Below are 72,089 nucleotides of genomic sequence, written 5' to 3'. Positions count from 1 at the left end.
TGTCAGATCAGTGTGAATGAGATAGGACATGGACAAGTAGATTCTAGACGAGCTTTGGGACACGCTTGCGTATCCTAGTGTTGAGTGATGAATGGCTGAGACATTTGTCCTGAAAGTGAAGTGAGCGACTTTGATTTATAAATGTACAGTAGGCTACATCCCCTTCATCAGTGACGCATGGGATTTTAGACAGTGAGACTTGGCCCCCTTGTGGTGACAGTGGGAAAGTTCCGGAAGTATGATTTCATGTGGGGGACATAGAGTACCTTCATAGAGCACCTAGAGTCCATTAGAGAGTTCATGATGAGAAAAATAAATTTGAGGACAGAAAGTTGTAATCCTAACAGTTTATTATGTTGTCTCCAAATCTTATCAAATCCCAACCGGAACAGAAAAATTATCACTGAACTGAATTCAGTGACTTAAATAATTTAAATTCAATTGAATTCAACTGAAATAAATTTAAATTCAATTTCAGTTAAACTGAATTCAATTTAAATGACAGGAAATGAACACATAGTGAGTTGTCAGTCTAAAAACGTGTCATGACTCTCCTGTGAGAATCCAAAGATAAGGTTACATGACCCCTCTCACCCACAGATGGGAGGATGGTTTGATGTGGGGGTTTTATGACACCTCACACCCGGTCGTAAATTGTATGCAGCAGAGAACTCTTTTTTTGGTCTTCAGTAGTTGTGATCGGAATCTCTTTGTTACAGAGACGCCCAAAATCTCTAACGTCCGAAAGTGAACACTGGGACAATATTTGTAAAATCCGGATGTAGGGAATGATGAGAGATGGAATATGGGAAATTCATGTCTATTTTGTGATGTCATTAAAAATGGTATAAAAATGTTATATAATGAAAATATTGTAACTTGAAGAGTATACACAGTGTGTATGTCAGGTTTTAATCCTTTACGTTGTGTAGGAAATACCAAAGAGGATGGTAATATTTTTGTTAAGATTGTATTGTGATTTTAGTTTTCTAACAAGACCATAGTTTTGATGATAATTTGCCCCAGTAACTAGCCACGCCCGAGGGAACTCAGAGAGCGTGTCAGCATGATGGAAACGCCCCACTTTTTAACAGAGTGTATAAAGGATGAGTTGAGAATTAACATACCAGATCAGGAGTCAAGCTGCAGCTTAGGTCTCCATTGGTTTACGACACTGAAAATCAACACGAGGTGAGACGACAAAGTAGCCTCTCTAACAATCAATATTACGTATTACGGCTGTGTAGCTGTTCTAAGTACTGTATCTAAGAAAGTGAAATTAAGTAGGACCATCCTGTTACTCTTTTCAAATCATTGTTGAATATACTGCTCTCGTCATCCCACTGGGGATTATCAACATGGCTGATTAGCTGTCTTCAGAGGACCACTCTTCCATCCTGTTAGTTCTGCTTAAGACTACAGGACAATGCATTGAAGCTACGAATGACTAAGAATAAGGACATTGGGACCTCTTGTGGACAATCAGAGCCTTACATTTAATTTGGGAGAAGGCTCAACAGAACCCTTTTCACAAAGGCCTGGGTCCAACAGAGATACACGATGAAGGAAGACATTCAAACACGTAAATACATTCATTATTTCTTTACCCCAAACAGTTGCTGTTTGGGGCAAAGTATTACGATTACTGTGAGCATAGTTCCAAGTGTATAAGTTTGTCTTTCTTTCTCCCTTTGTTCATCTCTGTTCCTCCCTCTTTTGATAAACAAGCAGTCATGTTGTCGTTAGTCCGCTAGGGACCTGTTTCCATCGTATTAAGCTTCTAATCAATAACCTATGCCGTGTGTGTATCTTGTGTTATCATTTAGATAGTTAGTAAATAAACAATTAAATAAATTTGTGTGATATAGAATGATCAGTAAAGCTGGGGTTTGTGCAGATACAAGGAGTATGCAACATTCAGAAGTATGAGACTGATATGAGGTAATGATTAATTAATGAGACTGATATGAGGTAATGATTAATACATTAATTAATGAGACTGATATGAGGTAATGATTAATACATTAATTAATGAGACTGATATGAGGTAATGATTAATACATTAATTAATGAGACTGATATGAGGTAATGATTAATTAATTAATTAATGAGACTGATATGAGGTAATGATTAATTAATAAATTATGAGATTGATATGAGGTAATGATTAGTACATTAACTAATGAGACTGTTTTGAGGTAATGATTCATAAATGACTGATATATCTTCTAGAGCAGGGAAAAGGCTGTATGCGGCCCGCAACCTGATTCAATACAGCCCGCGGAATCATGTTCAGGTCACATAAAGAATTTGCGATAGTAAAGTTTTGAAAAACGTATTTGTTATTCAAATTAAAAGCTCAATGAATACTTGCCTTTGTATAATGATTTAACTCCCACCTCTTGTGGGACATTTATTTTGAAGGAACGTATAAATAACAACTCCACGAGGATAGACAGTGACTGACAGGTTGACACACACGTCACATTTACAAATAGTAGCTAGCTAGAAATTGCGCGAAAATTAGATTTAAAAGAAAAGGAAAGTAGACAATGAATGTAGGGTATTCCGGCAAGAGTGGACATCAAAATATGTATTTATTGAGGTATCAGGGAAAGCTGTATGCTTAGTTAGCAAAGAGAACATCGCTGTCTTGAAAGACTACAACTTGTCCCGACACTTCCAGACGAAGCATGCAGAGAAATATAGGAATATGTCCTCTGAGCAGAGGGCAAGTGCATCGAAAGAGTTGCTTTCTCAGTTGCAAAAGCAGCAAGAACTTTTCACAAAACTGCATTCAGCGAACCACGGAAATGCGAGAGCTAGCGATGTAGTCTCCCACAAAATTGCTAAACAGAGCAAGCCATTTGCTGAGGGAGAATTCATTAAAGTATGTTTCATTGACTCTGCAGCAATACTTTTCCCCTACAAGAAAGAGTTGTTTGAAAATATTTCTCTGTCAAGACGAACAGTAACACAACGTGTTGAGGACATTGCAGAGAATATGGAACAACAATTGAAAGACAGGGTAAAGGATTTCACCTGTTTCTCCTTGGCCCTGGATGAGAGCAGTGATGCACGTGACACTGTGCAGTTGTTGATATTCTTACGAGGCATAACCCCAGAATTATTTTCCTGCATTGCATTATTCTTCAGAAGGTGCTCTGTAAATGTGTTCTGAAAATGAGCCATGTTGTGGATACAGTCACTAAAGTGGTAAACTTCATTAGAGCAAAATCTTGAAACCACAGGCAGTTTGTCTCACTGTTGGAAGAGACAGAGTCGGGTCATGCTGATCTCCCCTACCACACAAACGTGAGATGGCTGAGTTTGGGGAAGGTGCTTAAAACTTCTTTCGACTACAGGGGGTGCTGTTTTCTCATTAGCATAATTGCATTACAGATTAAACGGCTTCCTACTACATTCTTTATCGTACAATATGCATATTATTACTATTATTGGATAGAAAACAGTCTCTAGTTTCTATAGGCGTTGGAATTTTGTCTCTGAGTGGAACAGAACTCATTCTACAGCAATTTCCCTGACATGGAGTCAGATTTCACACATTTTGGCCCCTGATCTGGAGTCAGTTTAAAGGCCACTGTTATTGCTATGAGCATATGGACACTGCTTACGTCTTCCCCTGGATGCCTTTACGTGATGACGCTTTGAATGGTGTCGATTGCCCAATCACAGCCACTATAAAACAAAAACACGTGTAGGTAGGAACTCCTTTCCAGCTGCGCCTGACGCACGGTGGACACCGACCCGTTCTTTTTCCAAGCATTAGTGGAGCCAGTAATATTTCTCAGGTCATGTTTTTACTCGTTATAGGAGTTAAAAACATCATAAGGTAGTTCATTTAAACCGTTTTATAGCAATTTATATCCGTTTAGTGCGCATTTTGGGACATTTATTTCTGAGACTTTTTGAAGAGCCGGGCAGGTTTCCAGTTCATGCCGAACGCAGTTGGCATTTCCACATGGCAAGAGGACAGCTTTCGACCAAAAGACGATTAGATCCAAGAAAGGATTCTTTGCCCAAGATTCTGATGGAAGAACAGCTCAAAGTAGGAACAATTTATTATGATAAATCGTGTTTCTGTCGAAAAATGTTAATCGCTTAGGACGCCATCTTGTTAGACGTAGCTTCGCTTGGCGCAAACTGTATTGAAAAGTAAGGATAATTTAAAAAATGTAAATCAGCGATTGTATTAAGAATTAAATTGTCTATCAATCGCTGTCCACCCTATATTTTTTAGTCACGTTTATGAGTATTTATGTATACGACTAGATCACTGTCTAATATGGCGCACGACATTGTCTGACCAGCTGGGCAACTTTTGTCATTGTCTAACCATGATTTTGGTGGCTAAATATGCACATTTTCGAACAAACTGTATATGTATGTTGTAATGTGATGTTACAGGAGTGTCATCTGAAGAATTCTGAGAAGGTTAGTGAAAAAATTAATATATTTTGGCGATGTTTACGTTATCGCTCTCTTTGGCTAGAATCAATGCTCTGGTAACGTTTGCATATGTGGTATGCTAATATAACGATTTATTGTGTTTTCGCTGTAACACACTTAGAAAATCTGAAATATTGTCTGTAATCAATCAATCAATCAATCAATCAATCAATTTTATTTTATATAGCCCTTCGTACATCAGCTAATATCTCGAAGTGCTGTACAGAAACCCAGCCTAAAACCCCAAACAGCTAGTAATGCAGGTGTAGAAGCACGGTGGCTAGGAAAAACTCCCTAGAAATGCCAAAACCTAGGAAGAAACCTAGAGAGGAACCAGGCTATGAGGGGTGGCCAGTCCTCTTCTGGCTGTGCCGGGTGGAGATTATAACAGAACTATGCCAAGATGTTCAAAAATGTTCATAAGTGACAAGCATGGTCAAATGATAATCATGAATAATTTTCAGTTGGCTTTTCATAGCTGATCATTAAGAGTTGAAAAACAACAGGTCTGGGACAGGTGGCTGTTCCATAACCGCAGGCAGAACAGCTGAAACTGGAATAGCAGCAAGGCCAGGCGGACTGGGGACAGCAAGGAGTCACCACGGGCGGCAGTCCCGACGCATGGTCCTAGGGCCCAGGTCCTCCGAGAGAAAGAAAGAGAGAAGGAGAAAATTAGAGAGAGCCAAGATTTTCAAAATGTTCATAAATGACAAGCATGGTCAAATAATAATCAGGAATAAATCTCAGTTGGCTTTTCATAGCCGATCATTAAGAGTTGAAAACAGCAGGTCTGGGACAGGTAGGGGTTTCGTAACCGCAGGCAGAACAGTTGAAACTGGAATAGCAGCAAGGCCGGGCGGACTGGGGACAGCAAGGTGTCAGCATGCCCGGTAGTCCTGACGTATGGTCCTAGGGCTCAGGTTCTCAGAAAGAAAGAGAGAACGAGAGAATTAGAGAGAGCATACTTAAATTCACACAGGACACTGGATAAGACAGGAGAAGTACTCCAGGTATAACCAACTGACCCTAGCCCCCCGACACATAAACTACTGCAGCATAAATACTGGAGGCTGAGACAGGAGCGGTCAGGAGACACTGTGGCCCCATCCGAAGAAACCCCCGGACAGGGCCAAACAGGAAGGATATAACCCCACCCACTCTGCCAAAGCACAGCCCCCACACCACTAGAGGGATATCCTCAACCACCATCTTACAATCCTGAGACAAGGCCGAGTATAGCCCACAAAGGTCTCCACCACAGCACAAACCAAGGGGGCGCCAACCCAGACAGGAAGATCACGTCAGTAACTCAACCCACTCAAGTGACGCACCCCTCCTAGGGACGGCATGAAAGAGCACCAGCAAGCCAGTGACCCAGCCCCAGTAACAGGGTTAGAGGCAGAGAATCCCAGTGGAGAGAGGGGAACCGGCCCGGCAGAGACAGCAAGGGCGGTTCGTTGCTCCAGAGCCTTTCCGTTCACCTTCACACTCCTGGGCCAGACTACACTCAATCATATGACCTACTGAAGAGATAAGTCTTCAGTAAAGACTTAAAGGTTGAGACCGAGTCTGCGTCTCTCACATGGGTAGGCAGACTGTTCCATAAAAATGGAGATCTATAGGAGAAAGCCCTGCCTCCCGCTGTTTGCTTAGAAATTCTAGGGACAATTAGGAGGCCTGCGTCTTGTGACCGTAGCGTACGTATTGGTATGTACGGCAGGACCAACTCGGAAAGATAGGTAGGAGCAAGCCCATGTAACGCTTTATAGGTTAACAGTAAAACCTTGAAATCAGCCCTTGCCTTAACAGGAAGCCAGTGTAGGGAAGCTAGCACTGGAGTAATATGATCAAATTTCTTGGTTCTAGTCAGGATTCTAGCAGCCGTATTTAGCACTAACTGAAGTTTATTTAGTGCTTTATCCGGGTAGCCGGAAAGTAGAGCATTGCAGTAGTCTAACCTAGAAGTAACAAATGCATGGATTAATTTTTCTGCATCATTTTTGGACAGAAAATTTCTGATTTTTGCAATGTTACGTAGATGGAAAAAAGCTGTCCTTGAAACAGTCTTGATATGTTTGTCAAAAGAGAGATCAGGGTCAAGAGTAAGGCCGAGGTCCTTCACAGTTTTATTTGAGACGACTTTACAACCATCAAGATGAATTGTCAGATTTAACAGAAGATCTCTTTGTTTCTTGGGACCTAGAACAAGCATCTCTGTTTTGTCCGAGTTTAAAAGTAGAAAGTTTTCAGCCATCCACTTCCTTATGTCTGAAACACAGGCTTCTAACGAGGGCAATTTTGGGGCTTCACCATGTTTCATTGAAATGTACAGCTGTGTGTCATCCGCATAGCAGTGAAAGTTAACTTTATGTTTTCGAATAACATCCCCAAGAGGTAAAATATATAGTGAAAACAATAGTGGTCCTAAAACGGAACCTTGAGGAACACCGAAATGTACAATTGATTTGTCAGAGGACAGACCATTCACAGAGACAAACTGATATCTTTCCGACAGGTAAGATCTAAACCAGGCCAGAACTTGTCCGTGTAGACCAATTTGGGTTTCCAGTCTCTCCAAAAGAATGTGGTGATCGATGGTGTCAAAGGCAGCACTAAGGTCTAGTAGCACGAGGACAGATGCAGAGCCTCGGTCTGACGCCATTAAAAGGTCATTTACCACCTTCACAAGTGCAGTCTCAGTGCTATGATGGGGTCTAAAACCAGACTGAAGCATTTCGTATACATTGTTTGTCTTCAGAAAGGCAGTGAGTTGCTGCGCAACAGCTTTTTCTAAAATTTTTGAGAGGAATGGAAGATTCGATATAGGCCGATAGTTTTTTATATTTTCCGGGTCAAGGTTTGGCTTTTTCAAGAGAGGCTTTATCACTGCCACTTTTAGTGAGTTTGGTACACATCCGGTGGATAGAGAGCTGTTTATTATGTTCAACATAATAAGGGCCAAGCACAGGAAGCAGCTCCTTCAGCAGTTTAGTAGGAATAGGATCCAGTATGCTGCTTGAAGGTTTAGAGGCCATGATTATTTTCATCATTGTGTCAAGAGATATAGTACTAAAACACTTAAGTGTCTCTCCCGATCCCAGGCCCTCGCAGAGCTGTGCAGATCCAGGACAGCTAAGCCCTGGAGGAATACGCAGATTCAAAGAGGAGTCCGTAATTTGCTTTCTAATGGTCATGATCTTTTCCTCAAAGAAGTTCATGAATTTATTACTGCTGAAGTGAAAGCCATCCTCTCTTGGGGAATGCTGCTTTTTAGTTAGCTTTGCAACAGTATCAAAGAGAAATTTTGGATTGTTCTTATTTTCCTCGATTAAGTTGGAAAAGTAGGATGATCGAGCAGCAGTGAGGGCTCTTCGGTACCGCACGGTACTGTCTTTCCAAGCTAGTTGGAAGACTTCCAGTTTGGTGTGGCGCCATTTCCGTTCCAATTTCCTGGAAGCTTGCTTCAAAGCTCGGGTATTTTCTGTATACCAGGGAGCTAGTTTCTTATGACAAATGTTTTTCGTTTTTAGGGGTGCAACTGCATCTAGGGTATTGCGCAAGGTTAAATTGAGTTCCTCAGTTAAGTGGTTAACTGATTTTTGTCCTCTGACGTCCTTAGGTAGGCAGAAGGAGTCTGGAAGGGCATCAAGGAATTTTTGTGTTGTCTGAGAATTTATAGCACGACTTTTGATGCTCCTTGTTTGGGGTCTGAGCAGATTATTTGTTGCGATTGCAAACGTAATAAAATGGTGGTCCGATAGTCCAGGATTATGTGGAAAAACATTAAGATCTACAACATTTATTCCATGGGACAAAACTAGGTCCAAAGTATGACTGTGGCAGTGAGTAGGTCCAGAGACATGTTGGACAAAACCCACTGAGTCGATGATGGCTCCGAAAGACTTTTGGAGTGGGTCTGTAGACTTCTCCATGTGAATATTAAAATCACCAAAAATTAGAATATGATCTGCTATGACTACAAGGTCTGATAGGAATTCAGGAAACTCAGAGAGGAACGCTGTATATGGCCCAGGAGGCCTGTAAACAGTAGCTATAAAAAGTGATTGAGTAGGCTGCATAGATTTCATGACTAGAAGCTCAAAAGACGAAAACGCCATTTTTTTTTTTGTAAATTGAAATTTGCTATCGTAAATGTTAGCAACACCTCCGCCTTTGCGGGATGCACGGGGGATATGGTCACTAGTGTAACCAGGAGGTGAGGCCTCATTTAACACAGTAAATTCATCAGGCATAAGCCATGTTTCAGTCAGGCCAATCACATCATGATTATGATCAGTGATTAGTTCATTGACTATGACTGCCTTTGAAGTGAGGGATCTAACATTAAGTAACCCTATTTTGAGATGTGAGGTATCACGATCTCTTTCAATAATGGCAGGAATGGATAAGATTGCTAAGGCGAACACCGCCATGTTAAGTTTTGCCCAACCTAGGTCGAGGCACAGACACAGTCTCAATGGGTATGGCTGAGCTGACTACACTGACTGTGCTATTGGCAGACTCCACTAAGCTGGCAGGTTGGCTAACAGCCTGCTGCCTGGCCTGCACCCTATTTCATTGTGGGGCTAAAGGAGTTAGAGCCCTATCTATGTTGGTAGATAAGATGAGAGCACCCCTCCAGCTAGGATGGAGTCCGTCACTCCTCAGCAGGTCAGGCTTGGTCCTGTTTGTGGGTGAGTCCCAGAAAGAGGGCCAATTATCTACAAATTCTATCTTTTGGGAGGGGCAGAAAACAGTTTTCAACCAGCGATTGAGTGCTGAGACTCTGCTGTAGAGCTCGTCACTCCCCCTAACTGGGAGGGGGCCAAAGACAATTACTCGATGCCGACACATCTTTCTAGCTGATTTACACGCTGAAGCTATGTTGCACTTGGTGACCTCTGACTGTTTCATCCTAACATCGTTGGTGCCGACGTGGATAACAATATCTCTATACTCTCTACACTCGCCAGATTTAGCTTTAGCCAGCACCATCTTTAGATTAGCCTTAACGTCGGTAGCCCTGCCCCCTGGTAAACAGTGTATGATCGCTGGGTGATTCGTTTTAAGTCTAATACTGCGGGTAATGGAGTCGACAATGACTAGGGTTTTCAATTTGTCAGAGCTAATGGTGGGAGCCTTCGGCGTCTCAGACCCCGTAACGGGAGGAGTAGAGACAAGAGAAGACTCAGACTCAGACACCGACTAGCTACATAATGGGGAAAACCGGTTGAAAGTTTCTGTCGGCTGAATGAGCGACACCGGTTGAGCATTCCAACAGCATTTCCCTCCAGTAGCCATGAGAAAGTTGTCCGGCTGCGGGGACTGTGCGGGGGGGATTTATACTAACGTTACTATCTGTACTTACTGGTGGCACAGACGCTGTTTCTTCCTTTCCTACACTGAAATTACCCTTGCCTAACGATTGCGTCTGAAGCTGGGCTTGCAGCACAGCTATTCTCGCCGTAAGGCGATCGTTCTCCTGTATATTATGAGTACAGCGACTGCAATTAGAAGACATCATGTTAATGTTACTACTTAGCTTCGGCTGTTGAAGGTGTTGACGAACCATGTCCAGATAAAGCGTCCGGAGTGAAAAAGTTGAAAGGGTGAAAAATGTTGCGATGGAAAAACTAAAAATATAAACGGTAATTAAAAACAAAAACAAAACAAAAAACGTAAAGTTGTCAGCTAGCAAAGTAAAGTAAAGTTGGCAGCAAAACGCACAGCAACAAAACGCACAGCAACACGTCTGCAGATTCAACAGGAAGTAATCACAGGATCTGTGTCTTTCGATTAGTGTATGCTGTGTATTTTTACGAAATGTTTGATGATTAGTAATTAGGTAAACACGTTGCTCGATGTATTTATTCTAGTCCATTTGTGACGGTGGGTGCAATTGTAAACTGTGATATCTACCTGAAATATGCACATTTTTCTAACAAAACCTATCCTATACCATAAATATGTTATCAGACTGTCATCTGATTAGTTTTTTTCTTGGTTAGTGGCTATCAATATCTTAGTTTAGCCGAATTGGTGATAGCTACTGGTGTTGAGAAAAAATGGTGGACAAAGAAAAAGGGTGTCTTAGGCTAACATGGTTAGCTAATAGATTTACATATTTTGTCTTCCCTGTAAAACATTTTAAAAATCTGAAATGGTGACTTTATTCACAAGATCTGTATCTTTCATTAGGTGTCTTGGACTTGTGATTTAATGATATTTAGATGCTACTATTTAATTGTGACGCTATGCTAGCGATGCTAATCAGTGGGGGGGGGGGGGGGGGGGGGGGTTGCTCCCGGATCCGGGGTAGAGGCTCGTTAGAGGTTAAAATGGTGTGGGACCTGAAGTCGGAGATTGCTGAGTTTTTGCAAATGAAAGGAAAATGTGGATTTCCCTCAACTGCAAGATAAAGAATGTTTGGCTGATTTTGTCGTCACCATGGACATCATGGCCCTCATGAAGGAACTGAATTACAAACTACAAGGGAAGGGCCTTTTTGCACATCAGATTTACAGCCTTGTCAAAGCCTTCAAGGGAAAATTACTCCTCCTGACCCGCCAAGTAGAAGCCAACAATCTCACCCACCTTCCGACACTACTAATCTGTTCCCTATCAGATGACCAGCGGGAGAAGTATAATTCGCTGCTGCGTGCTTTTAACGGTGAGTTTTTCCAAGTGTTGGGAAATGACATGCTGTTGGTTTCCTCTCCTTTCACCTTCAATGGGGATAACGCTCCCACTGACCTGCAACTTGAGCTCATCGATCTTTAGTCTGATGCAGTGATTGGAGAACTATTCAATACAATGTCACTGACGAGGTTCTATGCATCTCTCGATGAACAAAACTTTCCAAAGATTAGGAGTCATGCTCAGAAGATGTTTGTACTGTTTGGGTCAACCTATGTATGTGAACAGACATTTTTAGTGACGAAATATAACAAGTCAAGGCACAGATCATCTCTTACTGACTCCAACCTCTCAGCAATCCTGCGCATAGCGACGTTAGAAACTATACATGACTTCACTGCTCTAGTCAATACCCATCAGACTTCACTCCTCACACTGATTGAGTAGTTTAAATGTAATGTTGTGCTCTCTCTCTCTTTCTTGTGTTTTTGTTTATATCCGTTAACAAGAGTTCTGTCCGTGGGGCTGAATGCATAGTGAACTTTTCCCTCCATGTAGTTCATTGCATGTTTAAATAATGAAAATACCTACCAAAAGGAGAACATGGATATGGTTGATTTCTGTGCGTGTTAAAAAGTAAAATAAGTAGCATATCTGGACGTGATTTACAGTAGATATATCTGTCAACACAGTCATACACATGATGTCTAATCCTGTAATATGATTCTGGACCGCCGATGGCAAAAAAATATATTCTAATGTGGCCCTTCATGGAAAATAATTGCCCAGGCCTAATCTAGAGTTTAATGGTAACTCGTTAAACAACTTCTTTCTCTGGTGCCAAAATCCTAACGAGTTAATTGTTACACGATTAACAATTAAACATAGTTAGTTGATTCGATACATAACAGTCGTCAGATTAATGAAAGTCACGTCACGACCAACGTAACATGAGATGACGACAGCAGCACTAAACCGGGACGTTATCTATTGTCTCCTAAACAGACCTATGTCAGGTACCAATACTTTAGGCGCTTTCATTAATTGCACTTTCTGCGACTATGTATACCCTTGGATCGACAGTGGCAGATAAATCAAGTGCACCTCTAGTACTTGAAAGTATTTGACATATGTATTTCTACTCAGGTTTGAAATATGTATTTCTACTCAGGTTTGACATGTGTATTTCTACTCAGGTTTGACATATGTATTTCTACTCAGGTTTGAAATATGTATTTCTACTCAGGTTTGACATGTGTAGTTCTACTCAGGTTTGACATGTGTATTTCTACTCAGGTTTGACATGTGTATTTCTACTCGGGTTTGACAAGTGTATTTCTACTCAGGTTTGACATGTGTATTTCTGCTCAGGTTTGTCATGTGTAATTCTACTCAGGTTTGACATGTGTATTTCTCCTCAGGTTTGACATGTGTAATTCTACTCAGGTTTGACATGTGTATTTCTACTCAGGTTTGACATGTGTAATTCTACTCAGGTTTGACAAGTGTATTTCTACTCAGGTTTGTCATATCTATTTCTACTCAGGTTTGACATGTGTAATTCTACTCAGGTTTGACATGTGTATTTCTACTCAGGTGTGACATGTGTATTTCTACTCAGGTTTGACATGTGTAATTTTACTCAGGTTTGACAGGTGTAATCCTACTCAGCTTTGTCATATGTATTACTCAGGTTTGACATGTGTAATTCTACTCAGGTTTGACATGTGTAATTCTACTCAGGTTTGTCATATGTATTTCTACTCAGGTTTGACATGTGTAATTCTACTCAGGTTTGACATGTGTAATTCTACTCAGGTTTGACAAGTGTAATTCTACTCGGGTTTGACATGTGTAATTCTACTCAGGTTTGACATGTGTAATTCTACTCAGGTTTGACATGTGTATTTCTACTCAGGTTTCACATGTGTAATTCTACTCAGGTTTGTCATGTGTAATTCTACTCAGGTTTGACATGTGTATTTCTACTCAGGTTTGACATGTGTAATTCTACTCAGGTTTGACATGTGTATTTCTACTCAGGTTTGACATGTGTAATTCTACTCAGGTTTGACAAGTGTATTTCTACTCAGGTTTGTCATATCTATTTCTACTCAGGTTTGACATGTGTAATTCTACTCAGGTTTGACATGTGTATTTCTACTCAGGTGTGACATGTGTATTTCTACTCAGGTTTGACATGTGGAATTTTACTCAGGTTTGACATGTGTAATCCTACTCAGCTTTGTCATATGTATTACTCAGGTTTGACATGTGTAATTCTACTCAGGTTTGACATGTGTAATTCTACTCAGGTTTGTCATATGTATTTCTACTCAGGTTTGACATGTGTAATTCTACTCAGGTTTGACATGTGTAATTCTACTCAGGTTTGACATGTGTAATTCTACTCAGGTTTGACATGTGTAATTCTACTCAGGTTTGACATGTGTATTTCTACTCAGGTTTCACATGTGTAATTCTACTCAGGTTTGACATGTGTAATCCTACTCAGGTTTGACATGTGTAATTCTACTCAGGTTTGACATGTGTAATTCTACTCAGGTTTGACATGTATAATGAAACTCAGGTTTGACATGTGTATTTCTACTCAGGTTTGACATGTGTATTTCAACTCAGGTTTGTGTCTCATTTTATTTAACTAGGCAAGTCAGTTTAAGAACAAATTCTTATTTTACAATGACGGCCTACCCCGGCCAATCCCTCCCTAACGACACTGTGCCAATTGTGCGCCGCCTTATGGGACTCCCAATCACAGCCCGGTTGTGATACAGCCCGGGATCTAAACCAGGGTCTGTAGTGACGCTTCTAGCACTGAGATGCAGTGCCTTAGACCGCTGCGCCACTTGTGATCAACTGAATCTCTCTTAGACGGATAACATTTTACTGAACAGGTTTCAGTGACAGGACAGAGAGTCCCAGACTAACCCATATCCCATGGTGCTGGAGCCTTTCATAGTGTGCCGACTGATGTCAGAATAGGTCCTCAGCCCAGACCCTCTCAGAGTGGCATGTTGCCAGCCAGACCTGGTATCAAATAGTATTTCAAATATTTCAAAAACTTCAACTGTATTTTATTGAGCTTGTCTGTTGCAATGCAACCCATTAAAAATTCCAATCGTGTAAAACCCACCCATCTGGTAACCCAGACAAGCTTAAGGAAACGCAATACAAAGTATTTAAACAGTTTCTAATACTTTTTAAACCCAGGTATTTATCCAGCAGCAGGCTGTGTCATCTGAGAGGGGAGGAGGGAGATGCAGAAATGTCACACTTAATCTCTACTGTAAAATAATGGCAGAGTGGAGTATAGAAGTCATGCATACTGTATGGAGTTGAGCAGTCATGGATACTGTATGGAGTTGAGCAGTCATGGATACTGTATGGAGTTGAGCAGTCATGGATACTGTATGGAGTTGAGCAGTCATGCATACTGTATGGAGTTGAGCAGTCATGGATACTGTATGGAGTTGAGCAGTCATGGATACTGTATGGAGTTGAGCAGTCATGGATACTGTATGGAGTTGAGCAGTCATGGATACTGTATGGAGTTGAGCAGTCATGGATACTGTATGGAGTTGAGCAGTCATGGATACTGTATGGAGTTGAGCAGTCATGGATACTGTATGGAGTTAAGCAGTCATGGATACTGTATGGAGTTGAGCAGTCATGGATACTGTATGGAGTTGAGCAGTCATGGATACTGTATGGAGTTGAGCAGTCATGGATACTGTATGGAGTTGAGCGGTCATGGATACTGTATGGAGTTGAGCAGTCGTGGATACTGTATGGAGTTGAGCGGTCATGGATACTGTATGGAGTTGAGCAGTCGTGGATACTGTATGGAGTTGAGCGGTCATGGATACTGTATGGAGTTGAGCAGTCGTGGATACTGTATGGAGTTGAGCGGTCATGGATACTGTATGGAGTTGAGCAGTCGTGGATACTGTATGGAGTTGAGCAGTCATGGATACTGTATGGAGTTGAGCAGTCGTGGATACTGTATGGAGTTGAGCAGTCATGGATACTGTATGGAGTTGAGCAGTCATGGATACTGTATGGAGTTGAGCAGTCATGGATACTGTATGGAGTTGAGCAGTCATGGATACTGTATGGAGTTGAGCAGTCATGGATACTGTATGGAGTTGAGCAGTCATGGATACTGTATGGAGTTGAGCAGTCATGGATACTGTATGGAGTTGAGCAGTCATGCATACTGTATGGAGTTGAGCAGTCATGGATACTGTATGGAGTTGAGCAGTCATGGATACTGTATGGAGTTGAGCAGTCATGGATACTGTATGGAGTTGAGCAGTCATGGATACTGTATGGAGTTGAGCAGTCATGGATACTGTATGGAGTTGAGCAGTCATGGATACTGTATGGAGTTGAGCAGTCATGGATACTGTATGGAGTTGAGCATTCATGGATACTGTATGGAGTTGAGCAGTCATGGATACTGTATGGAGTTGAGCAGTCATGGATACTGTATGGAGTTGAGCAGTCATGGATACTGTATGGAGTTGAGCGGTCGTGGATACTGTATGGAGTTGAGCAGTCGTGGATACTGTATGGAGTTGAGCGGTCATGGATACTGTATGGAGTTGAGCGGTCGTGGATACTGTATGGAGTTGAGCGGTCATGGATACTGTATGGAGTTGAGCAGTCGTGGATACTGTATGGAGTTGAGCGGTCATGGATACTGTATGGAGTTGAGCAGTCGTGGATACTGTATGGAGTTGAGCAGTCATGGATACTGTATGGAGTTGAGCAGTCGTGGATACTGTATGGAGTTGAGCAGTCATGGATACTGTATGGAGTTGAGCAGTCATGGATACTGTATGGAGTTGAGCAGTCAGGGATACTGTATGGAGTTGAGCAGTCATGGATACTGTATGGAGTTGAGCAGTCATGGATACTGTATGGAGTTGAGCAGTCATGGATACTGTATGGAGTTGAGCAGTCATGGATACTGTATGGAGTTGAGCAGTCATGGATACTGTATGGAGTTGAGCAGTCAGGGATACTGTATGGAGTTGAGCAGTCATGGATACTGTATGGAGTTGAGCAGTCATGGATACTGTATGGAGTTGAGCAGTCATGGATACTGTATGGAGTTGAGCAGTCATGGATACTGTATGGAGTTGAGCAGTCATGGATACTGTATGGAGTTGAGCAGTCATGGATACTGTATGGAGTTGAGCAGTCATGGATACTGTATGGAGTTGAGCAGTCATGGATACTGTATGGAGTTGAGCAGTCATGGATACTGTATGGAGTTGAGCAGTCATGGATACTGTATGGAGTTGAGCAGTCATGGATACTGTATGGAGTTGAGCAGTCATGGATACTGTATGGAGTTGAGCAGTCATGGATACTGTATGGAGTTGAGCAGTCAGGGATACTGTATGGAGTTGAGCAGTCATGGATACTGTATGGAGTTGAGCAGTCATGGATACTGTATGGAGTTGAGCAGTCATGGATACTGTATGGAGTTGAGCAGTCATGGATACTGTATGGAGTTGAGCGGTCATGGATACTGTATGGAGTTGAGCAGTCATGGATACTGTATGGAGTTGAGCAGTCATGGATACTGTATGGAGTTGAGCAGTCATGGATACTGTATGGAGTTGAGCAGTCATGGATACTGTATGGAGTTGAGCAGTCATGGATACTGTCTATAGTAGAATGGAGGGATGGACTTTAGTGCTATAAGTTTGGGTTGGGGTTCATTCCATATGAAAAACAATATACCCAAAGATGTATTTGTAAGAATGTAATCCATTCTATAAATTATTAATCCATTTTGAACTACATTTTCTGTTCAATAATACAGTATAACCCTTTGATTCTTGTTAGACGGTGGCTGGCTCAACCAATACAATAGCCTAAAGATATCCTGAAGAGAAAAATTAGGCCTCTTCTGTAACACGTGTACCTATGTAGTTACTCAGTAGGGACTCCCACTGGATCTCTTACTTAAAGTTTGTTACCATTATTGTTAGGATACTTCAAGTTCTTCAATAAAAAATAAAATAATAAAAATAAATACTCAAGATGTAAGATGAAAAATGTTGATGTAATTTAGGTCTCAAGTAGAAATAAACGTTCTGGGGAAAAAAGCTATGTAATATTAACACAAACAAGACAGAGTTATGAGGTTTCAGTTTTGTATTACTGCAGTTGTTTTGGTACATTAAAAACACACATAAAAGACACTTGAACAAAATGTAGAGACATTTAGCTCAGAGGTGTTTGACAACAACGTGCAATGCCAAGGATGTGGGTTTGATTCCCACGGGGGGACCGGTACAAAAAAATGGATACAATCACTACTGTAAGTTGCTCTGAATAAGAACATATGATGTCAATATATTAGCTGTGTCTGCATAAAATATTTGCCATGTCTATCTTCAATTTCCTGTTATCCATCTTTTGTTTTAATATGAATATACAAAATGTAGCTTCGGTACCAAAAAGGACGAGGGTACGGGTCAGATGGCGACTATCTACAGCAAGTGCACTTTAGGACTTTTCACAGTTAAAAATAATAAAATAATGCTTTGTTTTTTCAAAACCAACAGAGAGTGGTAGAGTAGTAGTTGTCATGGTGACAACTTGGTAGTAGTAGTGGAAGAGTTGCCACGACGATGATTACCCCGTGACTTGTGACAGTCTGGTACGATTCAGTACAGTACGGAAGTGCGAGTGGGTGCGAGGAGGGGGGGGGGGGGTTGTTGACTGTTGATGTGAAAACCAGGTCCTCAAAAAACAAAATTAAGTTTTCTCCTTGTTTGTGCGTTTACTCAGCTTTCTTTTTTCCGATCACCTCAGGCAGGTCTTGGGGTGTAGGGGGCACGGCCGCTGGCTCGGGGTCATCCAAAAAGGCTTGTTTTCTCTCCCTCTCCTTCACCAGCTGAACACCACAGTAGGTCACAAACAGTACAGACAGCGTGGACAGAGGGAAACCTGGAAGACAGAGACAAGAAGTGAGAAATAGACTAGAGAAAGATGTGAAATATAAGATGGAGAAAATATACTTTTGAACGACTGCAGTTATCAATTTAAATTAGACGGGTCGAGAACACTTTCAAAAGGAAGGAGTACATTTTTATCAGACTGGTCAAGAACAGTTTCAAAGGAAGGAGGACATATTTATCAGACTGGTAAAGAACAATTTCCAAGGAAGGAGGACATATTTATCAGACTGGTAAAGAACAATTTCCAAGGAAGGAGGACATATTTATCAGACTGGTAAAGAACAATTTCCAAGGAAAGAGTACATATTTATCAGACTGGTAAAGAACAGTTTCCAAGGAAGGAGGACATCTTTATCAGACTGGTCAAGAACACTTTCAAAGGAAGGAGTACATCTTTATCAGACTGGTCGAGAACAGTTTCCAAGGAAGAAGGACATCTTTTGTCAAACACCTCAGACCAACAAGCTGTTATCCTCTGTGGCGTTTCTTTCTATGTAACTACATACAATATTTACGTTTGGCCTATAATGTAAATATGGAATATACTTTTTCTACATGACTTTTGAGCATTGTTCTTTGTGTTGTCCACTCCAGTAAAGGTCCTTCTTACCTTGGACTATCAGTCTTTTTCCCACCAGCTTGGCGAACTCCAGACTGTTGAGAGCCAGGATGTTGTAGAGGATGATTGTCCAGAAGTTGAGGGCGCCGAAGACGGCTCTGATTCTACGAGACATGGCCTCACCTATGGCATACTGTGGACGGAGGGGACAGAGGAACAAATCCATGGCTTTTGCTGAAGGCCCAATCAGTCTCCAGCCCCTACTTTCTACAGCCACTCCTGTAGATCTGAATCTGACAGGATTGGATTGCAAAGCAATATTGAAATATTGGGAGCCATGTGGCAACATTGGCAGCACACCTGCAATCATGATTACAATGTGCAGCTGATTCATATCAGTACATAGCTGGGGTACAGTAGCCCCTCCCCCAGAGGGTACAGTACCCCCCCAGGATGAGGGTTGGTCTACCATAGAGCAGCTCTTTCCCACATAGCATCCATTCATTTTCAATAACAATTTGCCTTGTCTTTTTTTAACCCTTACTTTACCAGGTAAGTTGACTGAGAACACATTATCATTTAAAGCAATGACCTGGGGAATAGAGGGGGGATGAATGAGCCAATTGGAAACTGGGGATGATTAGGTGGCCATGATGGTATGAGGGCCAGATTGGCAATTTAGCCAGGACACCAGGGTTAACACCCCTACTCTTATGATAAGTACCATGGAATCTTTAGTGACCACAGAGACAGGATATCCCATCCAAAAGACAGCAACCTACACAGGGCTATGTCCCCAATCACTTCCCTGGGAAATTTGGATATGTTTTGTTGTTGACCAGATGAAATAGTGCCTCCTACTGGCACTCCGACACCACTTCCAGCAGCATCTGGTCAACCACCCAAGGAATCAAACAGGACCAACACTGCTTAGCTTCAGAGGCAAGCCAGCAGTGGGAGGCAGAGGTGGTTTGCTGCTGGTGTTAAAACTTACCTCGATGTTGGAGAAGGGAGGTATGGAGAAGATCTTGTCCACCCAGAGCTCCAGGTTGAGACCAAAGCAGTTGAAGAACGACCAGATGTAGACCAGCTCACATGGACCCAGCCACAAAGTGGTCACAACGAACGTACAGATGGTCGCCACCAGCTCCTTGAAGATATTTGTGTGGCTTCCTCCAATGTAGTCGTAAACATACCTGTTAGAGGAGATTTGAGATGCAGACACCGTTTTGTTAGTAATGAAAGGTTCATTGTTTTGCCTTTGGTCATCAAAGGATGTTCTCCCCGATGATGGAAGTGGGGCCCGAGTTAAACCGTTTAGGAACCACTGATACTGGGGAGTAAATAAGCTTTGAAATGAATTCTGGGCATTAAGAGGGGTTTGAAAATGTTTTGCCATCTATCGACTACGGGACACTCACTTGCACAGCCAGTCATTGATGCCTCTGTCAAAGTGCCTACAAATTGAAGAGAGGATATTAGTTAGAGAGCATGTAGTCTATATTCATTGACCTAAAACTCAATACTCATTGTGATGTCCACATCCAGCAGTAGATGTATAATGAAATGGCACAGAACACAGCTTCCGACATTCACTGGACAAGTGTTCACATGTGAAGGGTTAAGGTTCTGAGACTTACATTTACGTCATTTAGCAGACGCTCTTATCCCTGAGCGATATTACAGGAGCAATTAGATTTAAGTGCTTTGAACAAGGGGCACATCAACAGATCTTTCACCTAGTCGTCTCGAGTATTCGAACCAGCCATCATTCAATTACTGGACCAATGCTCTTAACCAGGGATTCACTACATGTGAATCCCTGTGGTGGTTGGACACTTACGTCTCAGCGAACACGTAGAGCATGGTGATACACTTAGGAGGCTGAGGAGGATCCAGATGATCAAGTCTGGCCACAGTGTTGATCACCCCAAACATCACCGCTGCCTTCACCCAGTCATACACCAGGTTAGAGTAGGCCAGACCAGCTACAGACGAGAACGACAAGTTAAGTCCCTGTCCAGATCATGCATCATTTGAAACGACATGCAATTCACTTACAGTTTTGTTACACATTTCAACGTGTCATTGATAATATGTATACGCTATATAGAGAGAAGATAACACCGTAGCATAATATCATATTTGTATTACCACAACCACCGACAACTCTGCAGAGAAATCATGCTAAACTTGATATCTCTGTTAGGTAGTGATATTGGCCTATAAGATGAGGTTGTATTTTCTGTTTTCCTGGTCAGTTTTTCCTGGTCAGGTGAGGAAATAAACAGGATTCAATCCAGTGGATTTATGCAGGGAATACACTACACTATTTCGCTACGAATTCGCCATGTTTTTGCCATCCCAGATCCATTTTAATGATCGGGGTGAAATCCTATGAACTTGGGTTAGGGTCAGAATACGTCGGGACTGGCGTAGTTTGAACAGGTCAAGGACGCACCGATGATGACTGTTCCGTTCTCCAGACCCCTGTTGGATGACCTTATCATTTTCTGACATGTTAGACCTTTTTTGTCGTACATCTTGTCGTATGAGCAGTGCTACGACGCGATTGGGCAATGGACTACTGCCAATAGCCAATGAGCACTTGGCATGTGAGACCAAAACAAAGATGGTGAAGAGGAGAGCAACAACAACATGCACTGTGTGGACCGAGGTGATGGAAGACAGATTGGGGGAGCTGTGGAGAGAACACAGCTGCCTTTTCAATATTAAACGTTTTATGTGACCCTCTGCAGAATAGAAAGTCCATATTGTCCAAGTCTGACCAACCATTGGCTGGTCCATATTCTGCGCCTCTTCCATTGGCTGGTCCATATTCTGCGCCTCTTCCATTGGCTGGTCCATATTCTGCCCCTCTTCCATTGGCTGGTCCATATTCTGCGCCTCTTCTATTGGCTGGTCCATATTCTGCGCCTCTTCCATTGGCTGGTTCATATTCTGCGCCTTTTCCATTGTCTGGTCCATATTCTGCGCCTTTTCCATTGGCTGGTCCATATTCTGCGCCTCTTCCATTGGCTGGTCCATATTCGGCGCCTCTTCCATTGGCTGGTCCATATTCTGCGCCTCTTCCATTGGCTGGTCCATATTCTGCGCCTCTTCCATTGGCTGGTCCATATTCTGCACTTCTTCCATTGGCTGGTCCATATTCTGTGCCTCCGTCTCTTTCTTGATGTTTCTGAACACATTAATTGTGCACACTAATAAAGCTGCTCGCTGTTTCTGTTATGTTTGCGTTATGGCATTTTTTTTACGACAACCGAGAAATGTAGGGCATGATTAACTAGGGAATCATGGTGTAATGTGAGCACCCACATCCTTGGGTTGAGGTTGGTTTGAATGAAAGATTTGGGACAAGAAAATCGGGAAATGTGTTACTATTTAGAAGTCATGTAGTGTGCGCCCAGCATTAGGCCGGGATTCAATCCGATCGCACTTTGCTGACAATGTACCATTAAAAGGTCATTTCCGATTGAGAAAACGTATGCAGTGTTTACCTTGAAGAAAACATATGCAGTGTTTACCGTGAAGAAAACATATGCAATGTTTACCGTGAAGAAAACATATGCAGTGTTTACCGTGAAGAAAACATTTGCAGTGTTTACCGTGAAGAAAACATTTGCAGTGTTTACCGTGAAGAAAACGTATGCAGTGTTTACCGTGAAGAAAACATTTGCAGTGTTTACCGTGAAGAAAACGTATGCAGTGTTTACCGTGAATGCGGTCTCTGCGAACGCGGGAACATTGCCTTTAAGAGGTGCATCGTCGACAATGTGTGATGGGATTGAATCCTGGCCTTAGTACATTTCAATGCTTGATAAGAAGGGCTACAACCTTTTTCATGATTACGTGTTCCTGATCAGGAAAAACTCCTAGCCCCACTGATAAAGGTTGAACCTTAAAGTTAGCTGAACTGACCCAAGGACCAGTCGGACAGCTGCTTGACCAGCTTCATGTCATTGGGGATGGTCAGGATGTACAGGTAGTGGAAGAACATGTCCACCACCAAAATGGCTCCCAGGTGCAACAAAGCCCCGGTGGTAATGTTCCACATCTCTCTCTGCTTACGGGTCAGGTTAGGGTTGTTGGCCTGGGGGGGGGTTCAAAGTTCAAAGTTTAAAGATCATGGTATGGTAAAAATGACTGACCAATACATTTGTTCTAGAAAACAACCAATATAGAGAAAACAAACTCAAGTGACATCACATTGATGAACTAAATCTTACAATGTCAATTTAATTATGACTGCCAGCTTCACCTGCTCAAGGATATAACTCATCTGAACATGGTACTGATGGAACGTCTGGATGGGTCCAAAGTAGAAGAATGACTCACCTGAACGTGGTACTGATCGAACGTCTGGATGGGTCCAAAGTAAAAGAATGACTCACCTGAACGTGGTACTGATCGAACTTCTGGATGGGTCCAAAGTAGAAGAATGACTCACCTGAACGTGGTACTGATCGAACGTCTGGATAGGTCCAAAGTAGAAGAATGACTCACCTGAACGTGGTACTGATCGAAAGTCTGGATGGGTCCAAAGTAGAAGAATGACTCACCTGAACGTGGTACTGATCGAAAGTCTGGATGGGTCCAAAGTAGAAGAATGACTCACCTGAACGTGGTACTGATCGAACGTCTGGATGGGTCCAAAGTAGAAGAATGACTCACCTGAACGTGGTACTGATCGAAAGTCTGGATTGGTCCAAAGTAGAAGAATGACTCACCTGAACGTGGTACTGATCGAAAGTCTGGATGGGTCCAAAGTAGAAGAATGACTCACCTGAACGTGGTACTGATCGAAAGTCTGGATGGGTCCAAAGTAGAAGAATGGAAGGTAGAAGTTATACTTGAGCAGGTCAGTGAAGGTGTAGTTGCCGTCCTTCTTCTCACAGTTCTCCAGAGCAAAGCTCATACAGCGCATTATGGTGAAACAGGATCCTCCGTAGAACAGGATGTCTTGCAGGTCGAAGTAGCCCGTCACAAAACCTTCCTGGAGGAGATGTGAACATGATGTCAGTCATTACTGAGGAAGTTTAGTCAAACAACTGACATCTTCCCAATATGGATGCCATACTTTGTCAAGACTTCAAACTTCTATTCAAGAACTAATACACCAATGACTATTAAAAAATCCATTCCAGAAAGTTAAGTTACATAAATTTAGAAGTTAGTTCAAAATACTAATGACATTTGGTGCATATTTACTTTGAAATGTGTGTCTAATCGCAGTCACAAAGATAGCACTTCCAGGACCGACATTTATTCCCTCAGCTCCGGGAAGAAAGTGAATCTACACTAGCTATGTACCAGGATAGTGCTGAACCGTTAAAATTTAGTTCGGAATACACCAAGGACATGGTGTTGTGAATCCATTGTACCAATAGTTGATTGCGAACACTAACCTGACACTTGCTTGATGTTGTTGAGACAAGGACAGGGATAGGATAGGTGGTCAAATCAATCAGAGAGCTCTAAGTTTAGCCAACCCACCTGCCAGGTATTAAAAGGTTCCATCTTGAAGGTGGCCAGGCTGGCGAGACCGGCGACGAAGACGATCCACTTCCTCTTGACCAGAGCCACGCTGTAGAGGATGAAGCAGTGTGATAGGACCAGAGCCAGGAAGCCCCCGCCCATACTGACCAACACCGCCAAGCCACCGTACAACCCATAGATCAACGACCTGTGCTGTGGAGCAGGAAGAGCCAACATTATTACAAGGTTGTAACAAGGTTATTTGAATATATATATATTTTTTACAATGTTATTGCAAGGTTGTTATAAGGTTATCACAAGGTTATTACGATGTTGTTATTATAAGGTTATTACAATGTTGTTATGATAATGCTGTTATGATAATGTTATTACAATGTTATTACAATGTTATGATAATGCTGTTATGATAATGTTATTACAATGTTATTACAATGTTATGATAATGTTATTACAATGTTATGATAATGTTATTACAATGCTGTTATGATAATGTTATTACAATGCTGTTATGATAATGTTATTACAATGTTATGATAATGTTATTACAATGATGTTATGATAATGTTATTACAATGTTATGATAATGTTATTACAATGTTATGATAATGTTATTACAATGCTGTTATGATAATGTTATTACAATGCTGTTATGATAATGTTATTACAATGTTATGATAATGTTATTACAATGTTGTTATGATAATGTTGTTATGATAATGTTATGATAATATTATTACAATGTTGTAACAATGTTGTAAAAATTGTATGATATGTTATTATTACAACTATATAGCAATGTTATTAGAACTTAATTACAAGGTTAAATCAATGTTATCAGACATCTTAATGGTTGTAGTGATAACACTTTAACATCCGGTTTGGAGCGAGCGGTCGCATTTGCATTCGCTCTGCAGGTAGTATAAATTTTCATTTCATTTTCATTACATTTCATTATAGTACAACGGTTTAATTTGTCTAACCTTAGCAATTTCTTCTTAGCTAGCTACTTAGCCGTCTGTGTATAAAAGATAATTGCGTAATTATCGTATTCCGTCGTCTATCGTAGTCCACACTGCTATCTGCCCAGTAGCTAGCAAACGTCCACCGTCTACCGAATAGTAGTATAAACTTTTCATTATAGTACAACGGTCTGATTTTCATTTTCACTACAGTACAACGGTTTGATTTGTTTGATCTTAGCTAGCTACATAGCCGTCTTTGCATCAAACATAATTGTGTAGTTATTGAGGTTCGCCAGCCAGCTATTTTCGCCCTAACATAACGCAACGTAGCCAAACACTGCTAGCTAGCCAGCTTGCCACCGAATAGCAGCATTGTAGAAACGAGTGCATTACAACGGAACGACTTGATCAGTGTAGTGTTGGCTGACTACACAGTTGTCTTTGCTATCTTTGATTTGTATTTGTTCGATCTTAGCTAGCTACTTAGCTGGCTACATAGCCGTCTTTGTATCGGTGATAATTGTGTAGTTATCAAGGTTCGCTGAGGTTCGCTAGCCAGGTATTCTCGCCCTAACGTAACGTAGTCAACCCTGCTAGCTAGCCAGCTAGCCACCGATTAGCAGCACTGTAGAAACGATTACATTACAACGGAACGACTTGACTTGTGTAGTGTTAGCTAGCTACTTAGTTTTCTTTGCTATCTTTCTATCTAAGATAATTGTGTAGCTTTGAGTAATTATCGGTTAGCTAGCCAGCTATTTTTCGCCTCCCGCGCTGCCGTCCTCCTACCTAGCCAACACTGCTAGCTAGCCAACTTCTACCGAATAGCAGCACTGTAGAAACTTACATTACAATAGGAACGACTTGATTAGCGTAGTGTTAGCTAGTTGTCTTTCCTGTCCTTGTATCCATGATAATTGTGTAGTTTAGAGAAATTTAGTGAAATTGTCGAGGTTACCTAGCCAGCTTCACTTTCAACAACGTAGCCACTGCTAGCCAGGCTACTTCACCAGCCAGCAGTACTATATCATTTTAGTCAATAAGATCTTGTATTTTATTCTTATGTTTTGCAACGTAAGCTTAACTTTCTGAACATTCGAGACGTGTAGCCCACTTGTCATTCTAATCTCCTTTGCATTAGCGTAGCCTCTTCTGTAGCCTGTCAACCATGTGTCTGTCTATCCCTGTTCTCTCCTCTCTGCACAGACCATACAAACGCTTCGCACCGCGTGGCCGCGCCCACCCTAACCTGGTGGTCCCAGCCCGCACGACCCACGTGGAGTTCCAGGTCTCCGGTAGCCTCTGGAACTGCCGATCTGCGGCCAACAAGGCAGAGCTCATCTCAGCCTATGCGTCCCTCCAGTCCCTCGACTTCCTGGCACTGACGGAAACATGGCTCACCACAGATAACACTGCTACTCCTACTGCTCTCTCTTCGTCTGCCCACGTGTTCTCGCACACCCCGAGACCTTCTGGTCAGCGGGGTGGTGGCACCGGGATCCTCATCTCTCCCAAGTGGTCATTCTCTCTTTCTCCCCTTACCCATCTGTCTATCGCCTCCTTTGAATTCCATGCTGTCACAGTTACCAGCCCTTTCAAGCTTAACATCCTTATCATTTATCGCCCTCCAGGTTCCCTTGGAGAGTTCATCAATGAGCTTGATGCCTTGATAAGCTCCTTTCCTGAGGACGGCTCACCTCTCACAGTTCTGGGTGACTTTAACCTCCCCATGTCTACCTTTGACTCATTCCTCTCTGCCTCCTTCTTTCCACTCCTCTCCTCTTTTGACCTCACCCTCTCACCTTCCCCCCCTACTCACAAGGCAGGCAATACGCTTGACCTCATCTTTACTAGATGCTGTTCTTCCACTAACCTCATTGCAACTCCCCTCCAAGTCTCCGACCACTACCTTGTATCCTTCTCCCTCTCGCTCTCATCCAACACTTCCCACACTGCCCCTACTCGGATGGTATCGCGCCGTCCCAACCTCCGCTCTCTCTCCCCCGCTACTCTCTCCTCTTCCATCCTATCATCTCTTCCCTCTGCCCAAACCTTCTCCAACCTATCTCCTGATTCTGCCTCCTCAACCCTCCTCTCCTCCCTTTCTGCATCCTTTGACTCTCTATGTCCCCTATCCTCCAGGCCGGCTCGGTCCTCCCCTCCCGCTCCGTGGCTCGACGACTCATTGCGAGCTCACAGAACAGGGCTCCGGGCAGCCGAGCGGAAATGGAGGAAAACTCGCCTCCCTGCGGACCTGGCATCCTTTCACTCCCTCCTCTCTACATTTTCCTCTTCTGTCTCTGCTGCTAAAGCCACTTTCTACCACTCTAAATTCCAAGCATCTGCCTCTAACCCTAGGAAGCTCTTTGCCACCTTCTCCTCCCTCCTGAATCCTCCTCCCCCTCCCCCCCCCCTCCTCCCTCTCTGCAGACGACTTCGTCAACCATTTTGAAAAGAAGGTCGACGACATCCGATCCTCGTTCGCTAAGTCAAACGACACCGCTGGTTCTGCTCACACTGCCCAACCCTGTGCTTTGACCTCTTTCTCCCCTCTCTCTCCAGATGAAATCTCGCGTCTTGTGACGGCCGGCCGCCCAACAACCTGCCCGCTTGACCCTATCCCCTCCTCTCTTCTCCAGACCATTTCCGGAGACCTTCTACCTTACCTCACCTCGCTCATCAACTCATCCTTGACCGCTGGCTACGTCCCTTCCGTCTTCAAGAGAGCGAGAGTTGCACCCCTTCTGAAAAAACCTACACTCGATCCCTCCGATGTCAACAACTACAGACCAGTATCCCTTCTTTCTTTTCTCTCCAAAACTCTTGAACGTGCCGTCCTTGGCCAGCTCTCCTGCTATCTCTCTCAGAATGACCTTCTTGATCCAAATCAGTCAGGTTTCAAGACTAGTCACTCAACTGAGACTGCTCTTCTCTGTATCACGGAGGCGCTCCGCACTGCTAAAGCTAACTCTCTCTCCTCTGCTCTCATCCTTCTAGACCTATCGGCTGCCTTCGATACTGTGAACCATCAGATCCTCCTCTCCACCCTCTCCGAGTTGGGCATCTCCGGCACGGCCCACGCTTGGATTGCGTCCTACCTGACAGGTCGCTCCTACCAGGTGGCGTGGCGAGAATCTGTCTCCTCACCACGCGCTCTCACCACTGGTGTCCCCCAGGGCTCTGTTCTAGGCCCTCTCCTATTCTCGCTATACACCAAGTCACTTGGCTCTGTCATAACCTCACATGGTCTCTCCTATCATTGCTATGCAGACGACACACAATTAATCTTCTCCTTTCCCCCTTCTGATGACCAGGTGGCGAATCGCATCTCTGCATGTCTGGCAGACATATCAGTGTGGATGACGGATCACCACCTCAAGCTGAACCTCGGCAAGACGGAGCTGCTCTTCCTCCCGGGGAAGGACTGTCCGTTCCATGATCTCGCCATCACGGTTGACAACTCCATTGTGTCCTCCTCCCAGAGCGCTAAGAACCTTGGCGTGATCCTGGACAACACCCTGTCGTTCTCCACCAACATCAAGGCGGTGGCCCGTTCCTGTAGGTTCATGCTCTACAACATCCGCAGAGTACGACCCTGCCTCACACAGGAAGCGGCGCAGGTCCTAATCCAGGCACTTGTCATCTCCCGTCTGGATTACTGCAACTCGCTGCTGGCTGGGCTCCCTGCCTGTGCCATTAAACCCCTACAACTCATCCAGAACGCCGCAGCCCGTCTGGTGTTCAACCTTCCCAAGTTCTCTCACGTCACCCCGCTCCTCCGCTCTCTCCACTGGCTTCCAGTTGAAGCTCGCATCCGCTACAAGACCATGGTGCTTGCCTACGGAGCTGTGAGGGGAACGGCACCTCAGTACCTTCAGGCTCTGATCAGGCCCTACACCCAAACAAGGGCACTGCGTTCATCCACCTCTGGCCTGCTCGCCTCCCTACCACTGAGGAAGTACAGTTCCCGCTCAGCCCAGTCAAAACTGTTCGCTGCTCTGGCCCCCCAATGGTGGAACAAACTCCCTCACGACGCCAGGACAGCGGAGTCAATCACCACCTTCCGGAGACACCTGAAACCCCACCTCTTCAAGGAATACCTAGGATAAAGCAATCCTTCTGCCCCCCCCCCCCCCCCCCTCCCTTAAAAGATCTGATGCACTATTGTAAAGTGGCTGTTCCACTGGATGTCATAAGGTGAATGCACCAATTTGTAAGTCGCTCTGGATAAGAGCGTCTGCTAAATGACTTAAATGTAATGTAAATGTAAACACTAGGACATTATACTATGATGTAATATACTCAAGTCTATATGACATATGTACCAAACAGATACATTAGTAACCAAACACCAGCGATGACTACGTTATAAATGGTTGATTACACTAAAGTGATGACGGTTGGGATGAAAAGAATTACTTTAAAAAAAAATACATATATATAAAGAGTTATCTATTGTGTTTAATAATGTTACCTTGCAATACCAATCATCCATACCAATCTTCATCGCAAGCGCAAAACAAAACAGAAAGCGTGTTTAAAACATGAACACATTTGTCAGGTGTTTACCCATTAAATTATTGGGAGCATAATCTTTGATTATACATAAATGTGCTATTCCATTAGTCAGCCAACTCGTGCTTTTTACTAGGCAGGATTATACAATAATAACAACAACAAAAAAACATTCCAAATTACAGTGCAATGCAAAATTAACATTCAGTTACTATAACAACATGTTAATAATACAATGTTGTTTCGGGCGTAACTACAGTGGTACTACACAGGCATACGAGCAACTAGAGGCGTCAGGAGCGCTAGTTAAAAATCTGTCGTTCTGCCTCTGAGCACGGCAGTTAACCCCCAACAACTGACGTGGATGTCGATTAAGGCAGCGGGGTTGGGTGAAGTACGGAGGACACGTTTCAGTTGAATGCATTCAGTCGTACATCTGACTAGGTATCCCCCTTTCCCTTTATGTCAATGGTTACACATACCTAAAAAGCTACATTTTGGCGTTACCCCTCACTGGTATCCTATTCTCTCTATAGTGCCCTACTATATTGACCAGAGCCCTATAAGAGTGCCTTTTGAGAGCTACATTTTGAGTGTGTGAAGTCATTGTAACTGTGAATACACACCCTGGGAGATATCAGGGAGCAGACTTTGGCAAAGATCACATGACCGGCGAGGGCGAATAGGATGTGATTGCGGAACGTTGTGAACCACATCACCCATTCGAAATCAGCAACGTCCTATAACACATGAAAAAACAAATATATTAATTCACATATCAATTTCAACAATTAAATTAATAAAAAACAAAAAAAAGTGTGTAAAATGTATTAGTAATACAACGTAGTCTCACGAGTAACAGAGAGATACATCTATTCCATTAGTTAGAACATATTAAGCCTAGTACTGGACTAATTAAGCATGCTCAATGGAGAACCTCACTTTTCAGTCCAGGACTAGGTTTAATCTGTTTCAGTGTATGGGAGGGCTTGTACGTTACATACTGGGAACGAACCACTGACCATTTTCCTGCCAAAGTAGTGCCATCCTGGTTTCACGCTCTTCTTGAACACCTTCCTGTTCACATTGTCTGAAAATCGAACAGGAAAGGGAATTACTGTACACTGACGACTGACGGACAAACCATTTAAAACAACAAAAGTGAGAGTTTCGTTGGATTCCGTCAGAGATGAGGGAAACTATCATATCATAGCCTGACGAATCAAACTGATTGTTTGTGTCATAGCCTAGCCTGACGAATCAAACTGATTGTTTGTATCATATCCTAGCCTGACGAATCAAACTGATTGTTTGTATCATATCCTAGCCTGGCGAATCAAACGAAATGTTTGTATCATATCCTAGCCTGACGAATCAAACTGAGTTCTTCTGCTGCTCTGGTTCTAACGTCCGTGGGCACGGCGTGGTGTTTGGCCGGACTATGGAGTGTGGGTAGCCAGGCTAAGGAGTCTGGGTAGCCAGGCTAAGGAGTGTGGGTAGCCAGGCTAAGGAGTCTGGGTAGCCAGGCTAAGGAGTGTGGGTAGCCAGGCTAAGGAGTGTGGGTAGCCAGGCTAAGGAGTCTGGGTAGCCAGGCTAAGGAGTCTGGGTAGCCAGGCTAAGGAGTCTGGGTAGCCAGGCTAAGGAGTGTGGGTAGCCAGGCTAAGGAGTCTGGGTAGCCAGGCTAAGGAGTGTGGGTAGCCAGGCTAAGGAGTCTGGGTAGCCAGGCTAAGGAGTCTGGGTAGCCAGGCTAAGGAGTCTGGGTAGCCAGGCTAAGGAGTCTGGGTAGCCAGGCTAAGGAGTCTGGGTAGCCAGGCTAAGGAGTCTGGGTAGCCAGGCTAAGGAGTCTGGGTAGCCAGGCTAAGGAGTCTGGGTAGCCAGGCAAACCGCATCCATCTTCTGTCTGATACAATCTTTTTTTACCTTTGAACTTGTGTAATTGAAGAGAAAAAAAGACAGTTACGTTTTGATATTCCCATTGAGTGTGTTATTTAGGTAAGAGTAGCAGCATGTCCTCAGGTAGCCTGCTTCTGGTCTCAGGTTCAGGAATGGCTGACAATGCATAGCATTGATCTAAAATTGACCCTAGAAATAGTACTGTTAGGAGATCTGGAGAGACCGGGTCAGTCAATTACTAATATTCTAATACTCTTGGTAAAAGTATTTATCTTCAACACACACTCTGTAGATTCTATTCAATTAGATAGATTGAAATTGTACGTTAAACATCATAGCATAGTTTAAAGATATGTGTTGCGTAGAAACACGAAGTGGGTGGCCAGCAGAGTTAGATGGGATGGCCTGAGGGAAGCTGAGGGTTGGTGTGTGGAATTGGAGACAAGTGGGAGTGGAGTTGCTGTGTGAGAGAGAGAATGATGGTCAAAAGATAAAGGAGAAAAAAAAGTCCAAATAAAACGTAAAAAAAGTACATTTGAATGAACACTAAGTGGCAGTGATTTTACAACTAATGCCTGTTTGCCTGAGGCTATTGCTGTACAGGTGTTTGTACACATGCATATACACACACTCTCATTCAAATAAACACATAAAAGAACACACACATACATGTAATAGTGCCAGACATGCACACTAACATATAAAGTAAGCATTTCTGTTATGATTTCAGTTGTCCTTGATGTCCTTTGTTTTTTTGCATTGTTGTTTGCTGTTTTCTTCTGTCTTTTCCTTGTTTCTCTTTAGTTTATTCTCTTGGTTGTTGGTGCATTGGGGGGTTCTTGGGGGTGGGGGTTCATTCTCTTGGTTGTTGGTGCATTGGGGGGTTCTTGGGGGTGGGGGTTCATTCTCTTGGTTGTTGGTGCATTGGGGGGTTCTTGGGGGTGGGGGTTCATTCTCTTGGTTGTTGGTGCATTGGGGGGTTCTTGGGGGTGGGGGTTCATTCTCTTGGTTGTTGGTGCATTGGGGGGTTCTTGGGGGTGGGGGTTCATTCTCTTGGTTGTTGGTGCATTGGGGGGTTCTTGAGGGTGGGGGTTCATTCTCTTGGTTGTTGGTGCATTGGGGGGTTCTTGGGGGTGGGGGTTCATTCTCTTGGTTGTTGGTGCATTGGGGGGATCATGGGGGTGGGGGTTCATTCTCTTGGTTGTTGGTGCATTGGGGGGTTCTTGGGGGTGGGGGTTCATTCTCTTGGTTGTTGGTGCATTGGGGGGTTCTTGGGGGTGGGGGTTCATTCTCTTGGTTGTTGGTGCATTGGGGGGTTCTTGGGGGTGGGGGTTCATTCTCTTGGTTGTTGGTGCATTGGGGGGTTCTTGGGGGTGGGGGTTCATTCTCTTGGATGTTGGTGCATTGGGGGGTTCTTGGGGGTGGGGAATGGAATTAATTGTATTATCTATTTATTTTCTTCCGAGGGGGGGGGGGGGGGGGGGGGGGCTGTGGGAGGGGTCTCGAATGGTTGAGGGACAGCTATTGGGGAACTGTGGGGGGGATCTTTGAGGGTTTGGGTTTCACAAGATTGTGATCATGAAAAAGGAAACTATGACATATATTTTATATCACTATCATGCACACGCACCCTCACACATAAGGATGGCTCTGCTGCAGAAAGACTGATACATGTTTGATAGTAGTAGTAGACACCCTCTGTCACGCCCTGGCCTTAGTATTCTTTGTTTTCTTTATTATTTTAGTTAGGTCAGGGTGTGACATGGGGAATGTTTGTGTTTTGTTGGTTTTGGGTGTTTTTATGGTAAAGGGGTTGTTGGGTATAGTATATGGGTTTGTGTTGAGTACATGTGTCTAGTGTTGTCTATGTATGTTTAGTTGTCTAGGAGAGTCTATGGTTACCTGAATGAGTTCCCAATTAGAGACAGCTGATTTCGGTTGTCTCTGATTGGGAGCCTTATTTAGGGTAGCCATAGGCTTTCATTGGTTGTGGGTAGTTGTCTATGTCAGAACGTTTGTAGCCTGTATGTGTGCACGACGTTTATTAGCTTCACGATCGTTTGTTGTTTTGTTAGTTTGTATTAAGTGTTTCGTGTTTATTTTTCGTCGTCTTTAAAATAAAAGAAGATGGCTTATTTTCCAAATGCTGCGTTTTGGTCTGTCAATCCGCCACACGATCGTGACAGAACTACTCACCATTACAGGACCAAGCGGCATGGAAAATGGCAACAGGACCCATCTACACAGGATTCGTGGACATGGGAGGAGATACTGGATGGTAAGGGGCCGTGGGCACAACCGGGAGAATATCGCCTTCCTCGTGAAGAGCTGGAGGCAGCTAAAGCCGAGAGGAGGCGATATGAGGAGGCAGCACGGAGACAAGGCTGGAAACCCGTGAGTACAACCCAAAAATTTCTTGGGGGGGGCCTTAAAGGGAGTGTGGCGAAGTCAGGTAGGAAACCTGCGCCTACTCCCTGTACTTACCGTGGAGAGCGAGAGTACGGGCAGACACCGTGTTACGCAGTAGAGCGCACGGTGTCTCCTGTACGCGTGCATAGCCCGGTTCGGTACATTTCAGCTCCACGTATCGGCCGGGCTAGACTGAGCGTTGAGCCGTATGTCATGAAGCCGGCCCAACGCATCTGGTCACCAGTGCGTCTCCTCGGGCCGGCGTACATGGCACCAGCCTTACGCATGGTGTCCCCGGTTCGCCTACATAGGCCGGTGCGGGTTATTCCACCTCCCCGCACTGGTCAGGCGACGGGGAGCATACAACCAGGTAAGGTTGGGCAGGCTCGGCGCTCAAGGGAGCCAGTACGCCTGCACGGTCCGGTATTTCCGGCGCCACCTCCCCGCCCCAACCCAGTACCACCAGTGCCTCCTCCACGCACTAGCTATATGGTGCGTGTCTCCAGCCCTTTACCACCAGTGTCTAAACCACGCACCAAGCCTCCTGTGTGTCCCCAGAGTCCTGTGCGTCCTGTTGCTGCTCCCCGCACTAGCCCTGAGATGCGTGTCCCCAGCCCGGTGCCACCAGTCCCGGCACCACGCACCAGGCCTACAGTGCGCCTCAGCCGGCAGGAGTCTGCCGTCTGCACAGCGATGACTGAACTGCCCGTCTGCCAAGCGCCATCTGAGCGATCCGTCTCCCCAGCGCCATCTGAGCCATCCGTCTCCCCAGCGCCATCTGAGCCATCCGTCTGCAATGAGCCTGCAAAGCCGCCCGTCTGCCATGAGCCTACTGAGCCGTCCGCCAGACAGGAGCCGCTAGAGCCGCCAGCCAGACAGGAGCCGCTAGAGCCGCCAGCCAGACAGGATCTGCCAGAGCCGTCCGTCAGACAGGATCTGCCAGAGCCGCCAACCAGACAGGATCTGCCAGAGCCGCCAACCAGACAGGATCTGCCAGAGCCGCCAACCAGACAGGATCTGCCAGAGCCGCCAACCAGACAGGATCTGCCAGAGCCGCCAACCAGACAGGATCTGCCAGAGCCGCCAACCAGACAGGATCTGCCAGAGCCGCCAACCAGACAGGATCTGCCAGAGCCGCCAACCAGACAGGATCTGCCAGAGCCGCCAACCAGACAGGATCTGTCAGAGCCGCCAACCAGACAGGATCTGTCAGAGCCGCCAATCAGACAGGATCTGCCAGATCAGTCAGCCAGCCATGAGCAGCCAGATCCGTCAGCCAGCCATGAGCAGCCAGATCCGTCAGCCAGCCATGAGCAGCCAGATCCGTCAGCTAGCCATGAGCAGCCAGATCCGTCAGCTAGCCATGAGCAGCCAGATCCGTCAGCTAGCCATGAGCAGCCAGATCCGTCAGCTAGCCATGAGCAGCCAGATCCGTCAGCTAGCCATGAGCAGCCAGATCCGTCAGCCAGCCATGAGCAGCCAGATCCGTCAGCCAGCCATGAGCAGCCAGATCCGTCAGCCAGCCATGAGCAGCCAGATCCGTCAGCCAGCCATGAGCAGCCAGATCCGTCAGCTAGCCATGAGCAGCCAGATCCGTCAGCCAGCCATGAGCAGCCAGATCCGTCAGCCAGCCATGAGCAGCCAGATCCGTCAGCCAGCCATGAGCAGCCAGATCCGTCAGCCAGCCATGAGCAGCCAGATCCGTCAGCCAGCCATGAGCAGCCAGATCCGTTAGCCAGCCATGAGCAGCCAGATCTGTCAGCCAGCCATGGGCCGTCCCTCAGTCCGGAACTGCAGTCCCTCAGTCCGGAGCTGCCATTCCTCAGTCCGGAGCTGCCATTCCTCAGTCCGGAGCTGCCATTCCTCAGTCCGGAGCTGCCATTCCTCAGTCCGGAGCTGCCCCTTACCCTGGTGCTGCCCCTTACCCTGGTGCTGCCCCTTACCCTGGTACTGCCCCTTACCCTGGTACTGCCCCTTACCCTGGTACTGCCCCTGACCCTGGTACTGCCCCTGACCCTGGTACTGCCCCTGACCCTGGTACTGCCCCTTAGTCCGGAGCTGCCCCTTTGTCCGGAACTGCCCCTTAATGCAATGGGGTTAATGTGGAGGGGGGTCATTTGGAGGAAGCCTAGGAGGTGGTTAGGGACTGTGGTGACGTGGGGACCACAACCAGAGCCGGAGCCGCCACCGTGGATGGAAGCCCACCCAGACCCTCCCCTAGACTGTGTAATGGTGCGCCCGGAGTTCGCACCTTAAGGGGGGGGTTATGTCACGCCCTGGCCTTAGTATTCTTTGTTTTCTTTATTTTAGTTAGGTCAGGGTGTGACATGGGGAATGTTTGTGTTTTGTTGGTTTTGGGTGTTTTTATGGTAAAGGGGTTGTTGGGTATAGTATATGGGTTTGTGTTGAGTACATGTGTCTAGTGTTGTCTATGTATGTTTAGTTGTCTAGGAGAGTCTATGGTTACCTGAATGAGTTCCCAATTAGAGACAGCTGATTTCGGTTGTCTCTGATTGGGAGCCTTATTTAGGGTAGCCATAGGCTTTCATTGGTTGTGAGTAGTTGTCTATGTCAGAACGTTTGTAGCCTGTGTGTGTGCACGACGTTAATTAGCTTCACGATCGTTTGTTTTGTTAGTTTGTATTAAGTGTTTCGTGTTTATTTTTCGTCGTCTTTAAAATAAAAGAAGATGGCTTATTTTCCAAATGCTGCGTTTTGGTCTGTCAATCCGCCACACGATCGTGACACCCTCACACATAAGGATGGCTCTGAAAGACTGATACATGTTTGATAGTAGTAGTAGACACCCTCACACATAAGGATGGCTCTGTTGTAGAAAGACTGATACATGTTTGATAGTAGTAGTAGACACCCTCACACATAAGGATGGCTCTGTTGTAGAAAGACTGATACATGTTTGATAGTAGTAGTAGACACCCTCACACATAAGGATGGCTCTGTTGTAGAAAGACTGATTGTCACGTTCCTGACCTATTTATGTTAGTTGTTATGTGTGTTAGTTGGTCAGGACGTGAGGTTGGGTGGGCATTCTATGTTTTCTGTTTCTGTGTTGGTTTTGGGTTACCTGGTATGGCTCTTAATTAGAGGCAGGTGTTTGGCGTTCCTCTAATTAAGAGTCATATTTAGGTAGGCGTTGTCACAGTGTTCGTTGTGGGTGATTGTCTCCTGTGTCTGTGTTATGTCTTACACCATACGGGATTGTTTCGGTTGTTCGTTTCGTTTCGTTTCGATGTAGTATGTTTCCTGTCCGTAAGTGTTACGTGTAGTTATGTAAGTTTATGTTCAGGTTTCGTCTACGTCGTTTTCTTGTTTTGTAATTTTGAAAGTGTTTTGTTTCGTTTCGTGTTGCCATCGTATTCGTAATAAAGATGGCTTATTTCCCAAATGCTGCGTTTTGGTCTGAAGATCCTTCTCTCCTCACCTCATCCGAGGATGAGGAGAGCACCAGCCGTTACAGAATCACCCACCACGCTAAGACCAAGCGGCAAGGGAAAAATAAACGGAGTAAGGGACAGGAGAAAAACAAGGATTTCTGGACATGGGAGCAGATAATGAATGGAGAAGGTCCCTGGGCTAAAGCAGGAGAAAATCGCCGTTCTCAGGAAGAGAGGGAGGCAGCTAAAGCCCAGGAGCGGTGGTTTGAGGAGGCAGCAAGGAGACGTGGCTGGAAGCCCGAAAAGCCATGGGAGCAGCTGGAGGCACTGGGGAGTGCAGAGGCTACCGGAGAGAGGAACCGGAGCTATGAGGGAACGCGTCTGGCACGGAAGCCAAAAAAGCCCGTAAGTAATTCCCAAAAATTTCTTGGGGGGGGGCTAGGAGGTAGTGGGCCAAGGGCAGGTAGGAGACCTGCGCCCACTTCCCAGGCTTACCGTGGAGAGCGGGAGTACGGGCAGGCGCCGTGTTACGCAGTAGAGCGCACGGTGTCTCCTGTACGAGTGCATAGCCCAGTGCGGGTTATTCCACCTCCCCGCACTGGTAGGGCTAGATTGAGTATTGAGCCAGGTGTCATGAGGCCGGCTCAACGCGTCTGGTCTCCAGTGCGTCTCCTCGGGCCGGCATACATGGCACCTGCCTTACGCATGGTTTCTCCGGTTCGCCTACATAGCCCGGTGCGGGTTATTCCACCTCCCCGCACTGGTCGGGCAACCGGGAGTATTCAACCAGGTAAGGTTGGGCAGGCTCAATGCTCAAGAGTGCCAGTACGCCTCCACGGTCCGGTATTTCCGGCACCACCTCCCCGCCCCAGCCTAGTACCTACAGTGTCTACACTACGCACTAGGCTACCAGTGCGTATCCTGAGCCCTGTTCCTCCTCCACGCACTCTCCCTGTAGTGCGTGTATCTAGCCCGGTGCCTCCAGTTCCGGCACCACGCACTAAGCCACCTGTGCGTCTCCAGAGCCCTGAACACACTGTATCTTCTCCCCCTACTAATCCTGATGTGCTTGTCCTCAGCCCGGTGTCACCAGTGCCGGTACCTCGCATCAGGGATAGAGTAGGCTTTGAGAGTACAGTGTGCCCTGTTCCTGCTCCCCGCACTAGTAGGAAGGTGCTTATCCTTAGCCCGGTGCCTCCAGTTCCGGCACCACGCACCAGGTCTACAGTGCACCGTATCCGGCCAGAGCCATCCGTCTCCCCAGCGCCATCTGAGCCATCCGTCTCCCATAGCGCCATCTGAGCCATCCGTCTCCCCAGCGCCATCTGAGCCATCCGTCTCCCCAGCGCCATCTGAGCCATCCGTCTCCCCAGCGCCGTCTGAGCCATCCGTCTGCCAGGAGCCTGCAAAGCCGCCCGTCTGCCATGAGCCTGCAAAGCCGCCCGTCTGCCATGAGCCTACAGAGCCGTCAGCCAGACAGGAGCCGCTAGAGCCGTCAGCCAGACAGGAGCCGCTAGAGCCGTCAGCCAGACAGGATCTGCCAGAGCCGCCAACCAGACAGGATCTGCCAGAGCCGCCAACCAGACAGGATCTGCCAGAGCCGCCAACCAGACAGGATCTGCCAGAGCCGCCAACCAGACAGGATCTGCCAGAGCCGCCAACCAGACAGGATCTGCCAGAGCCGCCAGAGCCGTCAGAGAGCCATGAGCAGCCAGAGCCGTCAGAGAGCCATGAGCAGCCAGAGCCGTCAGAGAGCCATGAGCAGCCAGAGCCGTCAGAGCGCCATGAGCAGCCAGAGCCGTCAGAGCGCCATGAGCGTCGAGAGCCGTCAGCCTGCCATGAGCGTCGAGAGCCGTCAGCCTGCCATGAGCGTCGAGAGCCGTCAGCCTGCCATGAGCGTCGAGAGCCGTCAGCCTGCCATGAGCGTCGAGAGCCGTCAGCCTGCCATGAGCGTCGAGAGCCGTCAGCCTGCCATGAGCGTCGAGAGCCGTCAGCCTGCCATGAGCGTCGAGAGCCGTCAGCCTGCCATGAGCGTCGAGAGCCGTCAGCCTGCCATGAGCGTCGAGAGCCGTCAGCCTGCCATGAGCGTCGAGAGCCGTCAGCCAGCCATGAGCGTCGAGATTCGTCAGTCAGCCATGAGCTGCCCTTCAGCCTGAAAAGGCTAGATACCCAGAACTGCCCATCAGTCCAGAGCTGTCTCTCTGTCCGGAGCTGCCTTTCAGTCCGGAGTTGCCCCTCTATCCTGATCTCCCTCTCTATCTTCATCTACCTCTATATTCTTATCTATCCCTCTGTCTTGATTTATCTCTCTGTCCCGGTGTTGTCCTTATTAGGTATGTTATTAAGAGGATTTTGTGGGGGAAAAAAGAGGGTGGACATTCTTGGAGGGAGGAAGCTAGGATGGATTATGGTGGGGTGGGAACCGCGCCCGGAGCCTGAGCCACCACCGTGGTTAGATGCCCACCCAGACCCTCCCCTAGACTTTGTGCTGGTGCGTCCGGAGTTCGCACCTTGTGGGGGGGGTAATGTCACGTTCCTGACCTATTTATGTTAGTTGTTATGTGTGTTAGTTGGTCAGGACGTGAGGTTGGGTGGGCATTCTATGTTTTCTGTTTCTGTGTTGGTTTTGGGTTACCTGGTATGGCTCTTAATTAGAGGCAGGTGTTTGGCGTTCCTCTAATTAAGAGTCATATTTAGGTAGGCGTTGTCACAGTGTTCGTTGTGGGTGATTGTCTCCTGTGTCTGTGTTATGTCTTACACCATACGGGATTGTTTCGGTTGTTCGTTTCGTTTCGTTTCGATGTAGTATGTTTCCTGTCCGTAAGTGTTACGTGTAGTTATGTAAGTTTATGTTCAGGTTTCGTCTACGTCGTTTTCTTGTTTTGTAGTTTTGAAAGTGTTTTGTTTCGTTTCGTGTTGCCATCGTATTCGTAATAAAGATGGCTTATTTCCCAAATGCTGCGTTTTGGTCTGAAGATCCTTCTCTCCTCACCTCATCCGAGGATGAGGAGAGCACCAGCCGTTACAGAATCACCCACCACGCTAAGACCAAGCGGCAAGGGAAAAATAAACGGAGTAAGGGACAGGAGAAAAACAAGGATTTCTGGACATGGGAGCAGATAATGAATGGAGAAGGTCCCTGGGCTAAAGCAGGAGAAAATCGCCGTTCTCAGGAAGAGAGGGAGGCAGCTAAAGCCCAGGAGCGGTGGTTTGAGGAGGCAGCAAGGAGACGTGGCTGGAAGCCCGAAAAGCCATGGGAGCAGCTGGAGGCACTGGGGAGTGCAGAGGCTACCGGAGAGAGGAACCGGAGCTATGAGGGAACGCGTCTGGCACGGAAGCCAAAAAAGCCCGTAAGTAATTCCCAAAAATTTCTTGGGGGGGGGCTAGGAGGTAGTGGGCCAAGGGCAGGTAGGAGACCTGCGCCCACTTCCCAGGCTTACCGTGGAGAGCGGGAGTACGGGCAGGCGCCGTGTTACGCAGTAGAGCGCACGGTGTCTCCTGTACGAGTGCATAGCCCAGTGCGGGTTATTCCACCTCCCCGCACTGGTAGGGCTAGATTGAGTATTGAGCCAGGTGTCATGAGGCCGGCTCAACGCGTCTGGTCTCCAGTGCGTCTCCTCGGGCCGGCATACATGGCACCTGCCTTACGCATGGTTTCTCCGGTTCGCCTACATAGCCCGGTGCGGGTTATTCCACCTCCCCGCACTGGTCGGGCAACCGGGAGTATTCAACCAGGTAAGGTTGGGCAGGCTCAATGCTCAAGAGTGCCAGTACGCCTCCACGGTCCGGTATTTCCGGCACCACCTCCCCGCCCCAGCCTAGTACCTACAGTGTCTACACTACGCACTAGGCTACCAGTGCGTATCCTGAGCCCTGTTCCTCCTCCACGCACTCTCCCTGTAGTGCGTGTATCTAGCCCGGTGCCTCCAGTTCCGGCACCACGCACTAAGCCACCTGTGCGTCTCCAGAGCCCTGAACACACTGTATCTTCTCCCCCTACTAATCCTGATGTGCTTGTCCTCAGCCCGGTGTCACCAGTGCCGGTACCTCGCATCAGGGATAGAGTAGGCTTTGAGAGTACAGTGTGCCCTGTTCCTGCTCCCCGCACTAGTAGGAAGGTGCTTATCCTTAGCCCGGTGCCTCCAGTTCCGGCACCACGCACCAGGTCTACAGTGCACCGTATCCGGCCAGAGCCATCCGTCTCCCCAGCGCCATCTGAGCCATCCGTCTCCCATAGCGCCATCTGAGCCATCCGTCTCCCCAGCGCCATCTGAGCCATCCGTCTCCCCAGCGCCATCTGAGCCATCCGTCTCCCCAGCGCCGTCTGAGCCATCCGTCTGCCAGGAGCCTGCAAAGCCGCCCGTCTGCCATGAGCCTGCAAAGCCGCCCGTCTGCCATGAGCCTACAGAGCCGTCAGCCAGACAGGAGCCGCTAGAGCCGTCAGCCAGACAGGAGCCGCTAGAGCCGTCAGCCAGACAGGATCTGCCAGAGCCGCCAACCAGACAGGATCTGCCAGAGCCGCCAACCAGACAGGATCTGCCAGAGCCGCCAACCAGACAGGATCTGCCAGAGCCGCCAACCAGACAGGATCTGCCAGAGCCGCCAACCAGACAGGATCTGCCAGAGCCGCCAGAGCCGTCAGAGAGCCATGAGCAGCCAGAGCCGTCAGAGAGCCATGAGCAGCCAGAGCCGTCAGAGAGCCATGAGCAGCCAGAGCCGTCAGAGCGCCATGAGCAGCCAGAGCCGTCAGAGCGCCATGAGCGTCGAGAGCCGTCAGCCTGCCATGAGCGTCGAGAGCCGTCAGCCTGCCATGAGCGTCGAGAGCCGTCAGCCTGCCATGAGCGTCGAGAGCCGTCAGCCTGCCATGAGCGTCGAGAGCCGTCAGCCTGCCATGAGCGTCGAGAGCCGTCAGCCTGCCATGAGCGTCGAGAGCCGTCAGCCTGCCATGAGCGTCGAGAGCCGTCAGCCTGCCATGAGCGTCGAGAGCCGTCAGCCTGCCATGAGCGTCGAGAGCCGTCAGCCAGCCATGAGCGTCGAGATTCGTCAGTCAGCCATGAGCTGCCCTTCAGCCTGAAAAGGCTAGATACCCAGAACTGCCCATCAGTCCAGAGCTGTCTCTCTGTCCGGAGCTGCCTTTCAGTCCGGAGTTGCCCCTCTATCCTGATCTCCCTCTCTATCTTCATCTACCTCTATATTCTTATCTATCCCTCTGTCTTGATTTATCTCTCTGTCCCGGTGTTGTCCTTATTAGGTATGTTATTAAGAGGATTTTGTGGGGGAAAAAAGAGGGTGGACATTCTTGGAGGGAGGAAGCTAGGATGGATTATGGTGGGGTGGGAACCGCGCCCGGAGCCTGAGCCACCACCGTGGTTAGATGCCCACCCAGACCCTCCCCTAGACTTTGTGCTGGTGCGTCCGGAGTTCGCACCTTGTGGGGGGGGTAATGTCACGTTCCTGACCTATTTATGTTAGTTGTTATGTGTGTTAGTTGGTCAGGACGTGAGGTTGGGTGGGCATTCTATGTTTTCTGTTTCTGTGTTGGTTTTGGGTTACCTGGTATGGCTCTTAATTAGAGGCAGGTGTTTGGCGTTCCTCTAATTAAGAGTCATATTTAGGTAGGCGTTGTCACAGTGTTCGTTGTGGGTGATTGTCTCCTGTGTCTGTGTTATGTCTTACACCATACGGGATTGTTTCGGTTGTTCGTTTCGTTTCGTTTCGATGTAGTATGTTTCCTGTCCGTAAGTGTTACGTGTAGTTATGTAAGTTTATGTTCAGGTTTCGTCTACGTCGTTTTCTTGTTTTGTAGTTTTGAAAGTGTTTTGTTTCGTTTCGTGTTGCCATCGTATTCGTAATAAAGATGGCTTATTTCCCAAATGCTGCGTTTTGGTCTGAAGATCCTTCTCTCCTCACCTCATCCGAGGATGAGGAGAGCACCAGCCGTTACACTGATACATGTTTGATAGTAGTAGTAGACACTACACACATAAGGATGGCTCTGTTGTAGAAAGACTGATACATGTTTGATAGTAGTAGTAGACACCCTCACACATAAGGATGGCTCTGTTGTAGAAAGACTGATACATGTTTGATAGTGTCTTGATGCTGTATGGTGTGAAAGACTGATACATGTTTGATAGTGTCTTGATGCTGTAGTGTTAGGGTTAGTAGTAGTAGTAGTAGACAGTGATAGTGTCTTGATGCTGTATGGTGTGAAAGACTGATACATGTTTGATAATGTCTTGATGCTGTATTGTTAGGGTTAGTAGTAGTAGTAGACAGTGATAGTGTCTTGATGCTGTATGGTGTGAAAGACTGACACATGTTTGATAGTGTCTTGATGCTGTATGGTCTGAAAGACTGATACATGTTTGATAGTGTCTTGATGCTGTATTGTTTGTCCTTCATGTTCTAATACTTTAATGTTACCCCTTTCCTTGTGTTTTTTTGTAACAAATAATTATAAAAAATATTTTAAAAACTTCCGACTTCAACTGTATGTTACAACACTTTGGTTTCACTAATAAATATGTTTAAATGGGGGGAAAAAGAGCAACAGCATATTGAGCAAAGCCCCAACAACATTGCATAACCTACTTAGTTGTCACAAAGCCCTTCATATTTTCCACAATAATAATCATATCCTCAAAGCCGTCCTCAGGAGATTATGTTCCAGCGTGTATCATGGCCCTCAATGATTGAACTGAAATATTTCATGGAACAGGAGACAAGGAAAATAACAGCACTTTCTGGGGTGGAGACAGAAATACTCTGACAAGGGGCACTAGTGCTGTGCTTCTCAGGTCCAAGGCACAAAAAGACAACCTTGCTGCCGGGTATACTGGTACATCTGAAAGGCAGGGCCATATGATAGATAGAGGGACAAAATTATAGCACTCTCTTTTAAGTTCAAACATACAAACTGACAATGAGCACTAACTAGCAGTTCACATGTTCCTACAACAACCTACTACACAACCTATAATACAACCTATAATACAACCTATAATACAACCTACTACACAACCTATAATACAACCTATAATACAACCTATAATACAACCTATAATACAACCTACTATACAACCTATAATACAACCTACTACACAACCTATAATACAACCTACTACACAACCTATAATACAACCTACTACACAACCTATAATACAACCTACTATACAACCTACTATACAACCTATAATACAACCTACTACACAACCTATAATACAACCTACTATACAACCTATAATACAACCTACTATACAACCTATAATACAACCTACTATACAACCTACTACACAACCTATAATACAACCTATAATACAACCTACTATACAACCTACTACACAACCTATAATACAACCTATAATACAACCTATAATACAACCTATAATACAACCTACTATACAACCTACTATACAACCTATAATACAACCTACTATACAACCTATAATACAACCTACTATACAACCTACTATACAACCTATAATACAACCTATAATACAACCTACTACACAACCTATAATACAACCTATAATACAACCTACTATACAACCTATAATACAACCTACTATACAACCTACTATACAACCTATAATACAACCTATAATACAACCTATAATACAACCTACTATACAACCTATAATACAACCTACTATACAACCTATAATACAACCTACTATACAACCTATAATACAACCTACTATACAACCTATAATACAACCTATAATACAACCTATAATACAACCTACTATACAACCTATAATACAACCTATAATACAACCTATAATACAACCTACTATACAACCTATAATACAACCTATAATACAACCTATAATACAACCTACTATACAACCTATAATACAACCTATAATACAACCTATAATACAACCTATAATACAACCTACAATACAACCTACTATACAACCTACTATACAACCTATAATACAACCTACTATACAACCTACTATACAACCTATAATACAACCTACTATACAACCTATAATACAACCTATAATACAACCTATAATACAACCTATAATACAACCTATAATACAACCTATAATACAACCTACTATACAACCTATAATACAACCTATAATACAACCTATAATACAACCTATAATACAACCTACTATACAACCTATAATACAACCTATAATACAACCTACTATACAACCTATAATACAACCTATAATACAACCTACTATACAACCTACTATACAACCTACTATACAACCTACTATACAACCTACTATACAACCTACTATACAACCTATAATACAACCTATAATACAACCTATAATACAACCTATAATACAACCTATAATACAACCTATAATACAACCTACTATACAACCTACTACACAACCTACTATACAACCTACTATACAACCTACTATACAACCTATAATACAACCTACTATACAACCTATAATACAACCTACTATACAACCTACTATACAACCTACTATACAACCTACTATACAACCTATAATACAACCTACTATACAACCTATAATACAACCTATAATACAACCTATAATACAACCTATAATACAACCTACTATACAACCTATAATACAACCTACTATACAACCTACTACACAACCTACTATACAACCTATAATACAACCTACTATACAACCTATAATACAACCTATAATACAACCTATAATACAACCTATAATACAACCTACTATACAACCTATAATACAACCTATAATACAACCTATAATACAACCTACTATACAACCTATAATACAACCTATAATACAACCTATAATACAACCTATAATACAACCTACTATACAACCTATAATACAACCTATAATACAACCTATAATACAACCTACTATACAACCTATAATACAACCTATAATACAACCTATAATACAACCTATAATACAACCTACTATACAACCTATAATACAACCTACTATACAACCTACTATACAACCTATAATACAACCTATAATACAACCTATAATACAACCTACTACACAACCTATAATACAACCTATAATACAACCTATAATACAACCTACTATACAACCTACTACACAACCTATAATACAACCTACTATACAACCTACTATACAACCTATAATACAACCTATAATACAACCTACTACACAACCTATAATACAACCTATAATACAACCTATAATACAACCTACTATACAACCTATAATACAACCTATAATACAACCTACTATACAACCTATAATACAACCTATAATACAACCTACTATACAACCTATAATACAACCTATAATACAACCTACTATACAACCTACTATACAACCTATAATACAACCTACTATACAACCTATAATACAACCTATAATACAACCTATAATACAACCTATAATACAACCTATAATACAACCTATAATACAACCTATAATACAACCTACTATACAACCTACTACACAACCTATAATACAACCTACTATACAACCTATAATACAACCTACTATACAACCTATAATACAACCTATAATACAACCTATAATACAACCTATAATACAACCTATAATACAACCTATAATACAACCTACTATACAACCTACTATACAACCTACTACACAACCTACTATACAACCTACTATACAACCTATAATACAACCTATAATACAACCTATAATACAACCTATAATACAACCTATAATACAACCTATAATACAACCTATAATACAACCTATAATACAACCTATAATACAACCTACTATACAACCTATAATACAACCTATAATACAACCTACTATACAACCTATAATACAACCTATAATACAACCTATAATACAACCTACTATACAACCTATAATACAACCTATAATACAACCTATAATACAACCTATAATACAACCTATAATACAACCTATAATACAACCTACTATACAACCTACTACACAACCTATAATACAACCTACTATACAACCTACTACACAACCTATAATACAACCTACTATACAACCTACTACACAACCTATAATACAACCTATAATACAACCTATAATACAACCTATAATACAACCTACTATACAACCTACTACACAACCTATAATACAACCTACTACACAACCTATAATACAACCTACTATACAACCTATAATACAACCTATAATACAACCTATAATACAACCTATAATACAACCTATAATACAACCTACTATACAACCTACTACACAACCTATAATACAACCTACTATACAACCTACTACACAACCTATAATACAACCTATAATACAACCTATAATACAACCTATAATACAACCTACTATACAACCTATAATACAACCTATAATACAACCTACTATACAACCTATAATACAACCTACTATACAACCTATAATACAACCTATAATACAACCTACTATACAACCTATAATACAACCTATAATACAACCTACTATACAACCTACTATACAACCTATAATACAACCTATAATACAACCTATAATACAACCTACTATACAACCTACTATACAACCTATAATACAACCTACTATACAACCTATAATACAACCTACTATACAACCTATAATACAACCTACTATACAACCTACTATACAACCTACTATACAACCTATAATACAACCTATAATACAACCTATAATACAACCTATAATACAACCTATAATACAACCTACTATACAACCTATAATACAACCTATAATACAACCTACTATACAACCTATAATACAACCTACTATACAACCTATAATACAACCTATAATACAACCTACTATACAACCTACTATACAACCTATAATACAACCTACTACACAACCTACTATACAACCTATAATACAACCTACTATACAACCTATAATACAACCTATAATACAACCTATAATACAACCTACTATACAACCTATAATACAACCTATAATACAACCTATAATACAACCTATAATACAACCTATAATACAACCTATAATACAACCTATAATACAACCTATAATACAACCTATAATACAACCTATAATACAACCTATAATACAACCTATAATACAACCTATAATACAACCTACTATACAACCTATAATACAACCTATAATACAACCTACTATACAACCTATAATACAACCTATAATACAACCTATAATACAACCTATAATACAACCTACTATACAACCTATAATACAACCTACTATACAACCTACTATACAACCTATAATACAACCTACTATACAACCTATAATACAACCTATAATACAAACTACTATACAACCTACTATACAACCTACTATACAACCTACTACACAACCTATAATACAACCTACTATACAACCTACTATACAACCTACTATACAACCTACTATACAACCTATAATACAACCTACTATACAACCTATAATACAACCTATAATACAACCTATAATACAACCTATAATACAACCTATAATACAACCTATAATACAACCTACTATACAACCTACTATACAACCTACTATACAACCTACTATACAACCTACTATACAACCTACTATACAACCTATAATACAACCTACTATACAACCTATAATACAACCTATAATACAACCTATAATACAACCTATAATACAACCTATAATACAACCTATAATACAACCTACTATACAACCTACTACACAACCTATAATACAACCTACTATACAACCTACTACACAACCTATAATACAACCTATAATACAACCTATAATACAACCTATAATACAACCTATAATACAACCTACTATACAACCTACTATACAACCTACTATACAACCTACTATACAACCTATAATACAACCTACTATACAACCTATAATACAACCTACTATACAACCTATAATACAACCTACTATACAACCTATAATACAACCTACTATACAACCTACTATACAACCTACTATACAACCTACTACACAACCTATAATACAACCTATAATACAACCTATAATACAACCTACTATACAACCTATAATACAACCTATAATACAACCTACTATACAACCTACTATACAACCTATAATACAACCTACAATACAACCTATAATACAACCTATAATACAACCTATAATACAACCTACTATACAACCTATAATACAACCTATAATACAACCTATAATACAACCTATAATACAACCTATAATACAACCTATAATACAACCTACTATACAACCTACTATACAACCTACTACACAACCTATAATACAACCTATAATACAACCTATAATACAACCTACTATACAACCTATAATACAACCTATAATACAACCTACTATACAACCTATAATACAACCTATAATACAACCTACTATACAACCTACTATACAACCTACTATACAACCTACTACACAACCTATAATACAACCTATAATACAACCTATAATACAACCTACTATACAACCTACTACACAACCTATAATACAACCTACTATACAACCTACTATACAACCTATAATACAACCTATAATACAACCTATAATACAACCTATAATACAACCTATAATACAACCTATAATACAACCTATAATACAACCTACTATACAACCTATAATACAACCTATAATACAACCTACTATACAACCTACTATACAACCTATAATACAACCTACTATACAACCTACTATACAACCTACTACACAACCTATAATACAACCTATAATACAACCTACTATACAACCTACTATACAACCTACTATACAACCTATAATACAACCTATAATACAACCTATAATACAACCTATAATACAACCTACTATACAACCTACTATACAACCTATAATACAACCTATAATACAACCTATAATACAACCTATAATACAACCTACTATACAACCTACTATACAACCTACTATACAACCTATAATACAACCTATAATACAACCTACTATACAACCTACTATACAACCTACTATACAACCTATAATACAACCTACTATACAACCTACTATACAACCTATAATACAACCTATAATACAACCTATAATACAACCTATAATACAACCTATAATACAACCTATAATACAACCTACTATACAACCTACTATACAACCTATAATACAACCTATAATACAACCTATAATACAACCTACTATACAACCTATAATACAACCTACAATACAACCTACTATACAACCTATAATACAACCTACTATACAACCTATAATACAACCTATAATACAACCTACTATACAACCTACTATACAACCTACTATACAACCTACTACACAACCTATAATACAACCTATAATACAACCTATAATACAACCTACTATACAACCTACTACACAACCTATAATACAACCTACTATACAACCTACTATACAACCTATAATACAACCTATAATACAACCTATAATACAACCTATAATACAACCTATAATACAACCTATAATACAACCTATAATACAACCTACTATACAACCTATAATACAACCTATAATACAACCTACTATACAACCTACTATACAACCTATAATACAACCTACTATACAACCTACTATACAACCTACTACACAACCTATAATACAACCTATAATACAACCTACTATACAACCTACTATACAACCTACTATACAACCTATAATACAACCTATAATACAACCTATAATACAACCTATAATACAACCTACTATACAACCTACTATACAACCTATAATACAACCTATAATACAACCTATAATACAACCTATAATACAACCTACTATACAACCTACTATACAACCTACTATACAACCTATAATACAACCTATAATACAACCTACTATACAACCTACTATACAACCTACTATACAACCTATAATACAACCTACTATACAACCTACTATACAACCTATAATACAACCTATAATACAACCTATAATACAACCTATAATACAACCTATAATACAACCTATAATACAACCTACTATACAACCTACTATACAACCTATAATACAACCTATAATACAACCTATAATACAACCTACTATACAACCTATAATACAACCTACAATACAACCTACTATACAACCTATAATACAACCTACTATACAACCTATAATACAACCTATAATACAACCTATAATACAACCTACTATACAACCTATAATACAACCTACTATACAACCTATAATACAACCTACTATACAACCTACTATACAACCTACTATACAACCTACTATACAACCTATAATACAACCTATAATACAACCTACTATACAACCTACTATACAACCTACTATACAACCTATAATACAACCTACTATACAACCTACTATACAACCTACTACACAACCTACTATACAACCTATAATACAACCTATAATACAACCTATAATACAACCTACTATACAACCTACTATACAACCTATAATACAACCTACTATACAACCTATAATACAACCTACTATACAACCTATAATACAACCTATAATACAACCTACTATACAACCTATAATACAACCTACTATACAACCTATAATACAACCTACTATACAACCTACTATACAACCTATAATACAACCTACTATACAACCTACTATACAACCTATAATACAACCTACTATACAACCTATAATACAACCTACTATACAACCTATAATACAACCTATAATACAACCTACTATACAACCTATAATACAACCTATAATACAACCTACTACACAACCTATAATACAACCTATAATACAACCTACAATACAACCTATAGTCCATGACAGCACTGTACTCTACTGTACTCTACTCTGCAGTACTCTACTGTACTCTACTCTACTGTACTCTACTCTACTCTACTCTACTCTACTGTAGTCTACTGTACTGTACTGTACTGTAATGTACTCTACTGTACTCTACTGTACTCTACTCTACTCTACTCTACTCTACTGTAGTCTACTGTACTGTACTGTAATGTACTCTACTGTACTCTACTCTACTGTACTCTACTCTACTCTACTCTACTGTAGTCTACTGTACTGTACTGTACTGTAATGTACTCTACTGTACTCTACTCTACTCTACTGTAGTCTACTGTACTGTACTGTACTGTAATGTACTCTACTGTACTCTTCTCTACTGTAATCTACTGTACTCTACTCTACTGTAGTCTACTGTACTGTACTGTACTGTAATGTACTCTACTGTACTCTACTCTACTGTACTGTACTCTACTCTACTCTACTGTAGTCTACTGTACTGTACTGTACTGTACTCTACTGTACTCTTCTCTACTGTAATATACTGTACTCTACTCTACTGTAGTCTACTGTACTGTACTGTAATGTACTCTACTCTACTGTACTCTACTGTACTCTACTCTACTGTATTGTACTCTACTGTACTCTACTGTACTCTACTCTACTGTACTCTACTGTACTCTACTCTGCAGTACTCTACTGTACTCTACTGTACTCTACTCTGCAGTACTCTACTGTACTTTAAACCACAACTGACAGTGAGAGGAAAGCAAGTCAACATCATCCCCATAATTCAGAAAGTCTTTATTGTCCCATTGTAGTGGAGGTTGCAGCAGCATACTGTACACCCGTAGTCTTTATTGTCCCATTGTAGTGGAGGTTGCAGCAGCATACTGTACACCCGTAGTCTTTATTGTCCCATTGTAGTGGAGGTTGCAGCAGCATACTGTACACCCGTAGTCTTTATTGTCCCATTGTAGTGGAGGTTGCAGCAGCATACTGTACACCCGTAGTCTTTATTGTCCCATTGTAGTGGAGGTTGCAGCAGCATACTGCACACCCGTAGTCTTTATTGTCCCATTGTAGTGGAGGTTGCAGCAGCATACTGTACACCCGTAGTCTTTATTGTCCCATTGTAGTGGAGGTTGCAGCAGCATACTGTACACCCGTAGTCTTTATTGTCCCATTGTAGTGGAGGTTGCAGCAGCATACTGTACACCCGTAGTCTTTATTGTCCCATTGTAGTGGAGGTTGCAGCAGCATACTGTACACCCGTAGTCTTTATTGTCCCATTGTAGTGGAGGTTGCAGCAGCATACTGTACACCCGTAGTCTTTATTGTCCCATTGTAGTGGAGGTTGCAGCAGCATACTGTACACCCGTAGTCTTTATTGTCCCATTGTAGTGGTGGTTGCAGCAGCATACTGTACACCCGTAGTCTTTATTCTATAACCCAGTTGTTGTTTACAAGCTAGCGCCCGTGGCCTAAAGAAATCCCTCTATTACCATGTAGGCTGGAGTTAGGCTGAGCAGAATACTAAAGGACAACTGCTAACACTACTTCAGTTTGACACGGTCCCGACTGCAGTGCACACAGACTGCAGCGTGTGTAATTCCCTCCCTGCTCTTGCATCCATCCACAGAGGTTACATAATCTGCCCCGTCACTTTATTCAAATCAATTCATGAAGATAACGCCGGACTATAGTGCAGCATTATACCATGCAGCTCTTCTGCAGGACATCGATAACATCTCTGAATAGCTTAGTAAGCAAACTGAACACTGGCTGGTAACACTTCATAATGACTTTCATTAAAAAAGCCTTTCACACATGCCTTTATAAATATTGTATATACATGTTTACAAGTTATTACAAATATAATATGTTGGCAGACGACAGTATTTCTGGTTGTGTTTGACTCATCGACACGTTCTGTCATTTAGACACCAAGAATATCCTCCTTATCTAATGAGTAGGACAATTATAGCTGCTAATTAGGCCAATTATAATAACCCGACACTCATAATACACAGATGAATCTAATAAGAATGCCTTTAAGGCCTCTTCATTTCAATCGGATACTGTAGACGGAAACACGTCAAGCAACGTGACGAGGTGAGAGGTTTAAATAGACCGCTTAACTGAGGATAATGTACAGGGATGAAAATGTATACAAAAAAAAACGCTGAGCCATGTTCTGCAGAGTCAGTTTTTTATCAGAGTGTGATAGAATACAGGTTGGTTATGAAGGCAGAGTGCATAGGACATGATGTGGATAGCTATGAGATTAATATTTTACAAGGGAGACCTAGCCCAAGAAAGCTGCAATTCAGACATCAGACACGTCAAATCAACAACAATACGGTTACATCATAGGCACGTCCCAAATGGTAAAACTATTCCTTAATTAATTAGTGCCCCAGTGCACTAAATAGAGAACAGGGTGTAATTTGCGACAGGTCCAATAACAACTCATGGTCCACTACTCACCAGCGGAGGCGTCCCATATCCAGGTGCCAGCCCATAGTAGAGACAGGTAGAGAACCGCTGCGTACAGGTAGAGTTCCAGCTTAGGAAGGGCTGCCTTGAGCCTCATGGTGGATCTCTGGCACTAAACACACACAGGGGACCTGAGGGGAAGGGAAATGAGGATATTAGAACAGGCTAAAATTGTAGTAGGCATTATATATATATACAGAGAGAGAGAGAGATAGAGAGAGAGAAAGAGAGAGAGAAAAGAGAGAGAGAGAGAGACAGAGAGAGAGCGAGAGACAGAGAGAGAAAGAGGAGAGAAAGAGAGAGAAAGAGAGAGAGAGGAGAGAGAGAGAGACAGAGAGAGAAAGAGAGAGAGCGAGAGAGAGAGAGAGAGAGAGAGAGAGAGAGAGAGAGAGAGAGAGAGAGAGAGAGAGAGAGAGAGAGAGAGAGAAAGAGAGACAGAGAGGAGAGGGATAGAGAGAGAGAGAGACAGAACCACTTTGGAATTAAATGACAATACTGACCTGCTATGGAGAAGAATTCACCTCAAGGAGATGTTGACTATTCTCAGTAACACCGGTCAGTAATGGTTCAAAACAACAACAAAGAAACACCCCATATTAAGTCTTGTTCATGAACATAATGTATTTTGCAAGCTTCTGTGTCAGTCACTGTCACAAAACAATACACACGTTGCATAATAACTGTTAAACCATTGCAACCATCCTGTGTGAAAGCCACAAAGTACTCAGTTCAAACGTTGAAAATAGGAGACTGATCTTTTTCATTTTTTTATATGTGATATTAAACAAGCCAACAAAAAAAAGTGAATGTATTCCATTACTTCAGCATAAAGCAGTGTTTCGGTGCAATAGGTTGAAAGTATAATGACGGGGAAAAACAACCATTGACAACTATAGAACTAAGCCTTGTATAACAATATGGTTCTGCTGTTATTGTAGCCTACAGTGCCTTTAGAGGGCATCCCGTGCCTTTAGAGGGCATCCCGTGCCTTTAGAGGGCATCCCGTGCCTTTAGAGGGCATCCCGTGCCTTTAGAGGGCATCACGTGCCTTTAGAGGGCATCCCGTGCCTTTAGAGGGCATCACGTGCCTTCAGAGGGCATCCCGTGCCTTTAGAGGGCATCGCGTGCCTTTAGAGGGCATCCCGTGCCTTTAGAGGGCATCGCGTGCCTTTAGAGGGCATCGCGTGCCTTTAGAGGGCATCGCGTGCCTTTAGAGGGCATCGCGTGCCTTTAGAGGGCATCACGTGCCTTTAGAGGGCATCCCGTGCCTTTAGAGGGCATCCCGTGCCTTTAGAGGGCATCCCGTGCCTTTAGAGGGCATCCCGTGCCTTTAGAGGGCATCCCGTGCCTTTAGAGGGCATCCCGTGCCTTTAGAGGGCATCACGTGCCTTTAGAGGGCATCCCGTGCCTTTAGAGGGCATCCCGTGCCTTTAGAGGGCATCCCGTGCCTTTAGAGGGCATCCCGTGCCTTTAGAGGGCATCGCGTGCCTTTAGAGGGCATCGCGTGCCTTTAGAGGGCATCACGTGCCTTTAGAGGGCATCCCGTGCCTTTAGAGGGCATCGCGTGCCTTTAGAGGGCATCGCGTGCCTTTAGAGGGCATCGCGTGCCTTTAGAGGGCATCGCGTGCCTTTAGAGGGCATCACGTGCCTTTAGAGGGCATCCCGTGCCTTTAGAGGGCATCACGTGCCTTTAGAGGGCATCACGCCCCTTGACTCATTCCCCATTTGTATTATTATTTTCTAAATTCTTCAAGCCCTCTAAAGGCACGGGATGCCCTCTAAAGGCACGTGATGCCCTCTAAAGGCACGTGATGCCCTCTAAAGGCACGTGATGCCCTCTAAAGGCACGTGATGCCCTCTAAAGGCACGTGATGCCCTCTAAAGGCACTGTAGGCTACAATAACAGCAGAACCATATTGTTATACAAGGCTTAGTTCTATAGGTGTCAATGGTTGTTTTTCCCCGTCATTATACTTTCAACCTATTGCACCGAAACACTGCTTTATGCTGAAGTAATGGAATACATTCACTTTTTTTTGTTGGCTTGTTTAATATCACATATAAAAAAATTAAGGCACGGGAGGCACTTAACTCCATTCCGTTTCTTTTTTTATCCTAAAGAACTACCCACTCCTTCACAATTACAAGAATACCCAGAACATGATGCAGCCACCAGTATGCTTGGAAATATGGAGTGGTACTCAGTAATGTGTTGTACTGGATTTGTCCCAAACATAACACTTTGTATTCAGGACAAAAGCTTTACGACATTTTTTGAAGTATTACTTTAGTGCCTGGTTGCAAACACAATGCATGTTTTGGAATATTTGTATTCTGTACAGTCTTCCTTCTTTTCACTCTGTCAATTAGGTGGTTATTGTGGAGTAACTACAATGTTGTTGATCCATACTCAGTTTTCTCCTATCACAGCCATTCAACTCGGTACAGTAGCTGTTTTAAAGTCACCTTTAGCCTTTTGGTGAAAACCCTGAGCGGTTTCCTTCCTCTCCGGCAACTGAGTTAGAAATGACTCCTGTATCTTTGTAGTGACTGGGTGTATTGATACACCATCCAAAGTGTGATTAATAACTTGCTCAAATGGATATTCAATGTCTGTTTTTTTTAACCAATCTACCAATAGGTGCCGTTCTTTGCGAGGAATTGGAAAACCTCCCTGGTCTTTGTGGTTGAATCTGTGTTTGAAATTCACCGCTCGACTGAGGGACTTTACAGATACAGTAAAATCTCAATTTAATCCATTTTAAATTTAGGCTGTAACAACAAAATGTGGGAAAAGTCAAGGGTTGTGAATACTTTCTGAAGGCACTGTATGTAACGTATTCTGTTTCTGTAAAATGCTACACGGGAATCTGCTAAACCTAGTCTTAAAAAGGTTTTTAAAAAGCCACAGAAGCTATTTGCATAACATTTGCATAACTTTGATCTTTGTTGATAATTGCAATCATAACAATTAGTCTTTTGGAGGCCCTTAGCAAGATTTGGTTGGACGGGCCCTCCCCCACTGCGCGGGGCAACATTTTTAGTGGCCCTCAACTTGAAGGCAGAGAGAGAAAAAATATGTTTCAAAGTACATTTCCTGCAATTCTGTACATTTTGCCATGGGGCGTAAAGAAAAGGTTCACTTTGAAAGCACATTTTCTGCACTTATATGCATTTTGCCACGGGGCGTAGAGACAATTTAGTAATTTTACAACACATTTCATGTGAATCTGGGACATTGTTGCAGTTTTACAACAAGTTTTCTGCAGTTCTACACATTTTGCAGTTTGCAATTTTATAACACATTTTATGCAATTCTACTTGCCATGGGGCAGAGAGAATTTTTGCCGTTTTAAAGCTAATTTTCTGCAATTCTACACATTTTGCCATGACTTATGCCATGTTAATGATATGCATGAGAGTGACTAACAAAATGTATGTGGGCCTGTGCCTGGTCTGTATTCAGTCATGATTACAACAAGTTTAGATAACTGTCTAGGCTCATTTACCGATCTAAAAATAGTTAGCTGACATGGCTAATCGAGTGCTGATGCACAACCAAATGTTGAACTTGCACCTTGTGTATTCTACTACTGTAACTTTAAACAGTAAGTTGAGACCTTAAACGGAGTTCCAATTTTTTTTTAATAATTTTTTTTTATAAATGTTTTTGGGGTCGGGGCCCCATTGTGGCCGGGGCCCTAATTGACAACCAATGTCGCTTATGCCCTGAGCTGACACGGATTGCAATACAAGATATCTTGTACAGTTTGAAAATAAAATACTCCTCCCTTATCAACCTCAACTGTAGGCCTACACTGTTTCACACACTGTTTCTAATGTGAAAACAACGATAGTGGTAACAGTAGTAATGTGAGAACATTTTCACAACATAACATTGACAGTTGGATCTCTAGAAATGCTGGTCATATAGAAAAAAACACTAAACATTCTCAATAAAATAAAAATAAACGTTTTAAAAGTATATTTTTCCTGTTACGCGTCGGAGGGACAAGTCAGAGACAGCGACAGAGACAGCGTGTTCTAAATTGGACTGTAACGCCTCACAAACTGCCCTGCTCAGAGATCCCCAGAATCAGCACTGTCAGCTGAGCAATCCTACCTCCTCTCCTATTTTAGCCATAGCAGTTGAGCTCTCTCGCTCTCTCCGCCACCGTACAGCAGCTGCAATGCTATGTGATATCTGCACTGAGACGCATCGGGGGAATCACACCACAGTGTAAATTAGCATCGCTTAAAATGTCCAAGAAAGGTGCACTGGAATACACGACTAGCTATAGGCCTAGACTGTGTTCATATTATGACTATAGTTGGAAGAATAACGCACCTGCGCTGGCATATAAAAACAGGGTTATATGGCCACACTGCACCAAGTTGAGAGAGTTAAATGGAGTTGGAATAACAAACCCAATTGCCAAGATCTTTCTAATGCCAAAGAAGAACTCTAGCAACGACTTGAGTGTGTTGCATACAAATTGAACGCTATTTAGCCGTAGGTCTATTGTTCTAAAACCGCCTACGCTGCCAGCATGTAACGATACATTGTCGCAGTAAAATTCTACCGTTTTTTCTATGCGATTATGTCACAGTCCTCCGATAACGCACCTGTTCTACTGACCTTTCTATCCGCTTCTCAGCCACAGGACAGGTTACAAGGTGTATTGCTGTCCCTCTCTCCAAAATGTCAAAAGAAAAAGAAGAAGTAAAAGGGGTTTGTGTTTGTACGGCGTTTTGTTTTTCTAATTCATTCCGTCCCTGCTTTTGGTAACGCCGGTGCCGTACCCCCAGTGCTAGCCAGGCGCAGCAGTTGAGGATGTTGCGAACTAGGGTGGGGGTGGGCGTGGGGGTGTGGGTGCCACTCTGCGGGATATATTTATCTTTTTCAGAACTGCGCCGCAGTGAGAGGTGGTCCAGTGACTGCCTGTCAAAACGGACGCAGGTTCCACAGCGCAGAGAGAGAATGGAATGGATACTGTCGCAGCCTTCTCTGACATGATGATGGTTCTGCCATATCATATTCCATAGCCTACATGAATGTTCATACATTGAACTGATACGCTACCCACTGGTCACACCACGTCATTTCAACGTGGGTAATTGGGTAAAACTTGGTTGAGACGTTGATCAATGAGATTACAAGCTATATTCACCCACTCAAAAGTGAGTTGAATTTCCAATGTGTTATCACTTTGCTTTTAACCATCTAAAAGCACAGCCAAATTCCAATGGAAAAACAATGTCTGATTTTTGGTTTAGTTGTCACCCAAATGTCTTTCACTTTCACTGCGCTTTCAACCATTTAAAAGCACAGCAAATTTCAAATGGGAATACACAACGTCAGATTTTTTGTTTATATTTTTTAAAAGAGATTGTGTTATCACTGTGCTTCATCTAATGGCAGAACCAAATGACCCGGATTGCAGTTGAGATTACATTAAAGTACATGGTGCAATTGATCAATGCCATTCGAGATTCTGCGCAGATTATTATATTAATTGTGAAGATCTCGACAGACCTGCAACTACCTATGCCTGCTATCAAAACGTTATTGGTCGCGTACACATATTTTGCAGATGTTATCGCAGGTGCAGTGAAATGCTTATGTTTCTAGCTCCAACAGTGCAGTAATACCGAACAATTCAAAACAATACACACAAATAAATATTAGAATGAGCAATGTCAGAGTCCGGAATATAAATACAATACCGGTCAAAAGTTTGGACACACCTACTCATTCAAGGGTTTTTATTTATTTTTACTATTTTCTACATTGTAGCATAATAGTGAAGACATCAAAACTATGAAATAACACATATGGAATCATGTAGTAACCAAAAAAGTGTTAAACAAATCAAAATATATCATCTAAATAGCCAACCTTTGCCTTGATGAAAGCTTTGCACACTTTTGTCATTCTCTCAACCAGCTTCACATGGAATGCTTTTCCAACGGTCTTGAAGGAGTTCCCACATATGCTGAGCACTTGTTGGCTGCTTTTCCTTCACTCTGTTTCCGCTTCATGAGAATGATATCCACCGGATCAGGCTATGTATGTTGTTTGTTATTGAACGCTGAAGGCTGAACGAAAGCTGGACAAGATACCTAGTTTTTTTTATTTTTAAGTTGACAGTGTTTCCTTGTAAATTGAGTTTTTATATACTTGTATTTCATTTTGGATCCTGCAACTCTGTTGGTCTTAGCTGCTGTGAACGCAGCTGTCTGTCCTGGGATCCTGCCAGATTCCACATAGGGGGAGAAACACGGAAGCCCAGCTAGCCTAGCTGGCTCGGCGGTCTCAAATGGAGGTCACTATTGAACGTTTCCAGCGCTGCAGGAGCTGTATTTACTTTGCTTTGTTCCGGAACGATCTGGACCGCGTTGACTTTCAATGTAGCAATTGCTTGCTTGTGGAGAACTACAGTAGCGAAGTGACTACTCTTAGAAAGCAGGTAGCAAACCTAGACAAGCTACTGGGGAATCCACACCTGCCTACTTTTTCTTTTTCTTCCACCCCGGCTCTCCACAGCCGACTGGCCGGTGCTCAGCAGGGATCTTTCCCCGAAGGGGTCTCCCCCTTCCTTGGAGAATGGAACTGTTCTCGACCCAACCAATCAGCCATTGAGGTACGTCACTCGCCGTGGAAGTCGAAGAAAGGCAACGGGGGCCTCCTTAGAGATGTTAAGCCCGGACCGGACACAGACCAGAAACAGCTTTGTCGCCCTGGATCCAGAGGTTCCGGCGCCCTCTTCCTTAGGGGCTTCCCATTCGATATTGGATTCGGAGGTACCTGCGTCTTCGTCCTCTGTTCTGTCTTCCTCTCCAGTGGCTTCTACATCTGGTTCAGATTCTCAGCACTCACACCCTCATCAGACCGTGAGGCTGCCAAAGAGACCGGCCCATTCAACATCACCAGCTGTCATCATAGGCAGCTCTATGGTGAGAAACATCTGACTGTTCTACCCAGGAGGACGAGTACAGGACATCACAAGGCTGCTTCCTACTGTTCTACCCAGGAGTACAGGACATCACAAGGCTGCTTCCTACTGTTCTACCCAGGAGTACAGGACATCACAAGGCTGCTTCCTACTGTTCTACCCAGGAGCACGAGTACAGGACATCACAAGGCTGATTCCTACTGTTCTACCACAGGAGCACGAGTACAGGACATCACAAGGCTGATTCCTACTGTTCTACCACAGGAGCACGAGTACAGGACATCACAAGGCTGATTCCTACTGTTCTACCCAGGAGTACAGGACATCACAAGGCTGCTTCCTACTGTTCTACCCAGGAGTACAGGACATCACAAGGCTGCTTCCTACTGTTCTACCCAGGAGTACAGGACATCACAAGGCTGCTTCCTACCGTTCTACCCAGGAGTACAGGACATCACAAGGCTGATTCCTACTGTTCTACCACAGGAGCACGAGTACAGGACATCACAAGGCTGATTCCTACTGTTCTACCCAGGAGTACAGGACATCACAAGGCTGCTTCCTACTGTTCTACCCAGGAGTACAGGACATCACAAGGCTGATTCCTACTGTTCTACCCAGGAGTACAGGACATCACAAGGCTGATTCCTACTGTTCTACCACAGGAGCACGAGTACAGGACATCACAAGGCTGATTCCTACTGTTCTACCCAGGAGTACAGGACATCACAAGGCTGCTTCCTACTGTTCTACCCAGGAGTACAGGACATCACAAGGCTGCTTCCTACTGTTCTACCCAGGAGCACGAGTACAGGACATCACAAGGCTGCTTCCTACTGTTCTACCCAGGAGCACAGGACATCACAAGGCTGCTTCCTACTGTTCTACCCAGGAGTACAGGACATCACAAGGCTGCTTCCTACTGTTCTACCCAGGAGCACGAGTACAGGACATCACAAGGCTGCTTCCTACTGTTCTACCCAGGAGTACAGGACATCACAAGGCTGATTCCTACTGTTCTACCCAGGAGTACAGGACATCACAAGGCTGATTCCTACTGTTCTACCCAGGAGTACAGGACATCACAAGGCTGCTTCCTACTGTTCTACCACAGGAGCACGAGTACAGGACATCACAAGGCTGCTTCCTACTGTTCTACCCAGGAGTACAGGACATCACAAGGCTGATTCCTACTGTTCTACCCAGGAGTACAGGACATCACAAGGCTGCTTCCTACTGTTCTACCCAGGAGTACAGGACATCACAAGGCTGCTTCCTACTGTTCTACCCAGGAGTACAGGACATCACAAGGCTGCTTCCTACTGTTCTACCCAGGAGTACAGGACATCACAAGGCTGCTTCCTACTGTTCTAACCAGGAGTACAGGACATCACAAGGCTGCTTCCTACTGTTCTACCCAGGAGCACAGGACATCACAAGGCTGCTTCCCACTGTTCTACCCAGGAGCACGAGTACAGGACATCACAAGGCTGCTTCCTACTGTTCTACCCAGGAGTACAGGACATCACAAGGCTGCTTCCTACTGTTCTACCCAGGAGTACAGGACATCACAAGGCTGCTTCCCACTGTTCTACCCAGGAGCACGAGTACAGGACATAACAAGGCTGCTTCCTACTGTTCTACCCAGGAGTACAGGACATCACAAGGCTGCTTCCTACTGTTCTACCCAGGAGTACAGGACATCACAAGGCTGCTTCCTACTGTTCTACCCAGGAGTACAGGACATCACAAGGCTGATTCCTACTGTTCTACCCAGGAGTACAGGACATCACAAGGCTGCTTCCTACTGTTCTACCCAGGAGCACGAGTACAGGACATCACAAGGCTGATTCCTACTGTTCTACCACAGGAGCACGAGTACAGGACATCACAAGGCTGATTCCTACTGTTCTACCACAGGAGCACGAGTACAGGACATCACAAGGCTGATTCCTACTGTTCTACCCAGGAGTACAGGACATCACAAGGCTGCTTCCTACTGTTCTACCCAGGAGTACAGGACATCACAAGGCTGCTTCCTACTGTTCTACCCAGGAGTACAGGACATCACAAGGCTGCTTCCTACCGTTCTACCCAGGAGTACAGGACATCACAAGGCTGATTCCTACTGTTCTACCACAGGAGCACGAGTACAGGACATCACAAGGCTGATTCCTACTGTTCTACCCAGGAGTACAGGACATCACAAGGCTGCTTCCTACTGTTCTACCCAGGAGTACAGGACATCACAAGGCTGATTCCTACTGTTCTACCCAGGAGTACAGGACATCACAAGGCTGATTCCTACTGTTCTACCACAGGAGCACGAGTACAGGACATCACAAGGCTGATTCCTACTGTTCTACCCAGGAGTACAGGACATCACAAGGCTGATTCCTACTGTTCTACCCAGGAGTACAGGACATCACAAGGCTGCTTCCTACTGTTCTACCCAGGAGTACAGGACATCACAAGGCTGCTTCCTACTGTTCTACCCAGGAGTACAGGACATCACAAGGCTGCTTCCCACTGTTCTACCCAGGAGCACGAGTACAGGACATCACAAGGCTGCTTCCTACTGTTCTACCCAGGAGTACAGGACATCACAAGGCTGCTTCCTACTGTTCTACCCAGGAGTACAGGACATCACAAGGCTGCTTCCCACTGTTCTACCCAGGAGCACGAGTACAGGACATAACAAGGCTGCTTCCTACTGTTCTACCCAGGAGTACAGGACATCACAAGGCTGCTTCCTACTGTTCTACCCAGGAGTACAGGACATCACAAGGCTGCTTCCTACTGTTCTACCCAGGAGTACAGGACATCACAAGGCTGATTCCTACTGTTCTACCCAGGAGTACAGGACATCACAAGGCTGCTTCCTACTGTTCTACCCAGGAGCACGAGTACAGGACATCACAAGGCTGATTCCTACTGTTCTACCACAGGAGCACGAGTACAGGACATCACAAGGCTGATTCCTACTGTTCTACCACAGGAGCACGAGTACAGGACATCACAAGGCTGATTCCTACTGTTCTACCCAGGAGTACAGGACATCACAAGGCTGCTTCCTACTGTTCTACCCAGGAGTACAGGACATCACAAGGCTGATTCCTACTGTTCTACCCAGGAGTACAGGACATCACAAGGCTGATTCCTACTGTTCTACCACAGGAGCACGAGTACAGGACATCACAAGGCTGATTCCTACTGTTCTACCCAGGAGTACAGGACATCACAAGGCTGCTTCCTACTGTTCTACCCAGGAGTACAGGACATCACAAGGCTGCTTCCTACTGTTCTACCCAGGAGTACAGGACATCACAAGGCTGCTTCCCACTGTTCTACCCAGGAGCACGAGTACAGGACATCACAAGGCTGCTTCCTACTGTTCTACCCAGGAGTACAGGACATCACAAGGCTGCTTCCTACTGTTCTACCCAGGAGTACAGGACATCACAAGGCTGCTTCCCACTGTTCTACCCAGGAGCACGAGTACAGGACATAACAAGGCTGCTTCCTACTGTTCTACCCAGGAGTACAGGACATCACAAGGCTGCTTCCTACTGTTCTACCCAGGAGTACAGGACATCACAAGGCTGATTCCTACTGTTCTACCCAGGAGTACAGGACATCACAAGGCTGCTTCCTACTGTTCTACCCAGGAGCACGAGTACAGGACATCACAAGGCTGATTCCTACTGTTCTACCACAGGAGCACGAGTACAGGACATCACAAGGCTGATTCCTACTGTTCTACCACAGGAGCACGAGTACAGGACATCACAAGGCTGATTCCTACTGTTCTACCCAGGAGTACAGGACATCACAAGGCTGCTTCCTACTGTTCTACCCAGGAGTACAGGACATCACAAGGCTGCTTCCTACTGTTCTACCCAGGAGTACAGGACATCACAAGGCTGCTTCCTACCGTTCTACCCAGGAGTACAGGACATCACAAGGCTGATTCCTACTGTTCTACCACAGGAGCACGAGTACAGGACATCACAAGGCTGATTCCTACTGTTCTACCCAGGAGTACAGGACATCACAAGGCTGCTTCCTACTGTTCTACCCAGGAGTACAGGACATCACAAGGCTGATTCCTACTGTTCTACCCAGGAGTACAGGACATCACAAGGCTGATTCCTACTGTTCTACCACAGGAGCACGAGTACAGGACATCACAAGGCTGATTCCTACTGTTCTACCCAGGAGTACAGGACATCACAAGGCTGCTTCCTACTGTTCTACCCAGGAGTACAGGACATCACAAGGCTGCTTCCTACTGTTCTACCCAGGAGTACAGGACATCACAAGGCTGATTCCTACTGTTCTACCCAGGAGCACGAGTACAGGACATCACAAGGCTGCTTCCTACTGTTCTACCCAGGAGCACGAGTACAGGACATCACAAGGCTGCTTCCTACTGTTCTACCCAGGAGCACAGGACATCACAAGGCTGCTTCCTACTGTTCTACCCAGGAGTACAGGACATCACAAGGCTGCTTCCTACTGTTCTACCACAGGAGCACGAGTACAGGACATCACAAGGCTGCTTCCTACTGTTCTACCCAGGAGTACAGGACATCACAAGGCTGATTCCTACTGTTCTACCCAGGAGTACAGGACATCACAAGGCTGCTTCCTACTGTTCTACCCAGGAGTACAGGACATCACAAGGCTGCTTCCTACTGTTCTAACCAGGAGTACAGGACATCACAAAGCTGCTTCCTACTGTTCTACCCAGGAGTACAGGACATCACAAGGCTGCTTCCCACTGTTCTACCCAGGAGCACGAGTACAGGACATCACAAGGCTGCTTCCTACTGTTCTACCCAGGAGTACAGGACATAACAAGGCTGCTTCCTACTGTTCTACCCAGGAGTACAGGACATCACAAGGCTGCTTCCTACTGTTCTACCCAGGAGTACAGGACATCACAAGGCTGCTTCCTACTGTTCTACCCAGGAGTACAGGACATCACAAGGCTGCTTCCTACTGTTCTAACCAGGAGTACAGGACATCACAAAGCTGCTTCCTACTGTTCTACCCAGGAGTACAGGACATCACAAGGCTGCTTCCCACTGTTCTACCCAGGAGCACGAGTACAGGACATCACAAGGCTGCTTCCTACTGTTCTACCCAGGAGTACAGGACATAACAAGGCTGCTTCCTACTGTTCTACCCAGGAGTACAGGACATCACAAGGCTGCTTCCTACTGTTCTACCCAGGAGTACAGGACATCACAAGGCTGCTTCCTACTGTTCTACCCAGGAGTACAGGACATCACAAGGCTGATTCCTACTGTTCTACCCAGGAGTACAGGACATCACAAGGCTGCTTCCTACTGTTCTACCCAGGAGTACAGGACATCACAAGGCTGCTTCCTACTGTTCTACCCAGGAGTACAGGACATCACAAGGCTGCTTCCTACTGTTCTACCCAGGAGCACAGGACATCACAAGGCTGATTCCTACTGTTCTACCCAGGAGTACAGGACACCACAAGGCTGCTTCCTACTGTTCTACCCAGGAGTACAGGACATCACAAGGCTGCTTCCTACTGTTCTACCCAGGAGTACAGGACATCACAAGGCTGCTTCCTACTGTTCTACCCAGGAGTACAGGACATCACAAGGCTGATTCCTACTGTTCTACCACAGGTCCTGGGAGCTGATGCTGTCGTAGTCCATGTGGGGTCAAACGACATCAGGAGGGCTAGCTCGGAAAATCTGAAAATTGATTTTAAAGAACTGATTTTAGCATTAAAAGACTCAATAATTTCAGGTCCAGTACCATCGTTGGGCTACGGGTGTGAAAGATTCAGCAGGCTACTGGCATAAAACATCTGGCTTAAAGATTACTGTAACTCTGCTGGAATCCCTTTTATGGATAACTTTGACACCTTCTGGAAACAGAAGATACTCTACAGGAATGACGGAGTCCATCCAAATCATCTTGGCTCCTGGACTCTGTCCATGCATTTCACGGCTGCGTGGAAACAATGACTTATCAATGACCCAAGACGAGCTCAGTTAATCCCAACCATTGTGACAATGAGTCGTCATTATGCTGCATCAAATGTACATTATCCTAGGGGCATTGGCAGACACAATGTAAGTAAATGAAATTGTGTCCCCCTAATTGTCCTGAATACCTCTTTTGATCCTACAGTTACTGTATGCAGTAATCATGAGCCTATGAACCAGAGTTATACTGTTAACACTGAGGCGGTGTGCCCTAGTAGGAAGACCACTGTTAACACTGAGGCGGTGTGCCCTAGTAGGAAGACCACTGTTAACACTGAGGCGGTGTGCCCTAGTAGGAAGACCACTGTTAACACTGAGGCGGTGTGCCCTAGTAGGAAGACCACTGTTAACACTGAGGCGGTGTGCCCTAGTAGGAAGACCACTGTTAACACTGAGGCGGTGTGCCCTAGTAGGAAGACCACTGTTAACACTGAGGCGGTGTGCCCTAGTAGGAAGACCACTGTTAACACTTAGGCGGTGTGCCCTAGTAGGAAGACCACTGTTAGCACTGAGGCGGTGTGCCCTAGTAGGAAGACCACTGTTAACACTGAGGTGGTGTGTCCTAGTAGGAAGACCACTGTTAACACTGAGGCGGTGTGCCCTAGTAGGAAGACCACTGTTAACACTGAGGTGGTGTGTCCCAGTAGGAAGACCACTGTTAACACTGAGGCGGTGTGCCCTAGTAGGAAGACCACTGTTAGCACTGAGGCGGTGTGCCCTAGTAGGAAGACCACTGTTAACACTGAGGTGGTGTGTCCTAGTAGGAAGACCACTGTGTGCAGCTCACCCTACGCTATCAGCTCAAACATAAATAACATAAGTAGGTCTACTTCTGATAAGCTTCCCAGTAAAGCATTAAAAACAATCAAGCAACCCAGAAAAGTGCTAAAAATAGCCTATATTAATATATGCAGCCTGAGAAACAAGGTCCATAAAGTCAATAACTCTGAAACTCACTAAGATTATACAGTGGCTTGCGAAAGTATTCACCCACTTGGCATTTTTCCAATTTTGTTGCCTTACAACCTGTAATAAAACATTTTTTTGGGAGGGTTTGCATCATTTGATTTACACAACATGCCAACCACTTTGAAGATGCAAAATCATTTTATTTGTGAAACAAACAAGAAATAAGACAAAAAAACTGAAAACTTGAGCGTGCACAAATATTCACCCCCCCCAAAGTCAATACTTTGTAGAGCCACCTTTTGCAGCAATTACAGCTGCAAGTCTCTTGGGGTATGTCTCTATAAACTTGACACATCTAGCCACTGGGATTTTTGCCCATTGTTCAAGGCAAAACTGCTCCAGCTCCTTCAAGTTGGATGGGTTTCACTGGTGTACCGCAATCTTTAATTCATACCACAGATTCTCAATTGGATTGAGGTCTGGGCTTTGACTAGGCCATTCAAAGACATTTAAATGTTTCCCCTTAAACCACTCGAGTGTTGCTTTAGCAGTATGCTTCGGGTCATTGTCCTGCTGGAAGGTGAACCTCCATCCCAGTCTCAAATCTCTGGAAGATTGAAACAGGTTTCCCTCAAGAATTTCCCTGTATTTAGCGCCGTCCATCATTCCTTCAATTCTGACCAGTTTCCCAGTCCCTGCCGATGAAAAACATCCCCACAGCATGATGCTGCCACCACCATGCTTCACTGTGGGGATGGTGCTCTCGGGGTGATGAGAGGTGTTAAGTTTGCGCCAGACATACCGTTTTGCTTGATGGCCAAAAAGCAAAATTTTAGTCTCATTTGACCAGAATGCCTTCTTCCACATGTTTGTGGAGTCTCCCACATGCCTTTTGTGCGAACACCAAACGTGTTTGCTTATTAAGCAATGGCTTTTTTTCTGGCCACTGTTCCGTAAAGCCCAGCTCTGTGGAGTGTACGGCTTAAAGTGGTCCTATGGACAGATATTCCAATCTCCGCTGTGGAGCTTTGCAGCTCCTTCAGGGTTCTCTTTGGTCTCTTTGTTGCCTCTCTGATTAATACCCTCCTTGCCTGGTCTGTGAGTTTTGGTGGGCGGCCCTCTCTTGGTAGGTTTGTTGTGGTGCCATATTCTTTCCATTTTTTAATAATGGATTTAATGGTGCTCCGTGGGATGTTTAAAGTTTCGGATATTTTTTTATAACCCAACCCTGATCTGTACTTCTCCACAACTTTGTCCCTGACCTGTTTGGAGAGCTCCTTGGTCTTCATGGTGCCACTTACTTGGTGGTGCCCCTTGCTTAGTGGTGTTATAGAGTCTGGGGCCTTTCAGAACAGGTGTATATATACTGAGATCATGTGGCAGATCATGTGACACTTAGATTGCACACAGGTGGACTTTATTTAACTAATTATGTGACTTCTGAAGGTAGGGTTTCATAGCAAAGGGGGCGAATACATATGCACAAACCACTTTTACATTTTTAAGTAATTTTTTTCAATTCACTTCACGACTTTGGACAATTTTATGTATGGCCATTACATGCAATCCAAATAAAAATCCATTTAAATTACAGGTTGTAATGCAACAAATAGGAAAAATGCCAAGGGGGATGAATACTTTTGCAAGGCACTGTACCGTTGATGATACAGTGGCAGCAATACATGGTTATAACATCTACCGAAAAGACAGAAATGCCAAAGGGGGCGGTGTGGCCGTCGATATTCAGAACCACATTCCTGTAAAGCTTAGAGACGATATTATGTTAAATACTGTTGAAGTAATACGGCTACAGATTCAACTGCCTCAACTTAAGCCCATTGTTGTGGGAACCTGCTATAGACCACCAAGTGCTAACAGTCAGTATCTGGATAATATGTATATTTTCTCTGTGATATAAATATTGACTGGCTCTCATCATGCTGCCCACTCAAGAAAAAAATTAAAACTGTAACCAGTGCCTGCAACCTGGTTCAGGTTATCAGTCAACCTACCAGGGGTTGACTGAAAAACAGCACAGGAGTGAAATCATCAACATGTATTGATCACATCTTTACTAATGCTGCAGAAATGTGCTTTAAAGCAGTATCCAGATCCATAGGATGTAGTGATCACAATATAGTAGCCATATCTACTGTAGGAAAACCAAAGTTCCAAAGGCTGGGCCTAATACAGTGTAAGAGGTCACACAACAAGTTTTGTAGTGATTCATATGTTGATGATGTAAAGAATATGTGCTGGTCTGTGGTGTTTAATGAGGAGCAACCAGACGTTGCACTTGACACATTTATGAAATTGCTTATTCCAGTTACTAATAAGCACTCACCCATTAAGAAAATGACTGTAAAAAGTGTTAAATCCCATTGGATTGATGAGTAATTGAAAAACTGTATGGTTGGGAGGGATGAGGCAAAAGATATGGGAAATAAGTCTGGCGGTCCAATTGATTGGCAAACATACTGCAAATTAAGAAATAATTTGACTAAACTGAATAAAAATAAACTATACTATGAAACAAAAATAAATTATATAAAGAATGATAGTAAAAAGCTTTGGGGCACCTTTAAAATGAAATTGTGGGGGGGAAAGCCAACTCGGCTCCTTCATTCATTGAATCAGATGGCTCATTCTTCACAAAACCCACTGATATTGGCAACTACTTTAATTACTTTTTCATTGGCAAGATAAGCAAACTTGCCAGCAACAAACGCTGACACTACACATCCAAGTATATTTTGCCAAATTATGAAAAACAAGCATTGTCATTTTGAATTCCGTAAAGTCAGTGTAAAAGAGGTGAACAAATGATTGTTGTCTATCAACAATGACAAGCCACCAGGATCTGACCATCTGGATGGAAAATTACTGAGGATAATAGCAGACGATATCGCCACTCCAATTTGCCACATCTTCAATTTAAGCCTACTAGAAAGTGTGTGCCCTCAGGCCTGGAGGGAAGCTAAAGTCAGTCCTCTAGTAAAGCCCCCTTTACTGGCTCAAATAGCCACCCAATCAGCCTGTTACCAACCCTTAGTAAACTTCTGGAAAAAATGCTGTTTGACCAGATACAATGCTATTTCACAGTAAACAAATTGACAACAGACTTTCAGCACGCTAATAGGGAAGAACACTGAACAAGCACAACACTTACACAAATGACTGATGATTGGCTGAGATAAATTGATGATAAAAGGATTGTGGGGGCTGTCTTGTTGCTTCAGTGCAGCTTTTGACATTATCGATCACAGTCTGCTGCTGGAAACACTTATGTGTTATGGCTTTACACCCCCTGCTGTAATGTGGATAAAGAGTTACTTGTTTAACAGAACACAGAGGGTGTTCTTTAATGGAAGCCTCTCCAACATAATCCAGGTCGAATCAGGAATTCACCCAGGGTAGCTGTTTTGGCCTCTTACTTTTTTCAATCTTTACTAACGACATGAGTCGAGTACAGTCAGAGTGTCCATGTATGCCAATGACTCAACACTATACACATCAGCTACTACAACAACTGAAATGACTGCAACACTTAACAAAGAGCTGCAGTTAATTTCAGAGAGGGTAGCAAGGAATAAGTTATTCCTAAATACTTAAAGCATTGAATTTGGGACAAATCATTCACTAAACCCTGAACCTCAACGACATCTCGCAATGAATCATGTGGAAATTT

General features: G+C 43.9%; 1 protein-coding gene across 6 annotated transcripts; it reads right to left on the bottom strand.

Annotated features, from left to right (window-relative positions):
• Window positions 1–17,280: 17,280 nt before the first annotated feature.
• On the bottom strand, window positions 17,281–59,436 carry hhatla (hedgehog acyltransferase like, a). Of its 6 annotated transcripts, none has more exons than XM_055865858.1 (14): window positions 59,128–59,435; window positions 55,002–55,038; window positions 54,493–54,632; window positions 30,683–30,750; window positions 30,287–30,400; window positions 29,620–29,646; window positions 24,181–24,375; window positions 23,471–23,680; window positions 22,606–22,777; window positions 20,510–20,654; window positions 20,088–20,123; window positions 19,661–19,862; window positions 18,718–18,859; window positions 17,281–18,096 (listed from the first exon to the last, which is right to left on the bottom strand). In XM_055865858.1, exons 3-14 carry the CDS (start codon window positions 54,596–54,598, stop codon window positions 17,930–17,932), a joined length of 1,584 nt encoding a protein of 527 aa, XP_055721833.1. In that variant the 5' UTR covers window positions 54,599–54,632; window positions 55,002–55,038; window positions 59,128–59,435; the 3' UTR covers window positions 17,281–17,929. The 6 variants fall into 6 exon arrangements, with proteins under 6 accessions (XP_055721833.1, XP_055721830.1, XP_055721836.1 ...); XM_055865855.1 differs by having other exon boundaries at window positions 59,141–59,435; XM_055865861.1 differs by lacking the exon at window positions 29,620–29,646 and having other exon boundaries at window positions 59,141–59,436.
• Window positions 59,437–72,089: the final 12,653 nt, after the last annotated feature.

Source organism: Salvelinus fontinalis, chromosome 17 (genome assembly GCF_029448725.1).
Source record: "Salvelinus fontinalis isolate EN_2023a chromosome 17, ASM2944872v1, whole genome shotgun sequence".
Taxonomy (NCBI): domain Eukaryota; kingdom Metazoa; phylum Chordata; class Actinopteri; order Salmoniformes; family Salmonidae; genus Salvelinus; species Salvelinus fontinalis.
Note: the sequence above shows the minus strand (reverse complement) of the source record. Positions and strands in the feature narration are given on the sequence as shown.

Bases quoted from the DNA above. Each gene is read 5' to 3' on its own strand.
- hhatla (XM_055865858.1), bottom strand. From the start codon at position 54,598: ATGAGGCTCAAGGCAGCCCTTCCTAAGCTGGAACTCTACCTGTACGCA. The intron at 23,681-24,180 runs GTGGGTTGGCTA...CATCTCCTCCAG, and splicing joins AACCTTTTAATACCTGGCAG to GAAGGTTTTGTGACGGGCTA. The intron at 22,778-23,470 runs GTGAGTCATTCT...ACCCCCCCCCAG, and splicing joins TCGATCAGTACCACGTTCAG to GCCAACAACCCTAACCTGAC.